This window comes from Pseudopodoces humilis, chromosome 19 (assembly GCF_049639895.1).
Source record: "Pseudopodoces humilis isolate 2021_Gansu_Grassland_sample_001 chromosome 19, ASM4963989v1, whole genome shotgun sequence".
Classification (NCBI taxonomy): domain Eukaryota; kingdom Metazoa; phylum Chordata; class Aves; order Passeriformes; family Paridae; genus Pseudopodoces; species Pseudopodoces humilis.
In genome coordinates this window covers 8634373-8705501 of record NC_142218.1, presented here as the reverse complement: position 1 = coordinate 8705501, position 71129 = coordinate 8634373, and the positions used below count along the sequence as shown (strand labels likewise).

General features: G+C 46.8%; 1 protein-coding gene and 1 long non-coding RNA gene across 3 annotated transcripts; both read right to left on the bottom strand.

The window, feature by feature from the left end:
* Positions 1 to 39880: 39880 nt before the first annotated feature.
* Positions 39881 to 44222, bottom strand: LOC148182817 (uncharacterized). Its single transcript, XM_088064586.1, has 6 exons — positions 43588 to 44222; positions 43429 to 43488; positions 42886 to 43236; positions 42087 to 42162; positions 41584 to 41670; positions 39881 to 40874 (listed from the first exon to the last, which is right to left on the bottom strand). Exons 1-6 carry the CDS (start codon positions 43760 to 43762, stop codon positions 40427 to 40429), a joined length of 1197 nt encoding a protein of 398 aa, XP_087920712.1. The 5' UTR covers positions 43763 to 44222; the 3' UTR covers positions 39881 to 40426.
* An 8-nt stretch (positions 44223 to 44230) lies between these two features.
* On the bottom strand, positions 44231 to 56608 carry LOC148182816 (uncharacterized). Of its 2 annotated transcripts, none has more exons than XR_015774152.1 (3): positions 56520 to 56608; positions 55106 to 55394; positions 44231 to 45640 (listed from the first exon to the last, which is right to left on the bottom strand). It is a non-coding gene; the product is annotated as an uncharacterized LOC148182816 (long non-coding RNA). The 2 variants fall into 2 exon arrangements; XR_015774153.1 differs by lacking the exon at positions 56520 to 56608 and adding an exon at positions 56356 to 56497.
* Between the last annotated feature and the right edge of the window lie 14521 nt (positions 56609 to 71129).

The window sequence follows — 71129 nt, the reverse complement described above, 5'->3', positions numbered from 1 at the left end:
CCATCTGTGGCCAGGGTGACCAACCTGTGTGCAAACCCCTCGTGCCTCTCTGGTGCATCTTCCACCCCAGTTGTCATTTACAGCTCAAACAGCCGGTGCCTCGGGGGATCTGTTTATTTTCTTCTTTCTGCTGGACGAGATTCTCTGGCTCAACACTTTATAAAAGCAGATTTTATTTTTCCCTTCATCCCATGCGACACAGATGCAAATGGGGAACAGTAGGATGCCAGCTTATCTTTTATTTGTGCTTTTAGGTTATAATTGCAGTCTGAATCACTGACTTTTAAGTTACGCTACATTTTGCCTCAGCAGAGAAAGGGAGAGGAGCGGAAACAGGGAATGATCCCTTGAAGTTCAGTAACGCCAAGCAGCTTCGCTTTCAGACAAAAAGGCGTTTGCAAGTGTTCCTCCCATTCGTTAAAGGCACAAACTATTGCCACGATGAAATAATAAAGAGCGTTAATTGAGATGGGGGGGTGGGATGGAACAAGAAAGGCTGCTTCGGTTCCTGTGTGACCATTGTGCTCACCACCATGGTATCCATTTTCTACCTCTGATTTGGGGGAGTTCAGAGTGTTTTACCTCACCCCAAAAACCAGCTTTTCGGTGGGCCAAAGCCGAGCTCTCCAGGCACATGAACCCCATCTCCTGGTGCAGAGCTGGTGAGGAAATGTCACTATTGCCTGTCTGCTGTCACCGCGCCCGTCCCGCTCCAGCCGTGCCCTGAGCTGCTTTAACTCTTCCCGCAGGAGCCGGGGCTGCAGACAGGGGAGGCAATAAAGCAATCCCAGCCCTGCCGCCTGCTCCGGCAGCGTGAGAGACACCTGGAGAGCCCGGCCATCCTCTCCCTCCTCCTCGGCCTCCGCAGGGATGGGGAGTGTGAGGTTATAAATCCCCGAGCAACACGGGCTTAGCCATAGGAAGGGTATTTGCACTCAATGCCGAGTCCTAATTTCCTTTTGAAGGCTCTACATGTTTGATTAGCCAACTTCAGCAGCCCCATAGCATCAGGTCAGGGTAATTAGAGACCTTGTGTTAATGAGTAAACAATGACACAAAAGCCTAATTGACACTTCCAAGCCCATGCACGTTGCTAATTGCCAGAGCCAGAGCCGCGGCCCCGGTGCTACCCCGTGTTAAACCCCCGTGTGAATCAGAGTTATCCCCTGCCCTGGCAGCGCCGGGGAATCGCCAGCAGCCGGACAGGGGAAGGAGCGGGATGGGCGCTGGGACATGGGAAGTGTTGGAACGGGTGCTCTGTGCCTTTCTCCCCGCCAAAGGTCCGTCCCGAGGCTCAGACAATGCCGCTGCTCGCCCCCGGCGCTGACCCCGCAGGACCACCCTCCTGGCAGGGGAAGGGCAGGCAGCCGCCCCGCTCCGGCAGCCCTTCAATCTTCCCCAGACAAAGGCTGTCCTGGGGAGGGGGCCGGGGCAGGGCTGTCTGGTGGGAAGTGTCAGCCCTGGGTCTCACGGCAGAGTCCTGGAGGAGCGGTGGGAGCGCAGGGGTGAAAGGGCAGCGCTCCCGTCCCACCAGCCGCCCTCCCCATCGCTCCTCCTGCCCTCTGCTCCTCTGTCCTGCTGCTGCCCCAGCCTGGCCTCGCAACGAGGGAAATCCCAGCACAATTGATGGAGGATTTCTCTACCAGATAATTTACTGACACAGCATCTGCTGGACATGGGGAGGACACTGGACTTAAACTCAGCTTTCACATCCCCTAGCCTTGTTCACAATAAATTTGGGTGTTATTCAGGGAGTTGGACTAGATGGTCATAGCAGGTCCATTTCAACTGAAATGTTCTATTCTATTCTATTCTATTCTATTCTATTCTATTCTATTCTATTCTATTCTATTCTATTCTATTCTATTCTATTCTATTCTATTCTATTCTATTCTACTCTACTCTACTCTACTCTATTCTACTCTATTCTATTCTATTCTCCTTTTTTTGCCTAAAAATAACCTCCAAAAGAAGTAGAAGTGCCCCTTTGTCTGATCCCAGTTGCAGATCTAGTGCAGTTCATCCAGGCAAACTGCACTGACAAACTCAGCCCAAGGATCACGCCTCATCCCATGGGAGCTCAGCCTCGGCTAGGGTGTGATGGAAACACCAAATCAACCTTCATTTTTTCCCTCTGCACACAGCAGGGGCTGAAACCTGTCTCATCAAGTAAAGCCTTCCTTAAATTAGGTTGATATTATGGACTTAAGAAGCTCTCGGTGACAGGATCGACACAGACAGGCTAAAACAAACACCTGAGCTGAAAGCAGAGGTGCAGGTGAAAGACAGCAAGCCATAAGAGCTTTGAAATGTCCCCCAGCTCACAGCTTGGATGTCCTGGTGAGAGACATCCCTGTGGCTCTGCCTTTGCACAAAGCAGAATCAGAGATGGGAAGTGGGAAATGGGTGTTTCCTTCATGTCAAAAAGAGACAAAACCCCCCTCACCAGAAACCACAACAAATTTGCCAGCCAAAATCTGCCCCACCCCAGCTGATTTCCCATCCACACGTCCCTCTTTAATCATGAAAATTAATGGTGAAAATTAATTTTGAGGCGTGCTGGTATTGCCATATCCTGGTGCCTGGGTGAGGGCAGCACCACTTTGGGCTGCACGCCCGGGTTGCAGCCCTTGTCCCTGCAAGCAGAGCTGTCCCCAGCCTCACTTGTGCCCATCCCAGGCTCCAGAGTCCCCAGGCAGTGTCCGGGTGTGAGGGAGCATCGGCACAGACCAGATGCATACTTCTATATGAGACTCACTAATGGCCTTTCAGGTACAACATTATTAATTTCCTCTAATGGCTGCTTTTCTTTTTCTTCCTGGCTGGCTCATAAAAGGCACATCATAACTACAGAGGGAGGGGGGGGAAAAAGGCGAAAGCTTTGCAAATTACAGCAATCAGAGAGCCTGGACCATTAGCAGCATCTGGGACTGCATTTTACATAACAGTGGACACTTTCTTTGAAACAATTACAGCTAATAATGAATTAGGATTGACTGGGCTGTAAACGTTTCAAATTGCAATTCAGAGACTGTCACTCCTCACCATCCCCTTCTCGCTGGAAAAAGCCCTCTTAATACTCCCTACTCTATGCGGATCTTGGGAGGAGATGAGGCTCTCCATGGCCACGAGTGAAAAGTCCTATGCTGTGGCCTCATCCTGAGCTCTGACGGATTTGGGATCTTGCCTCTAAATGCAGATGCTTCAGGGAAGAGTTTACAGTGTAAATTGATGTATCAGAGTGGATTGTCCTGGTCTTTTTTAACTAATCCCAATTTAAGGATGGATCAGCAGGCTGTCCTTTTCTGCGAAGGAGCAGCTTTCCAAAGGGATGAGGGGATGGCTCCTCCCTAGGCCACACCGAGGAGTTGCTGTGGCCTATGGGGTGTCCTGTTTACAGCTGTGCCAGCCCCCACGAGCCCAGTGCTTCCCTGACTCTGCAGCTCAGTCTATTCCCGTATTTCCGTCCCATACTGTGAGGTCTGCGGCTTCATCCTCACATGCACCACAGCTGAGACTGTACCCTGGAGATGGCTCAAAATCCTTCCCAGGCTGGGGCTTTTTCTGCCTCATCTGGGGCAATGAGACCCTCCAGTTGTTGGGAATTTAAAAAGTGTGTGAGTTTAATACAAACTAGATAAGTTATTTGAGAATTTGAGCTCTTCTCGCCTTGTTTCTGGGGGTTGCACTTGGGAACACACCATACCCACCAGGACAGGAGCCACTCCTGGGCCAAGAAGTCCCCATGTCCCCCATGTACCTCCAGACCCCCCAGACAGAGCAGGGACAGGGCTGGGGGGTCACTGGGGCTCAGTCCCCCACCATGGCCAGCACAAGCCCCTCCAGCTGGGCTGCGTGTCTGCATGCTCCACCTCTCGCTGCAGCTGCCTCAACAACACAGGTACCCCAAGAGAAAGTTAAGAAAAGGGCATCAATCCCTTCCCTTTTGCTGGAATAAAACCCTTCCTTTAAAGGGCAGCAAGCACAGAGGGGGAGATTGAGAGGAGGGAACACTCGGGGCCCTCTGTGGGAGCGCAGATGTGCTGTAAATGGGGTGCTCAAAGCCCCCTTCTCTCCCGAGCTGGCAGGTCCTAAAAGGCCACTTGTTCTGCAAGTTGGCTGCTGTGTCACCCATCGTGTCACCTCAGGTCTTGATCACTCACACAGGCTGATGCTCATCCCCGATCCCAGGAGAGTCACCAGTCACACACTGAAGCAGAGGGGACATGAAGAAACGATGAGGACCCCAAATCCTTCCCACCTCAGCCCTTCCCAGGGGAAAAGCAGCATATTCAAAGATGGAAGGAGGCAAAATCAACCTTCACAAAAGAACCCCCATGCTCCTGTGTCTGGTACACCCTGAGGAACAGTTTGGTGTCTATTCCTTGATGACATTTGAGTTTTGAAATGCTCAGCAAGATGCTCCAGTGCCAGCAAGACACAGACCGTGGCTGCCACCTCTTGCACCCCGGGCACACATCCCCTTCCACCTAAACCTGCCAGGTTTCATTAACAGCACCTCTTTCCCATCGTGGGGAAACCTGAGTCCTGGCACTAAGCATGCCTGCAAATGGCTGCCTATTTTACAGAGACGGCTCACACCAGCCTTAAAACTCTAATTATAGAAGAATAACAAGGCTCTAAAGCTCAGAAGCACTTAGATATTATTTCAAGCCAACCAACGAGGAAGTTACAGCTGCTGTAATTAAACGTGACACGGAGAAGTCAAGCATTAAACGCAGGTTCATTAAGAAAGCGTGGGGACTCGGTGATCCATAAAGGCAGGACCTTGTAGTTGTGGGCCAGCTGGGGAGAAATTCAGAGAGGGGAAGTCTCACCCATCCACCTCGAGAAGGCAGCAGCAAAGTTGCTAATTGTGTTTGCATGATGATAACGAGCCTCTGGCAGGACTTTCTGGAGAACAGCTCAGTTGTTGGCTGTGGTTGGGTTCCCAGGCCACCACTCTGTGCTGAGGCACCGGCCAGGCACTGTGTAGGGTCAGCCCCTGTCCCCACAGCACCCAGAGCTTCCCTTGCACCTCTGGGAATGAGCTCCTACACCCACCTGTGAAAAGAGAGTGGAGAAGGTGGGATCCTGCCTTCTCCTTCCTGGTTCCCTCCCAGCTTCCATCCCCTCAGGGTGCCACGCTCCAGGTGCCCAGCCCAGAGCCCTCAGTCTCTCTCAGGAGCCTGCAAACGAACATGCACTAATTAAGCAGCTCTCTGGGCTGGTTCCTCAAGTCCTGCAGAAACGGGAATGAAGCATCTCAGGCAGGGACCATCTTGGGGAACTTTAGGGGAGCAGAGATGGGAAATTCTGGGATTCCAACAGTGGGATGCCGCAGTTGGTAGTTTTCAATTTGCAGATCCAGCAGCCATCTGTGTTTATTACACAAAAAAAATCCTAAACCCAAGAAAATGCTCTTGTTCTTTAGGTGCTGCTCCACCTGCAGACACCCCGTGCTCCCCAAGCTGCTCTCGCTGGGTGCGGGGCAGGAGGGGGCTGAGCCAGGTGTCTGTAGGTGCTGGCATGGGGCAGGGCTGTTCACTCTAAATTTAACTAAGCCCAAGGCTCTTTCCACATGGGAATGGCAGTAGGGTAGGGAAGCAGCCAGGCACACCGGGACCCTACAGCTCCCCACACAGCATCCTGGGGACAGGAGCCACAACCCCAGAAACAGGACCACAACCTACCACCCCACAGGGGGTGAAAACCCTCTGGAGGGAGTGGAAACATGCCACAAAAAATAGACACTAATCCTCAACCACCCCCAGATCTGAAAAAAAATAAAAATAAATACATAAACCCCATCAAGATGCAGAAGAGGGGACGAAGAACAGAAGAAAGGAGGATGAACAGCACGACCCCCCCTGACCCGGAGCGTGCAGCCCCGGCTTTGTGCGAGCCCCTTCCCCCCTGCGCCTGCCCTACAATCAGGGCAGCTGCCTGGAACGGGGCCGGCTGCCGTGGAGGAGAGGGCAAGGGGGCAGAGAGTAATTTATTTACTCCTCACAATGTGCTGTTTGAACAGACTCCCAAAGAAAACGGAGGAGGAAGCAACACTCTGCCAGGCGGGAGGAGGAGGGGGATGCCGGGCTGGGGGAGATGGTCCTAAATGGATTAAAAATTTACCCTGCAACTGTGGGGCTTTAATTGATACAGGGGGAGGGGGGGAGCGGTAAAATTTCCCTCTAATTGTATTAAAGATACACTAATTAGGTTGATTAAAAACAGAGAGGCTGTTTCTTTCTTTCCCCAGAAGGCCTAAGGGATGGTGATGGGGAGGGGGGAGAAGTGCAAACAGATTGGAGTTTAAAAAAAAAAAAATACAAGAGAGAAAAAAGTGCTCAGCCCCTGTGAGAGGTGCAGACCCATCAGCTGCCCTGGGCACCATGAGGGCAGGAGTCTCCCAGGAATGTAGGACGGCCAAAGCTTCACCTTCTCCCCAGAAATGAGGTGCCAAGGTGGCAGAGTCTCTCTCAGCAGCTCCAGTACCCCAAAATCCAGGGCTCCAGCTGCAATGCCCTAAAATTGGGGTTTGTATTAATTTTGGCCCTGTTTTGTGGACTTTGGATCATCCTTATCTACATCCTTATGTACACAAATGCCTATAAATCCTGTGGGTAAATAGATGTGCACATATATAAACTTTAAAATACAAGCTGTACTTTTGCCCCAGAAAGAACAAACCTAACACAGTGGTTTAACTGCTTAGTCCCTACCCAGGTGATCCAAACCTGAATAAACACACTGAAAGGCAGAGGATGGGCAGGTTCATCCCCATCACTAAACCCTCCCATTTAAAGGGTTTTCCTCTGCTTTCCACTTTCTGACCTCATTTCTTGCTCACTGATGCCAACCCTCAGCCCAGAGCCCACTGAGTGGGGTGTGACAGCCCCTCTGAAACCTTCTGTGAACTTCTAACCTGAGAATTCCTGGTTTGAGAAGACACCTGGCCTTTCCTCCTGCTAAAGGACAGAATAATACTTTTCAGCCTGGGGAAAAGTTTCCCTGTGAAAGGTTTTATTGCTCGTGTATGAGGCACTTGCTAATTGATCTGTCAAATGGCCAAGCTGTAAAACGGGAATGGCAAATAAAGAGCTGTGACTTTAAGGGAGATAAACAATATTATGTTGGGCTTTTTTTTTTCCCCTTCCTTCCTCTTCCAAATGACCATTTTATCCTTAGTCTGAAACCACGGGATGAAGGGCAAACTCAAATTGAGGAAGGAAGCTTGATGATTTCTGATGCTTCCATTACTGCATAATCAAGGACTAAAACTGCAATCAACAGAACCGCCTTTGCAACCCAGCAGCTTTCAAAAAACTCAAGTGAAAGGGAGATAATTTTCTTTGTGGGACTTTATGTTCCTGAACCACCACCTCCCTTCCGCCTTATTTTCTTAATGTTTGTTTAGGAAAGAGAAGTGGAGGGCTCCAAGGAGACAGGCGGGCTTGGATGAGCACAGTAAAGTGTGGTTTAGTTTGGAAGGGACCTTTGAAGGTCATTTATGCAGAGGTCGGGTGCAGAGTGATACAGGACAAAGGCATTGCAGCCCTGAGAAGGCAACTAGTCACCAAAGAAATCCTGGAATGGTTTGGAAGGGAGATTAAAGATGACCTCGATCCAAGCCCCCACCGGGAGCAGGGACACTTTCCACTAGACCAGGTGCTTTGTGTTTGAGCAGCAAAAGTTCCATATTTCATCACCCCCACCTAGATCTTGCTGTGAGCCTCTCCTGTGGCAGGTGCTGGTGGTGGGACCCTGGTTTGGCTGCCAGCAGGTTCCTGCAGGTGCTGTGATGAGAGGATCAGGGGTGAACCGACCTGGTTTCCCCTCACCCAGCGACACCAGCCAAGCCAGCAGCGCTACCCTGAGCCTGTGCTGGCTGTGCCCATCAACTCCCCAGCTCCTGGAGCCAGGGGATTTGAAACCAAATATCAATCCTCCACATTTTCTTCCATTTTCCCCTTTAATTTAGGCAGTGTTGAGGCTCTGGCAGGGAAAGGGTGTGCAATTGCAACAAGCAATGCACAGAGCCTGCATCCTTTCATCTCCGAGTGACGGGCTGCACACGGAGCGCTCTCCTCTTGAAAGCATCTCTTGGCTTCAGAGGCTTCCCCAGCCCCTTTGACAAACACCTCAAGCCTTTGTAGGTGACTATCACACTCTGCCACAAGTGACACGTCCTGCCAGCTCTTCCCTCGCCTGCACAAAAAGCAGCACTTGAAAGGCAGCTTTTGATGGCGTTTGACTCGGCCCATTTTTGAACATCCTCAGAGCAGCAGCAGCAGTTGGCTCTGGCTGGAGGGGCCGCGTGCATGCCCAGGGTGTGCCAGGGGGTTGGGAGGGTGGTGGTGGCTGCTGTCAGGTGGGAAACACTCAGAAACAGCCCACCCTGCTGTATTGCAGGGCTGTCTGCCCCCCTCCACCTCCACACGCTCCCCTGGATGAAGCGCCAGGACAATTCCCTGGTGTTCCGAGGCAGCCACTGCTTGAACCAGGGGTGCCACGAGGGAGAAGGAGGAAGGGAAAGGGACATCAGCATCATCACCCAGCTCCCAGCCTGCCTCACTCCTCACCACCAAGTCTCCTTTTGAATGTCAGGTATTCCTACCACTCAGATTCACAAGGAATCCAAAGGGAATAAATCCCTCACTGCACAATTCCATGATTACACAATCCTTTTGCACACAGAAATCACAGCTGAGGTTGTAAGACAGTGGCAACCTCAGCTCAGCTGCCCAGGTTGCCCATTGCTCACAGCTTTCAGCACACACAAAGCTGTGATTTATTTTTTCGGTACTACTATGTTTGCTGGGAAATTAAGTTTTAGAAGGACTAAAAATATTAACAAATTTGGCTGAGAAAATGGGAGGAGGAGAGAGGATTTTAAAAATGTCAAAACACTCAGATGCAGCATTTTTAATGAAATGTTTCACTTCAGAAATGCCAAAACATTTTGTTTTGACATTTTCAAAGTGAAACTTAATGACTTTTTTTTCTTAGTAACATCATGGATTGCTTTGCAATAACCTGAGTTAAGGAAAAAGGAGCAAGGAGACAACTTTTCACCATCCTTCCAGCAATACATTGACAGAGAAAGAGCATTTTCTTCCCTCTTCCTGCCATTTTGCCAACAAATTTATGCACTTTCTGTTTCACTTCACATTGCACTAATGAATTCACTCCTTCTCTGCTCTGCAAACAGGCTCTCACCTTCTGGAGGATCTCCTGGCCACTGCTGCTCTCCTGGCCCAAAGAGGTTTCAACACAAGCAGCTTCCTTGGAAGATGAGCTTCCTCCTCTGCTGTTCAGGTGCTGAGCATCCTGCAGAATGAAACCTCTCTCTGTCCTATCACCCAAGCCAGAAATCACCTTTTTCCTTTGGCTCTGGCCACACTTTGGATCTTCCTGGATTCCAGGCTGGAGGAACTGGTGCATGATCCAAATGAGTCCATGACTTCACCTGGAGTGCTGTGTCCAGCTTGGGAACCCCCAGCATGTTGGAGCAAGTCCAAGGGAGGACATGAAGATGCTACAAGAGCTGGAGCTGCTCTGCTCTGGAGCCAGGCTGGGAGAGCTGGGGGTGTTCAGCCTGGAAAAGAGAAGAATCTGGGGAGACCCTAGAGCCCCTCCCAGTGCCTAAGTGGGCTCCAAAAGAGATCAAGAGGGGCTTTGGACAAGGGCCAGGACAAGGAGGAATGGCTTCATACTGACAGAGGGCAGGGTTAGATTGGATATTGGGAAGGAATTCTTCCCTGTGAGGGTGGTGAGGCTCTGGCACAGGCTGTCCAGTGGATGCCCCACCCCTGGAGGTGTCCAAGGCCAGGGTGGATGGGGCTTGGAACAACCTGGGATAGTGGAAGGTGTCCCTGCCCATGAGAGAGGGATGGAATGAGATGGTCTTTTAAGGTCGCTTCCAGCCCAAACCAGTCTGGGATTGATGATTTGGTATCCCACCCAAACCTGTTGCAGGACAGAGGGGAGAGGGCTGCTCCACATCCAGCAGCATCCTGAGCCCTCCTCCTCTGCATACACAGCGATAAAATGGACCATCAAAGTTTATCAGCCATGAACCAAATGACTGTTTACATGTGTTTATTATGCACTTATTTGTGGTCTGCAATCCTTCTCCCAGTGCCTTGCTCGTAACAATCACTGTCCTGTGCTGACAGGGGTCTAACACTGATCAGTGCAGGCCTGGGGATTGGGAAGGTGTTTCTGGAATCAGCCTGCATGGAAAGGACATAAAGAAGCAGCCGAGGAGCACCTGAGCCCATGGGACCATGAGATACCAGCCACTTGTTTTGAGGCATTGGGTGAGGACTCTTCAGCCTGGCAAGAGGAGCCCATCACATGGCATAAATCCAGGCCAAAGGGCCCCTCTGGATAAAAATAACCATTGCAAAGGGAGAAACACAAACAGAAGGAGTTGCAAGCTGTGAAAAGAGTAAATAGAATCTCAAATCCCCCAAATGAAGTGAATTGGGTACCTTTGCAACCCCATTGGGTAAGGGATGAGCAGCTGCAGCTGAGTTCCAGAGCTGGAGCAGTTTTGGCTCCCAGGAAAGGGGGATGGATGTTTTCTCCCCACAGGCAAAAAGAGCTGATTCCTTGAAGGGAATGGCTAGAGCTGATGCAGTTGTGGGCAAACATGTAAATCCAAAATATGTCAAAAAAGACTAAACCTGTATGAGGAAACAAATGCAGACTTTTGTCACTTCTTACTGGAAAACACACACCCAAAGAGGCAGTGAGGACAGCTGGTGGCATCACTCCATGGGAAGCCAAACCCAGAAAACCCTGGCAGATTTTGGGGGAAGGAGGTAGAGACCCAGATAGCCCTGGCCTGCCCCTGGCCTGTGCTGGGCCAGGCTGGAGCAGGCACAAAGCTCAGGAGAAAGTGACCCAAGTCCTGAGCAGCCTTTTCTCTTTCATGCTCAGACACAGGTTCCACTGTGGGACACTTCTGCTCAGTGCAGAAGAGATCAAAAATAATGAACTGCTTGCACATTCCCTGCATATGCAGGCCCATATTTACATATGGAAATTAAATCCTTGGGCAGGCAAAGCCAAGCACATCCAATGGATTTACATCAGGCTCCTCACCCAGGCTTGCTTGGAAGTGTCCCCACAGTGCCAAGGCTCATGGACTGAGTCACAGTGTGTCCCCAGGTGGCTGATGGCAGGGGGACAGGGACGTGTTTGAGGATGCTCTTGACCACAGTGGCACTGTGGTTATCCCTGCAGCAAGGCCAGCTCCGTGCTCCTCAGACTGGGGACTGGACCCAAGACCCCTCCATTTGCCAACGAGAGTTTTGCATCCTGTTTAAAGGACAGTGCTGCCTATTAAGCAATTTACTCATTTCTAATTAAGATTATTCAGTATAACAGGTTTTGCACTTGCAGCTGAGTGCCTGCAACTGGCCACGGGCTCAGCAGGAGGAAAAGAGCTTCAAACACCCATCCTCTACAAGGAGAGGCATTCTGTGGCAGAAAAAAAACTACAGGGAGAAAGCAACAGCCCCCAAAATGTGAACTGTCCCTTTAATTTCTGTCAAGGCTAAAGCCCACAGACTACAAAAACAACATTTTAATTTAAATTCCGATTCTACATTCATTCATGGGAGCTGGCTCTGAGCGGGGATTTCATTAAAGGCTTTAATAGATTTTATAGGACTTGTCAGATCCGGAAAGGTTATGGAGCAAATGCATTTTCTCTGCTTCCAGAATTTCAACAACGGCTCGGTAAACAAATTTACCATGAAAATGCAAAGAGTCCAACCTTGTACAGACAAGGAGAAATGAACTTCATCTGAGTGACTTAAAGGCATCAAGATTCACTCTCTGTCCCTTCCCAACTCTCTTCCCTCCACTCTTTTCCCTTGGCATGCTGTGCAGCTTAGAAAATGTTTCTTTTTTTTTTGGTGGAAAACCAGAAAAGGAGAAACATCTTTTTCCATGGATGGCACTTGGATTCAGAGCTATTAACAAATAATAGCAGTTTAACAGCAGTGCAGGGATGAGGGGCTTAGAGGGGCTGCTAAGAGAGCTCTTGTCCAAGATCAGCTCAGATCTTGAACAACTGATTGACTCAGGACAGGGGGTTATGCAATGAGATTTCTCTTTTTCCAGAAATCCCTGGGTGTTGAAAGACAGATGTGCTTCAGGAGGTGAAGCTGGTGTGGTTGGGAGCATGAGCAGACAGGAGATTTTACAACAGCCACACCTTTTCTCCTGACCCACCAAGGGTTCCACGAGCCCTGCCTCGGGCTCTCCCAGACCAGCCCACCCATTCAGCCAGAGGATGAAGCTGATCCTGCCTGACCACCCATAAATGCACAAGCTCTGAGAAAACATTTTTCCAGAGTTTTTTCCACCTGCATTTTAGCCCTTGACAAGTCAGGCTTGAAGGCAGGTCCCGATGCCAGGCCCAGGATGGAGCCCACCAAGGCTGGGTGGTGCAGGCAGATGTCCCACCTTGGGGACACGGTGCCATCGGCTGCAGGATCCGGGCTGGGGAGGCTCTCACCAGGCAGCAATCAGGAAGTGTCGGGCATCACTGGTGAGAGCCAAACTGCAGGAATCAAAGGCTGATGCCTTGGCAACCGAGTCGTAGCGATGCTGAATAAAGTGAAGAAAAGGCCTCTTGTTTTTGGATGAGCTCTGTAAACAGAGATGAATGTCAGAGGAGATTTTGCCCGAGCATCGTTTAGAGGCTGTATAGTGGCATCACAGAGAGAAATCAGCTTGGAGAAAATTATAGCTAATGCAAACCTCCAACCAAAACCTTTTTTCTGTTAGAGGGTAAGACAAGTTGATGACTTTATTATTATTATTATTACGATGATTATTTTCCCTCCTTATGACTTTGCAATTTGAGATTGACAGGTCCTAACACAGCTGCTCTGGATGCTTTCCCAGCTCCACAAAGAGAGAGGCAGAGTGAAAAGCAGCCGGGTGGTTCAAGAGCCGCTGGCGGGGCGGGAGTGGGACTCGGCAGCTCCACCACAGAGACCCCATAGATGTGGGACCCTGTGCCGAGAGGTGTCGAACATCTGGGAGTCCCTTTCACTGGGAACAGGCACTGCAGGTGGCTGGGATGTGGCTGCTAGCTATGCTGTAATTATAGGAAGCTGGGGAGAGAAGCAGATTTAAATCAAATGACTACTGAGTTAAAGCATGAGAATTCCTATGTAATTTATGGTGCATTAAGTATTCTCTCCTCACGAGTTACTCTAATAGCTAATAGCTCTCATTTCTAGGCAGCTTTTTCTGTGATTCACCTTAATCTAGATTTTTCTTCCTAGCTGAAAAGTACCACAGTAAAATTTCCTGCTTCAATGAGTGGTATTTTCTTCAAATGATCTAAGTTCTTTAGGACATCAGCTTGCTAAACTCCGGTTACATTGACCAAGAGTGAAACTTTAAACAAATTCACCAAAGAGAGTTTCAAAAGCACCTCGGGAAGGTTTATAGCTGTGCCTTGGAGACATGGATGGATGGATGGATGGATGGATGGATGGATGGATGGATGGATGGATGGATCCCAGCTCAAGTAGGAGTTTCAGGTGGTGCAATCACATACAAGGCAGCAAAAACCATGTTACCTTAGCCCCGCTGAGTGTGAGCACAGCAGAGCAGAAAGTCAGAGGAGATTGACAAGAAAACCTCTGGATATCCCTGATCCAGATTCTCCCTTCTGACCAGGGTTTGAAGTTCACTCAGAATGTTGGAGCCTTGCTCAGGCAGGCTTTGAAAACCTCCAAGGATGGAAATGACAAAATGTCTCTGCCTGCACAAGTCTTTCTTAAGCCCTGTCTCATTTATCAGGAACCACTTTACCCTCTTGGCTGTGAAGCACCAGTTTGTAGCACAACTTTTGGACTGCTGTGATGTGTGCTGCTGGGAGCATCCCCCCATGGACACTTGCAGGTGTTTCCCATGCAGATTGAGGGAAGCAGGAGCATGCACAGAAAATTCTCTCAACCCATCCATCTAAGCTTTCAAAGTGACCTAAGCCCAGCCAGGACTGACCCAAAACCCCAGAGCCAGCAGGCTCCGAGAGCCAGCAGCAGGAAAATACAAGAGCAGAAGTCACAAAGAAATAGGAAAATGTTTTTCCTGCTGCCATCTACAGTTTGTAGCGCGGCAGGAGGCTGGGCTGAGAGCCGGGGAAGGCAGGGAAGGGAAAGGCTGAACTCCAGTATCTACCACAGCTCTCCCAGCCAAGGTTCCTCCACCAGCTCCTGGGAAGCTGCTGCCATCTACTGATGTGAGGGCTGCCGGCACAGGGATCATCAGGCAGGATGGAAATAACTTCATGGCACCTGAGTGACACACAGCTCAGAGGCTGGAACGGGACACTGAGTCCCCACTCTAAAAATCTTCTCCCTCAGAAGAGGTCCAAAGCCAGCCTCAAGCTTGATGTGCTGTAGAGCGTGTCCTGCTCAGCAGTTTCTCCTGGGCTGAAGTGAGACACAGCGTCTGGAACATCCTCAGGCACCTCCTTGGGGCATCCTTGAGCTGGGTTTTCCAGCACTAATTTGTCATTGCAAAAAGTCCTTCCCTGCTGTGAGGAGCACCCTGAACTCCAGTGACCCTGGTGCCCATCACCACACTGCACAAATCTAATGTGATTTTTAGTGACCCCAGGGATTTTCTCCAAAGTCCTGGTGGAATAGAGCTCTGCCATGCCAAAACACTGGGAACAAGACATGCACAGCCAGGGCTGGGTGTCCAGGAGGATACCTGCCCTTCCCCTTTCCTCCCTAAAACTCACCCAGAGCTGGAAACTCTTACATGATGTTTTTGAAGCAGGTTGGTCTTCACCTCCTCTGCCCTGGTCTCCTGGTCAGATGTGATGGAATGAGAGAACAATGTCCTCTCAATTCTGAAAACTGCTCTGCAAAGTCCTGAGAGGATTTCAGTCCTGTTCCTCCTCCAGGAGCACTGACATTTTTAGTCTCCTGCATTTCTTCTTCCAGAAGCAGCTGATGGCAAGTGGAAGAATCCCTGCATCTGTGTCTCCCTGGGCACCATGCAGAGATTTTGCAGGAGGAAAGGCAAGAGGAGGAGAATGGCTGAGTAACTTCCTGGCTTAGAGTCAAAAAATCCTGTTCTGTATCATCTTTGGCTTCCTCTGCATGATCAAGTTTCACATTCATCCTCCCCAGGCAGCTTTTGGATCTGCTGTTCCTCCTTCCCTGTGCAGCTTGGGTGGTGGGTCGGATGGAGAGGGGAGAGAGGAGTTCAAACCACAGCAAAGGCCGGGGCAGAGCTGCTCCAGCCAAGCAGCAATGGCAAGGGACACACAGACCTCAGGTGACCAAGGATTTGCAGCAGGAGCCAGAGGTAGCAGTGGCTTCCCAAAGGAGCTGCCACCCAGGTGGGAGCTGTCATTAACCTGGCAACAGGGTTCTTGCTGGAGAGCTCCAAGGGATCCAATCCATGCAATGGGGGGGATTGTAAAGAACAGTAATAAATGACTCTGGAGTTAATTTTGAGGTGGTTTGGCTTGGGAATGCACAAGGAAAAAGAGCAGGACAGGCCCCATCCAGGAAAGATGTGTGGGGATCTTGTTCAGACAAACAGGGGAGTGACAGAGCTTTTGGATTAATAAAGCAGAGGGAATACACAGTGGTCTGTGCTCCAGGGGAAATGAGGTCAGGCTCTGTCAATGCATCCCTCAGCAAGTAAAGACAATTCCAAAGCGCCTCAGACTCACTCAGGAAGGTTTCCAAGGACTAAAAGGACCCTCTCAGTTCATCCCCCCTTCAATGCAGGCTTTGTAGTGCTCCCACTTCCAGGACAGGCAATATTCCTTCCTCCTCTGTCTTCCTCCAGCCTCAGGGCTGCAACAGAGCCAGGTTTGTTGGGTGGCACAAAGGGAGCACAGAGCATCTCCCCCAGATGCACAGCCAAGCACATCCCTCCTCCAGCTGCCCCTCCCACTGCCCTGTTCTGCCTCTCCGTGCTTCTGCCACCCTCAGCATAAAACAGCAATTTCACAGTCCCTGCCTAAATATCAGCTCAGTTTAGCCTGGCAGCCAGATCTGTGCTCTGCCCACACTCCTCTGGGCCCACCCTGGAGCATCCTCTGTGCTTCACAGGGACTCTGCCACCCCAATGTCACCCTGCTGCTCCCACCACGGGACAGGACAGGGAATGAGGGAGCAGAGAGCTGTGAACACTCATTTCCAGCAGTGCCAGAAGGATTTTGCAGAGTGAAATCACTTCCCTCCGTGAAACAGCTAAGAAGGCACCAGGACAGCATGGCTTTTCCAAGGAGTAAAAATTTAAAAAGCCATATTTTGAGAGGAAACTCCATGGTGCAGAGCCTCAGCAGGTTGCAAGGCTTTCCCAGCATCATCCCAGCAGCAAACTAAATTATCATGTCTGACATTTCCCCTGCCCCCCCAAAGGCCAAAATAATTCCTTTGCTCTGGATACAGATCAGTTGGCAAACAAGCTTTCAGACACAATTATTTTGCCCTGAGAGGATTCTGCAGCTGCTCCTCTTTTTCTTGAGATCAATACCTAAAGGATAATCCTGCAGATTATCCTACAGTTTGGCGCTGTTAGCTCAAGCTCCCTTGTTTGCTTTATTTCCTTTAAGAATTACAGCTCCTTCTGATTGGGGGGAGGGAAGTGTTTTTGTACTCTGTATTTCTACAAATGAGACCTGACATCATAAATTGTCTATAGTTGCTTGGAGAGGAATTTTGTTGACTTTTTACTTAAATTGAAACCTTTTCTGAGCACACACCGATTTCAGGTGGTGAGTCATTCCTTCCCAAAAGAGCAGCGCAAACAATAGCAACCATTTCAACAAAACCAGAACAGATTTACTTCCAAATCTAGCACCTATATTCTTTTAAATCAAATCTGTGGGAGTTTATTCTCATGCAAAGCCCCACAGGCCTAAGGCAGCAGAGATCAGAAATCTGTTTGGAGGGTTATTTTTATTTGTTTTGAACAGTTCTGAACATCTAGAATAGCAACTCTTGACTATTTGTGGCTTAAAAGTTTCCCAGGTGTAAACTTGAGGAGATGGAAGAATATCTCTGCTACTCTGGGACAGGATAAGATAGAATGCTCCTAAAATAAAGTTTTATCTCAGAACAACTGCTTTAGAATATTTGTTTTCTGTCCAATAGATCAAATTCATAAAGTTCCATAATATATCATCAAAAGCACCCTACCTGTGGGGTGAAGGAATCTTCAAAACCTGAGGGACTTCTGGAACTGTAGTGATGGGACAACGGGCAGTAGGGATCAAACTGGAAGAAAGTAGGTTTGAATTAGATATTAGGAAGGAATTCTCCCCTGTGAGGATGCTGAGGCCCTGACACAGGGTGCCCAGAGAAGCTGTGGCTGCCCCATCCCTGAAAGTGTCCAAGGCCAGGCTGGACAAGGCTTGGAGCAACCTGGGACAGTGGAAGGTGTCCCTGCCCATGGAACAAGATGAGTTTAATGTCCCCTCCAACCCAAACCATTCCATGATTTGAGGACTTCAAGAATCTCCCTGCACCTGACATGGACCCTGGGAGCTCCAGGACACTCTCCTGTTGAGGCTCCCGAGGCAGAGGAAGGTGACATTCTGCATGTGAGCTCCAGGTGAGCACACGTCCCCTCGGTGGCACAGCACCGCATCAGTGCGGGGTTCAGCTGGAGCTGAACCTCAAAATCTCCCCAAAACAGCAAACACCCCAAGGTACCTGCGGGTCTGACCTGCTGCCCTCCTCCTGCTCCTTTCACACCCATCCAGATCCTGCACAGGAGCGCTGGGAGCACCAAAAACCCTCAGGGAGGAGCGCTGGAGTCAAACCTCACCTTTCCTCAAGGTGATGCTCTGAAGCCTCAGCATCAGCTTCGACCTTTGAGACACCAAGGATTTCCAGCCGTGTTTTCCAGCTCCGCGCAAATTTGTGTTTGGAGCTCCCCGTGCAAAGCAAGAAAAGGGATCTTTGGGTGTGAAAGGGGCCCGGCAGATGAGGCGACACAACCCCACAAGGTGGCAGAGCTCCATCGCTCATGGCCCGAGCGCTGCGGGCTCGGGATGCTCCGCACCGGGGACACCCCTGCGGCACTGCTGATGGCACTGGGGTCCCCACCCGGCTGCCGAGCCTTCCCCAGCCCCCCTAAAGCGCCAATAATGGCGTTTAATAATGTAAATAATGATTTACAGGAGCAACAGCTCTCGGGGGTTTGGGCACAGGTGAACAGAACAGGAAAAACTCCAGTTTGTTGGGTTTTGTTTTGGTTTTTTTGGCTGCACTGGGGTTTCCAAGAGAGCTTTGCTGGGAGGTATTTGGAAGTTCCTAACCCACTCCAAGGAACTGTAAACTGGAAAAGAAAATGCAAACTCTCAAGCTGGGAAATGTTGCTTTTATAAATTATGACAGCAGTCCAGAAGTGAATGGGGGGAATAATTGGGATTTCAGGTTTTAAATTTTCTTTCTAAGCTGTTCAGAAATGGGAAATTTTTTCCTGTCTTCTCTGTACCTGCCCCACTCCAACTCAGTTAAACAACTGGCAATAAACTGGTCATAAATACATTTCAGCAGGAGACTAGGTTTCTAAGCTTCAGAACAATTATATTAAAAAAAAAAAGAAAAAAAATGAAAGGAGAAAGAGCAAGCAAGAAAAAAAAATAACCAGCATTATCTTGTCATAGTTCTTGATCAGTTGAGGAAGAACAAAAAAATAACTACAACTTCCAGCCCTGCTGTCACCCAGACTCGTGATTTTCCTCCCTGCAATCCATTTACTTGTAGGTGTTGAGTCTCCCTTAGCACAGCTCGGTTTGGAGCTGACTCTGGGTTTAAAGAACCAGCAGGACACGAACTTGGAGATTGGTCTGCAGAGGAGAGAAGTGAATCACAGCCAGTCCAGCAAATGGACAAATGGAAGGTTTCATGCTCTGAGTGGAAATCAGGGAGATGTGATTTTTAAAGAGAATGCTCTCTGAAGTGAGGGGAAGCTTCAGGAGGAATTTTTCACCAGAGGAAATCACTCTCAAAGAGAAGGGATAATTTGCTAAAGCAAAATGAAACCTTCTGTCACTCAAATACCCAAATCAGCAGCCTGACAAAAGAGTTACTGTAGCAACAGGTGGGAAAAAATGCCACAGAAAACTCAGATATTCCCCTACACCCCAATAAACCAAGGAATAACCAGTTCCTGAGTGAAAAACTGAGTGAAAAACCAGTGAGTGAGCATCACACAGATGTGCAGTGGCTCAGCCATTGTGGGTTTGTGCTGGGATGCTGCAGAGCCAGGGCAGAGCTCACAGTTTATTATTGCAAACTCTTCCTCTTCATCAGCCTGAGAAAAGCTGGAAAACCCTGACTGATTTGTGAAGAGTTTCTTTGCCTGCTTTCTAGGAGAAGGAGGAAGCCTTTGAGGAAGCTGCAGTGTGAGTTGTCCAGGAAAGGGAAAGAAAAAAGTTTCCAAAAAATCAAATTTATAATAGACAGATTTGGCCCATGAGGCCAAAGAAGTCCAAGTGCATTTGCTCCCAGCCCCAGTGCAGTGCATTCCCAAGGAGTTTTCCAAAAAATGATATTTCCAGCAGGACTGATCAGACTTTGAGCTGTGCAGTCAGGTGCAAAGCAGCCAAAATCAAATGTACTCCAAGAGCCGTGAACCTCAGCTTCCCTGGGCTGTCAGTGCCCAAGGGCTCCTCTCAGATCTGCACACTAGCTCCACTGTGAGAGAACAGACACAAAAATCCCGATTTTTACAGCCATGCCACACGGTGGCCCCTGCAATTCTGTTGGCTCCTGCCTTTCCTTTAATTACTTCTTCAGTTATTTGCAATAATTGTATTTCTGCTGGGGAAGAACCATCACTCTGGGGGTGTCTCGTGGCTGAGGAGGCTGATGCTGTCAGGACAAGCAGGAAGGGCTTTGCAGACCACAAACTCTGCAGGTGCCCCCAGCACCACAAGGACTTTGCTCCTGCACATCCTTCATCCTGAGCATCACCCCTCCCCCTGGAGCTCCAGATCCCAAAAGATGGGCTTCAATAAGGGCATGTTTGCTGCTGGTCAGTGAAAGTAAAACAGAACAACCTCTGCAAACATCACACCTCTCCTCAGAGACCCCAGACAAACCAAACAGAGCTCTGCCTTTTCATAAAAGGCCAGTCCAGGAGCTCATTACTGGCTCCACAGATGCCTCTGTCATCCCATTTGTGGGTATTTTTATCTTGCCAAGGAGCCAGAACTTTCCTGTGAGCCCCATTCTGTGCTGTCTGCTCTGAAGGGCTCATCCATCCCTCACTTGCCTTGTTTCATATATTGCTTTTATGCTTTTTCCTTAACAAAGCAGCTTTTAATTCTGATTCTGGTGCTTTCAGTTCTCAGAAACAGCACAAAAAGGACATTACAGTCCACTCAGGTTTATGTAAACACATCCTTTTTATTAACCTTCATCATGACTGTCTGAACTGAAATGCTAATATTTGGCAAAAAAAGCAGTGGAAATGGTTCAGGCAGCTCTTTTAGGTGGGTCAGTAGTAAAGTGCTTAATTAAGGGAAGAGTTGTTTCATGGCTGAAAATATTCTCTTTGGTGACTGGTTTTCTTCTTCCAGGTCTTTCTGCTTGCTCCAACAATCCCCCTATAATCCTATAGACTGGCAAAACCCCATCAGCACCCATTAAATAGTGTTTCACTTCTCCCCTTTCTCTGCATCACTTTATGGAGTTATAAAAAAAAATAAATCCCCTCCCTCCAAAAATTTTTTCTCTTTTTCCAAAACTATCACTTCCAGCCTGTGATTCTGGCTAATTTATAACACACCAGTGCAAAATAACATTGAATTATAGGGAAGCTTTGATACCATTAGTGTTTGGAGGAATTAATGGGAGTAGACTCTTAAATATGATTATTTTCCTCTGTCTTTCCTTAGGGTGCTGATCACTAGAGCACAAGTGCCACGTGCATTAATTAATTGAAACAACACATTTACATGATTAGGGATTAACTCCTGTGCTCCTCCATTGACTAATTAGTGTATCTATAGATCTATTTAGAAAGAAAATACCTTGGGGAAGGCAGGAGCCTTCAGAGTTTATTTCATATAAAGTGGCTGTCAAATTCATGGATTAGAAAAATGTTCGCTTCTCCCTTCCCTCCCCTGGCACCTCATATTTGCTTCTTTTATTTCTCTTAACTCCCATGTGGCATCTGCCACAAGTTTTACCAAGAAAACCCTGCTGAGGTTTTCTTCCCTCGTTTTGGTCCCAAGTTTCCTGTTGGTTGTCATCCTCGGGCTGCTCATGGGCTCCAACCATCAACACGCTCTGCTGGAAAAGGATATTTGACTCTGTGGATTTCAGCCTGATGGATTAATCAACTTTCCTTTCTCCTCCAGCTCTCTGTGCTCAGGAACTCTCACATTTCACCCCTAGGATGACCAGTCCCTGATTAATTTTCTTTTTCATGTTGTAGGACACAGGATCAGAAAAGAAGAGGAAAAGCTGCCCAGCTCAGGAAGCAACACAGGGCTCTGTGTCTGTAGCTACAGCCTCTAAAATGCTCCATCCCTGACAGAAAATTGCACACAATATTGACTTTTAACACCAACTAATCCTTTAAAATTTACCTGATTGCACAATAACTTCCCACCACTGCTCAGAGAAGAAGTTTTGCCCTCCCTGTTCTCCAGAGAGGCTTTTAGGGACCTTTCTGATGGCTTAAATGCAGCACTTCAAAGTACATGAAGCAGTAAAAAAAAAATAACACCCTTCTGTCCCTAGAGCCTCACTCGTGTTCATATAAAGGAATCTTGACCAAAATCTTGACAAAATAACCACTTTCACCATCACCTCAGGCCAGAAGCAGCTCTCCAGGGCTGGCTGGGTAGGAGGCTGAGGAGGGGCAGGGAGAGTGAATTCATTAATTACCTGTACCTAATCAGAGCTTTTTTCTTTCCCCAGCTCCAATAGCAGAGCTTCCTCTGCTCATGGCAGGCTGAGGAGGAGGCTGAGTCCCCTCCTCCTGCTGAGCTGTCCTGTGGCTGAACACAGAGAACTTTGGCAATAAATCTCCTCTCCTTTACCCCTTTATGGGGCTTTTGAAGTGGAGGGAAATCCTTGCTGGGGTTTTCTCTGCAGCATAAATATATAATATATTCATATTATCCCTTTAGATCTTCATTCTGCATATCCTCATTAACACACCCACATAAAGACCGCTACATCCACATACTTAATTTATGTTGTATCGCCACAAATCCTGTGTTTTAACATCTGGACATGTGCAGATGTTACGCCTCGGCTTCACAGATGCAGAAAGGACCAGGACTGGATTTCTGTATCTAATCCCAGGCGGTCTGGGGAGCAAAACCACCTCCCATTGCTGAAATGTGCCCTCAGTGGGAAATTTAAACAGAAAGAGAAACCCCAGCCCTGTCTTTGGTTTTGTTGGAAATCTTCTTGGAGGAGCTTCCATGGGAAACATCGTGCTGCTGCAGAGCTGACACTGCAGCCACTCTCACTGCAGCTCCCCCTCAGCATCAGGGAAATGACATTTCATGCACCAGCATCAACCAAGGTGTGACAGACCCCCCAAACCTGCTGGCTGTCCATGGGGTTTAAGATGCTCTCTCCCAGGACCTCATTCCAGCTCTCCAAGCAGCGAGGCAGAGCCTCGTTATCTCTCTGCTTGGCACCAGCCATGGTGGGGAATGTGTTTCTGGAATGTCTGTGCCCCTCTCAGCCTGGGAACGAGCTCTGCCACGGAGGCTCAGCAGCAAACATTATATTTTAGTGATTCACACGGTTTATTGAAGGCTCGCTTTGGAAACCCGGGAAAAGCACAGGGCTCACTGCTGTGAGAAATGCTTTATTCCAACCAAAAAGAAATTCGACAATTATAACGAAATTAAATCCCAGAGGAGCTTTTCCATTTGCTCCTGCTCGGTGACCCCTGCCTATCACCTTTAGATGTCTGAATGTACAGCAGGTACCGACAATAACAGGTTTACAACCTGGTAATGCACAGACCAAAGTTCCCACACTGCAAATTGCCTTCAGGAGAAGCAATATGTGCCCCCACAGCTCTAGAGAAGCTATAAAGCAAGATATTTCACTTTTTTTTTTTTTTTTTTGGTCATTTCTGTAATGTCTTGAGTTCCTTCAGTTTCTGAAATAAAGAATTCCTGAAAAAAATATACTGTGCCTACATAAGTACATGTTGGCTTTTAGGCTCAAATTCCAGTTTTCTGCTCTCCAGCACCACTCATACCCAAAACTATTTTTCTATTTTATTCACACTAACTCCCACAAAGACAACATGAATTAAAACAAGCCAAATGGTTCTTTATCTTTTCTTAAACTCATTTTGAATTTTAATCTCCACTAAATAAGCTTTGATGGATGAAATAATGTAAAACAATGCTTTGACTCAAAGAGACAAAGAAATCATGCAATTTAACATCAAATTTATAATTCCCTCCTCTTGATTTTGACAGGTTTTTGAGCGAGTACCACATTAGCTTACAATCAGGAGGTTCAAGAAGCTCACTGGAATTTTTTTCCCCTGTATACAGAAAGGAAAAGGAGGATAAATAAATCCACTTGGCACTCCATTAGCAGCTGGTTCTTCACTTCACTTTAATGAGAGGAGCTGTTGGTGAGGAACTCTGCTAAAAATCTGTCCCTGCAAGCCCAAAGCCACCGGTGTGTTTGCGGTGACACCACCAATGGAGCTGGTCTTTGGTGTGTGGAGAGGGCTCCCACATCACCTAACAGGCAATAAATATTTCCCTGTCAAAAAATGAGCACTGGGACTAAAATTAGTTGGCTGGAGGGCAGAGGCAGTTAAAGAAAACAGCGTTAACAGGTGCGATTCAGGGCACGAAACGCGGCCCTCGGGAGTTCTCCTGGTGAGGCTGGACACGGCTGGAAGGTGGGCAAGTCGCAGATGAAGTTGGAACTAAATTATCTTTGTGCCCCTTCCGACACAAACACTTCTAGCATTGTGTAAGGAAGGGGGAAATGCAGCAGCCAAGGAGGCCCAGGCCGCTCTCTCAGCTCCGTGTTGCTCCTGTGAGGCTGGGAAAACACTGAGCTGGAAAGATGAAGATGGATAAGCAAGAGAAGCAAAACAGGAGGTGATGGGAGGAGGAGCTGCGAGCAGGCTGTGGTTCCCCTGCAGCTGTCTCCTGATGCTGTTTCCTTCCCTGTGCCAGGAGTGCTGCAGGTTCCAAGCTGGGAACCCATCTGCCCATTTTTGTTAGCAAAAGGCTCGGTATAATTCACTAACTGCAGTCATTTGGGAGTTGTCTTCAAACTGAGCGTATGGAGAAACACTTTTGTCAGGTTCCTTTGAGGCTCTTTTTCTTTTTTTTGAAAACTAAAAGAAAAGTGCAGCCATTTAAAGATTGAAAGAGACTCCATAATCCACAGTAAACGCTGGAGAGTCTCACAAAATTAGCCCACACATTTCTTAACCTAATCTAAAAGCACAGCTCCCACTTGACAGACTTTGAAATCTTTCATAACATTTGCAATGTTCTCAGCTTCAGCTTTGAAGCTCTCCCCAAAGACTGGGTTTTCCCATCTCTGCATGGATTTATCATCACCTGCCAACATCTGTTCAGATCCTGAACTATTTGGGGAGTTTGGTGCTTTGAAGTGACAACGCATCAAAGCCACAACACAATCGACGCCGCCCCCACATCTCCCCCAGTCAAATATTGACGTGCCAGGAGGTCCCACTTCCAGCTTGCTCTAATAACACCTTCTTGCTGCACACAGAGGAAGTTTTGTCTGCTCCTATTCCTTCCTGGGATTTGGTGGGATTAAGAATACTGCAAGAGTTATAAATGCTTCTGAGTTATAAATGCTTCTGCCCTTCTTACTGGGTGTGACGCCTCCGTGAGTTCTCCTGCCTGAATCTGTCTGATACAGAAAATGTTCCCTCACATTAAACAAAGCTGGTGCTCTGGTAATTAAATTTCTTGAGCTAGGACAATGAGACTCCCCTGGGAATTGCCATCTTCCTCACCTGCTTCCAAGACACCAGCAGGTTTTCAGCACTGCCAGATATTGGAAGACAAAGCCTGAGCAGTGTTTTGCTCTCACCCTTCCTCCCATAGGGAAAGCCCAGCCTGGGCTTTGCTTGTTTTACCCCACCCAACCCAAGCTCTCACCTCAGGGAACACCTCACCCCACCCCACTGCACCCACAGGGACACTAAATCCCCCTTCCTCAACACAACTCTAAGATAAAACTTTTCCAGAACAGCCAAACTGCCAGGAGAGAGGGAGGGAACAACCCAAAGGGAAGCATTTTTGCAGGACAGGTTTCCCAGCTGTTTGCACCTGGATGCAGTCACACACACACAGCAGCTGCAGAAAAGCACATCACAGCCAGGCTGGCACATGGAAACAGCAAATTCCCCAAGTGGAGCAGCTCTGAGTAGCCAGCAAATAGCGAAGAGCAAAATTGGAGGCTGGAGCTAAATAGCCTGGGCTGTGCTAGTGGGAAGAGGAAGCAGGTGGCTCTCAGCAGTTGCAGGGCTGCAATTTAGGGGATTTCAAAACAAAGATTAAAGTGCTCCACTTCTTTGGTGAGTTCATGTTATCCTTGTGCTTTTCAGCAAGGACTTTGTGTCCATGGGGAGAGCATTGTATTTTATAGAAGCTTAGTTTGATTTACTGGGCACACAGGTGGAGCAGCATTTGCTTTTGCAGCTGTAATTTATGATGACTTACAAAGAAGAATAATGTTTCTGTACTTCATGATGAAGGGCTTAGTGTTGTTTTCACTCTTATTTGTACAAAATAGTTTAAAGTGGTGCTGGGTTTGAACAGTTGAACGTAGAAGCTGGTGTGAAGATCTAAGCACAGAGCCACACACTCCCCTTGGCTCTCCCTGGGCAGTGAAATGGGCTCATATTAATTCTCAAATAAAGCACCATTATTACATTTTTTCCTACCTAGCAAGTACCATTTTACAAATGTACACAACATTTCCTGCTGGATTTTTGTGTCCCAATCCCTGCATTAATTGAACTGTCAGGACCATCCTCCCCACTCAAATTTTAACCAGACTTTTGGGCTTCCCTTGTGAGACAAGATGAGTTGTGGAGAAGATGCCAAACACTTTCCAGCCCCAGCAGCTCAGCTGCAGAATAAATCTGGTAGAAGGGAAAGCTATCAGGATTCTGAGGTGTGTTTGGGGCCAGCTTGGGGTGAGCTGAGTCCACATGACAGCCTGAAATTGTCTGTTCCTCTTACACATCCATGGGATAATATCCTACAGCGTCTTGGCCTGGGAATGAGCTCAGGATGCATCACCCAGAAGCAAAGGTGAGGTGGTGATGTCCTGCTTCATCACCATGCCCCCTCCATGGCAGTCAGCTTTCAGGAGGGGAGATGTTCAGTAGAATCAATCCCTGTTCTCCCTGCTCTGATCCCAGTTATCACCATGCAAACCCAGGCAGCGTTAGCACGTCACCAGTGCCCCTTGCAGGGGATGTGTGCTAATTAGCAATGCAGGGCTGTGCCAGCATTTATCTCCTTGGAAAGCTTGGACAAGCAGAGCTCGGCCTCTCGGGAGCTCAGCAAAGGCAAAGCTCACCAGAGACCTTGAGAGCAGCAGCTGGAGAAGGGCAGGATGGGAGGAGGAAAAGGAGGATGAGCTGTGACAGCGATCCAGGGGGAACACAGCTCATCCTTCCAGCAGGAGTGATGGAGCATGGCAGGGTTCTCCAGGGCCACCAGGAGCTCTCCTGTGATGGACTCCTTAGATGGAAACCCCAGCCCTGAGCTCGAACACAAAGCCAGGGAAGTCACCTGCAATGGATGTTCCTAACTCACCCTCACCTCGAGAGTCTCCTCCTCTAACCAAAAATGTTTGAAATGAAATAATGATCATCCAGATGATGTTTTTGCCACTTCTTGCTGTAGCCTGACACTGGTGCAATGGCACTGCTGGTCTGCAGAGAGCTCCACGCTGGGCACAGCCCAAGAGCAGCTGTTTGCCCTGGCAGAGGAAAGGGAGAGAAAAAATTAATGAGCTTCTTTTTAATTCAAACAATTGCTCTGACCAATTTTTAAAAAGTATAGCTATAAATAACCAGTTCCCTCCCAAAAAGTCTGTTCAAAATGATATTTTGCTCCCTAATACCACAATTAGATGTGATAGTAGAGAAATCTTTTCTTCTTTACAAAAATAATTTTATTTGAGACAATCCTGCCTTGCAAAATAGTTGAATGGTGATAGAAAAGGCATTTTCATTAACAAGTTCAGCTGTTCCACCCCACTGCGCTGACGAGCTCTTATCAAATGGCATTCATGAGCATTCCCTGGTAGGAATTGTTTGTAGAATCCTCTCCCTGCATTTTCAAAGTCCTTGCAGCTGGATTTTTATCCTGGTTTCTAAAGGAGAAGAGGTTTCTGCAACTGTGCTGGTTGATCTGGGTGTTTCTCATGTTCAGTTCATTACCAGTGTTTAAAATCACTCAGCTTTGAGGGGAAGGGTGGGTGGGAGAAAGCCAGGAAGGGTCTGAAATTGAACTTTTGTGAAAAGTATGGCCTAAGTAAATGAAACAACCAAAAACTGCATTTTCTGGTGGCAATGTCCTGCTGGCCAGTCTGCTGCTGGTGGACCAGTCTGCATCCATGCAGCTGGAAAACATCCCTCCCTCTGCCCTGTCTTGTCTGGACAGGATGGCCAAGGGGCAGGATATGGGATCAGAATTACTGAAATCAAAGAGAACAGATGTGAGATAAAGGATACAAACCCATGGGACATAAAAACTCATTAGTCCTGCTGCTGTATGAGATGCTACAGAACAAACCCCCGGAAAGCAGAGCTGGGTAATGGGAGCAGGATGCTGTAAAACATGAATCACAGCCTCCAAATGAGAGAGGGGAAGGCAGGACCACACTCTTCTAATATTCTTTCCTGACAGCAGCAGGAATACTTCGGGGAAAGATTCAAGGAGCTCTTGTACTTGGAGCTCTGCAAAACACTACAGAGCTCTTCAGGGGCAATGTTAAACAAAATTGCTGTTGTAAAAAAACCCCAGAATATAAGTACAGGAGTTCTGATTGGAACCAGGTCTGATTGCAGAACACGTGAGTTTGGGAATGGGGAGGAGGGGACAGGGAGTCCAGAGGTGCATTTCCCAAGGGACCCTCCCCTGACCAGTCCTGAGCTCCTCCATGAGCAGCTCTGTTTAAACCATGCTGTGCCACAGCTGAAAACAGGCGGGTTTAAAAATTTCAGATTGATAGATTAAAAGCCATCATCTTGCCCAAAAGTGTGTCTTATAAAACAAAATGTTCCACTTGACCACTTCTTAAAAGACAGGCAACTGTACCCTGAACTCACCTCTGGAGCTTGCCTAACCCATGCCAGGTGGGTGTCAGGCATTGGGAAGGCTTCCCCAGGGATAAGGGCACTGGAGCCAGTTGTGTGGGGAAAAGTTGAGTCTCCAAGTTTATGAGATTTGTGTAAACAGGAATGGAAATGATAGATCAGCTAAAGATGGACAGAGGAACAGATTTCTGTGGCATCCTGATGCCCTCTCCCACCCCCATTTTCCACGACTGGAACTGTCTTAATATGTAAGAGCAATGGAGGGATTTCAGGATAAAATCCTGGCCCTGTTAAGTTCAGGGTGTTTTGTGATTAATCCAACTGGCTTCAGCTCAGTGACATTTTGCCAAGCTGTGCTTAGATTTGTCCAGTGGGGCTTCAATTTCAGGAGAACCCCTGATAGCCAACATCCCCAGGGAACACTGGGCTGTGTTAGGAAGCAAAGGGAAGCAGGCTCTGATCCCATAGATTGGTGTCTTCACCCAAGCAGTGCTCAGAGAGCCTGGAGTCTGGTTATTCTTTCTTTTGTTGCTTGCTTAGGTTTGCTCTTGCAGTCCTACAGAGTCCCTTTTGTCTCCAGTTCCCTGCACTGCAGGAAACAAAGGGAAGAGCTGCTGCTCTCACAGTTTGGAGTCTTTCCTCCACTGCAGCCTCAGTGTCAGGATCAGATAAAAGACAAAGGCAGAAGAATTTATGGGAGCATTATCAGCTACCTTTGAAAATAAATCAAAGGATGGGACTGTGGAAATGACGTTTGATGACATGGAATTTTGGGAAGGGAGTTTTTTCAAGCCCAGTTGTTTGAATCCTCCATGAAATTCCCTAATGCATTGTTGTGCCTCAGAAATTGGTGGTAATTTGATTCCACTTGCTCTTTTCCTCATCTCCTCAGATCCATTTCTTCCCTCTCAGTTCACTGCTCTGTTTCTAGGGCTCACTGGGATGTAACCAAGGCTCTAAGGCTGAACAAACAAAGCCTAAAATAGGACAGTGATTTTACAAAACCAAACACCCAAAGGCCATGTCAAGGCCCAGCTGGCTTCAACACACTGCAAACAGCTGGCTAATGACAGGAGCAGCACCCAGGAATCCACACTTGAAGTAGAAAGGCCCTGATTTCCTTAAGAACTTGCTCAGCTCTAGGTGTTGCTGGTGGCAGTAAGTTCTTCACATTGTTTGTGTCCAAGAACAGAATCCAGAGCTCCACCTTCAACCCCCTGTTCTTAGCAAAGACAAATGGGAGCCAGTGGGGCTCCAACAGAGAGTGAACAGCTCACGTTTGTGGATCAATTCACATGGGGAATCAGACAAGGATGAGCCATGGGCTCCCTTGACTGTTAAACAAAAGTCATTTACCCTGAGAGCTGCTATCTTCACCAGGCCAGCACCAGGGTCCTTTTAGGCTCACACTCAAGCAGCCCTACACTGACAGCCAGCCAGAGTCTGCCGGCTCTACGGGACATGAAATGTTCTCAGCTGGAGACATCAGCCTCTGGACCTGCCCCCCCAAATGCATCCCTGTTTCTTGGGGAGAGAAGCCATGCTAAACCTAAGCCATGCTGTGGGTTGTATTCTGGAAGGAATCTCTGCAGGAAGCTGGGAGGCCTGGCTGCCCATCAGCTGCACCTCAGCAGAGTTTGTTCAGGGGTATTTCCAGTGAGGATGCTCTGGAGGTTCTCCTCCAAGGAGCACAGCACCCTCTCCCCTCCCATAGCTGCCTCAGCAGGAATGCACAACAACAGCATTTACCCTTTGCTTGCTCCAGAGAAATTTCATTTACTGAATTCACCCTCCTTGTTTTGTTCATTAAATTGTCTTTTCTTATTTCCAGTGATGAGGCTGTTTGGATGGCACTCATGGATGTGTGCAGAGATTTGAAATGTACCCACTTCAAACCCTGCTCATGAGAAGAGTGGGTAGTTAGGCTCAGACACAGTATGAAAAATAATATGCCAGGCCCAAATGTCAAATATAATCATGGGTGATATTAACCTCCCCAGTGAAAGGAATACATCCCTTTATGAAATAACCTGGCTTTAATGTTCAAGATTGCTACAACAGATTAAAAGGCAGCCCCTGATAAGTTGCCTACACTAAAAGCATCATGGAAATTTTTACCTCACTTAAGTGATTCACACTATTAATACATAGAGTTTTCTAAGCTATAGTTTTATCAAAGTTGAGCAGTGTGAATAAGTGAGAGGTTTGTTCCATTTCTTTTCTGAATAAGAAAAGAAAACAGATGCATTTATGTCCAGTGAAGAAGTAAAATTGTTTCTGAGAAATAGAAGTTGACACTTGAGCAAAATTCATTCTGTGCTGGATAGAGGGAAAGGGAGAGAGAGCATGGCTGTTGTTCTGCCCTTTTTCTGAAGAAACCCCTAAACCTAGGTGACAGGATTTTAATATTCAGAAGCTGAACTGAAGCTGTGCTGGTGCTTACCCAGGCCAGGCTTCAAATCTGGTAGGTGATGGTGGTGGAGGAGGCACTTCAGAGCCCCACTTCTGCAAGTGTGGAATGTAAAATGTGGTCACCTGCAGGCTGTAAGAACTCCTTGCATGAGATAAGAACAAAACTGTCATCAAAACCCCAAACCAGACACACACTCATCCTTCTTCACACAGACAAAAGGGCAAAGGAAAGGAAAGCAGATGTAACAAATAATCAATAATCTTACTCTGGGTTTTGAAGCCAGCAAGTGCTAATTCCTAATGTAATGGTAACCAAGATGATGTGTGAATGCTTACAAGAGAGGTTAAGTGGTTCAGGGGGATGGAGATGCACCCACCCACACCTGCACACCATCACCCACAGCTTCCAAACCTTCTGAGATTTAGAAATATCAGACTTCCTTTCAATTACAGCCTCTCATAACCCATTTCAGCGGCAAGCCTGAGGCTGGCTCTAAGAGCTAAACCATCTTGTTTAATCTGCTTGTCAACCTTCCAGATTTAATGCTGCCAGAGCTGCACCTTCAGTCTACAAAAACATCAAGCAGCTGCTCCTGTTCCCTTAGAGGCTCTTTAATATCCAGGGCTGTTATCCCTTCAGAAGTGGTACAGTGTGAGCCCAGAAATCCCCTGCCAGTGCCTCTGCAATCTCAGAATGCAGCTGCCTCAAAGCACCTTTCCAAATGGACGTGGACAGTGAAGATATTACACCTCACCCACGGATTCGATGGCTCTTGTGAGGTGTTCACAGCGCTGTCAAGCCTGCATCCAGCCCCTCTCGGGAGAGGAGAGCCCAAAAGCACTTTCTCAGTGCCAAAATGAGAAGGAAAAGATGCAGCTCTCTGTGCCACTCTGTGTCAGGTTTCTCACTGCTTTGACAGGGCACCACTTGCCCAGATGGGTTTGAATCCGGCTGTGGAGCATCACTTTTGCAGCCACTCCTATTTCCAGTCCCCCATGGGACTTGAAAAACTGGGGACTCAAAGTGACAGAAGACAAAGTTTCTGGGAAAGAAATCCCAGTATCCATAGCTGTATATGCACAAGCAGGTGCTGCAGGTGCAGCCATGGAATGTTGGAAGGGACATTAAAGATCAATGAGGGGATGCATGGAGGGTTTGCTGGTTTTGTACTGAGAGGCAAAAGGGTTTCAGAAATTGTCTCCCTTCATCCCCCTGGCCAGGCTCCATCCAACAGCTCCCTGCCACATGTGATGGGGCTCATGCCACTGCTTGCAAGACTTCACTAGAGCTTTGGGGAGAGGGGCTGGCTCTGTCACAAACTCAGGAAAATATTTGTTACATCAGTGAGTCCCATTTCTCCTGACTGCATTAATGCCTCACCACTCCCAAAGAAATCTTTGTTACCCAAATCCCAGTGATCCCTCCCCTACTGAGAGCCCAACACACAGTGGCAGTGAGGAGGTTGCAGGGATAGAGCCACAGAGCTGCCCCAGCCTCTCTTCACAACTAATTCCACCCCAGGTAATGAGCTCTTCAGTCTTATATTCTATAGATTTAACCAGGAAAAGAAAAATCTTTGACCAGCTCCCAACAACTCCTCAGTCTGAATGAAAATTGTTGCCTTTTGGAAGTGTGAGTTATGGAGGAGAGGGACAAAGCAGTGCTGTGCATCCCCAACGTGCCTGGTGAGGGACCCACTCTTTAAAACTTGATTCTGAGACAAATAAAGGTCAAACCATTATGGGATTTGTAGCCACAACACTACATTTGTCTTTATTCCTCTGCTTTGCAGAAAGCTCTTGATATACCCAGAAAATAAGGGTCCCAGTGCACCAAAGTGATTTTGAGCAGTAATAGTCTGAAAAACCCTCATGAAACATTATCACTCATTAATATCACAGGACAGAAAAGGCTGGGCTGGGGGAAAGAGCTGGAACCTCTTTGGTTCTTCTTTCCCTGAACTGGATGAGTAAACCAGAAGCACTCAGGGTGAACCCACAGATGAGCAACAAAAAAAAAAATTCCTTTCTTTGTATTTAAGTGAAAAAACATAAAGGTCTGGCAGAGGCTGCTCCAAGCTGAAAAAGATTTACTCGTCTCCTCTCTCTGCCTGTAAATGCACCCAGCACTTTTCAAGCAGAATTTCACCATTTCAGTTTCTGCAGGAAAGGCCTTAAAGTGATCAAACAAACACGAGAGCTCTCAGCACCCTCTCTCCTTCTTGTCTGCAGCAAAAATCATATTTGCATTTTTTGTATAGACTGTTGTTGTTAAATTGAAATTCAGAGATGCAAAATTGGATCCTGCTGAGTTCTGATGACATTTTTTTTCTTGTATCTGAATTTTTGATGGTCAAAGGTATTGAGAAAGACTCACACTGACTTCAGCAATGAGAGCTGGACCCTGCATTGGCATGCTGGGAAAGGGGTGGGAAGAGCTGCCAGTTCAGCAGTTATCCCAGTTTTCAGCCTGGAAAATGAAAAAAAAACAATTTTCAGGTAAGTTTCTGCCTGTCATTTTGGGGTCCATCCCACTTTTTCATGCTTTTATTTTATAAAGACAGAACATGCTGAGGCTTAACATGTACTATATGGGAGCCACGTGTCAATACCATTAATAACCAGACATTACAAATTCAAAATGAGCCATATGGAGGCCTCCCCTTCTCTGTTTTTATTCTCTTTAAAAGTCCCTGGCATGTGTGCCCTGGGGACCACAAAACACAATAAAACATCTCCTGTAGCTAATTCATACTAACTGTCATCATTAGGCATTTAACAGGCAATGTCAAGACAATGTCTGTGCAGCTGGAAGTGTCTCCACTTGCTGTCTTTCTTAATCAAGAATTAACTCATCTTTCTTCTCACAAGAGAACATGAGCTTTCTCCTTTCCCTCTTTCCAGGCCATTTGTCATCAAGGATTAGTCCAGATTTATGGCACAGTTTTGCCAGGGCAGGCAGGGTTAGTGGGTTATTTTTCCTAAAGAACAGTGCTGGCAGGTCCCTACCCTCTCTCAGTTCTTTGGAAATGCTCACATTTCCCTGGTTTGTATTGGTGGAACTCGAGTGACCTGGTAAACGCAGCCCTCCAAGCTGTGCAAGCACAGAAAAGTGGGACAGAGTCTGCAGCAGTTATAGAAAAAATACAGGGATGACAGTTCCAACTTTCAAATTATTTACCAGAAAGTAGGTCTGCTCCTGGCTTTCTCAGGAATTATTTTCCCTCCCACAAACAAACATCCCTAGCCCACTCCTCAGAGCATTGATTAAACCAGCACTGGGTATTACATAAATAGGAATTATTGAATTAATGACAAGACTATAGTAAGGTGTAAAATTCCTCTACCAAGACAACCCATTAAAGAGAAGGATTCCATTTTTCATCCTAAAGATCTCATGGGAAGGGTCATGAATAGATTCATATTTGCTCCTTCCATTCTGAGCCAAGAAATACAGAAACACCTCCACATGGGAAGGCAGCACTTCTGCAGAAAGCAAACCAAACTTCTTCCTGGCTCAGCTCTAGAGAGCTGGGAAATACACTGATCAAACACCCAAAAGGCAGACAGCAGTTTGCACCTCCCTTTTGGTCTGTACAAAAGATAACAGATATTTTTTGTGGGTGGTTTGTATCTTTCACTTTTTAATTCTCAGGAGAGGAAGGAGTCCTCTTGCTCAGAGATAAAAAGGAATGTGCTGGAGTCATTTGGGAAGTGTGAAGAAGAGCAGGGTTCTCAGATCATGACAGTATTTTACTTTTGATCCAAAACATCTTAAGGAACAACATTAAACCCCTGTCTTGGGTCCATCCCTGCTATGGCTGGAGGGATCTTCCTATGGCTTTCCTTGACTTTTGGCAATTTATTCAAAAATAATTCAGAGTAAGTAAAACCTCAGGTAGCCTCAGGTTAGCACAGAGAAGAAATCCTAATGTAAGTGAAGGTGTGAACTCTGATGGTGTTTCCTGCTCCCCTCCTACCTCTGGGAAACTGAGGGCAAACCATCTCCTGACCTTAGGATGTCCAGGAGAGGGATTTGACCCTTCTCCAGCACCATCCCAGTGAGCTTGTAAAACACATAAAAGCAATGATGTTGATCCTCCAAAGTCAGTGATTTTATCAGTCCTCTCACTTAAGAAATGATCGATTTTCTCATATTACCAGGATAAAACCTAGCCTGTAATATGTAGGTCATGAACTCATCTTTCTCCACCTTCCTTGTCTCTGGGCACAGTACAACCAGAATTAATGGCAATAATAATAAACTCCTTTGGAGTTTAATGATTATTCATTAGCAGGAGTACATCAGTTCTGCAGTCTCCTCTCCCCTCGGATGCCTGACACTCTGGGATGCTCTGCTTACATTCGAGAGAAACAATCAATGAGCACCGTGCAGTCCTGGCTTTTGGGGCTGTTAGTGTCTCCATTACTGTTAGGCACAGTCCCCTTGGCTTCAGCTGAATCTGTGTGCCAAAAGAAAAGCCCACACAATCAAACAAATCCTTAAAGGTAAGGACATCACCAGACTGCATCTCCTGGAGCAGCGATGTCCTGGGACAGCAGAAATGCGCTGGTGACAAGAGGGGCATGTCCCTCACCACCTTCATCTTCCAGCACACACACGAAGCTGAGAAGCCATGTCCCTACCCTAAAACCTTCCCAGGACCCTGGGAGATCAGACTGGGGCAAGAACAGGGCTGAGAAGTCACCACACCACTGCAAGGTCCATCCTCCACCATCCAGCGACTTGGGCAAGGACCAGAGTGAGGGCTGAGACCTCAGGAGGTGGGGAGAAGAGCTCCAACAACTTCAGCAGGACTAATATTTCACTGGGAGGGACTTGAACAGCCTGTGGCCCTGTGACTCAAGTGTTTCATCAAGGCCTGAAGCTCATCCTCTGAGCAGAACATCTCACCTGATTCCAAAGCTTTCCTGGCATTTCCATTGGGCTGCACACCAAGGCAGGGAGAGCATCCTGCTGTTGGAGGGCTCCAAGCTCTCTCTCTTCTCTCTTTTTGGCCTCTGAACATAATTCATCCAAGCTTTTATGAGGCAATTCACATCCAGATTTTATTAGAAGTGGAAGGCCCTTTTATTTCCTCAGTGTATTCAGCACACAGAACTGGAGCTCTGGTTAATTTTATTTCTGTGCTTTCTCTGTTTTAATAATTATCTCCCCAGTTCCATTCAGCTCTGAAAAGGTGGGGGAGATGGAGAGATATGAGTTGGAATAATGTAATCATGAACTGCAGACAGAGAAATACTGGTTAAAGTGAAGTGTAATGAATATATGACTGAGGCAGAGGCATAAAAGACTGCTTAAAGAATAAAATCTGATGTATTTTCACACCTACCAGGCATTAGAATGCACTCTCAAAATAAAACCAACCAAACAAAAAAACAGATATAATTTCAGATTATTTGAAGAAGAAAATAGAATTATATAAAAACTTTTATTAAAAATAGTCCAGAAGTGCAGAAACAACACACACATATAGCTCTGGGACCACGCTCTATGTGAGTTGTTTTGTTTTTACTGGCTTTTTGAAACCAAACAAGACAAAGACTTACCAGAACAACAACAAAAATCATCCTGTGACACAGAGAATTTGTGTGTGGGTGACAGTAGGAAACGACACACAACTCCAAACTCATACAGGCCAAGGCTTGTCCTTCTGGTATTTCTTTCATCCCCCAGCTGAGATCTCCCTGTTCCTGCAGCTGCCTGGTGGGGGATATCAAACCAAAGACATTTCCATCACCCACTGCACCACTCCTCTGTGCAGAAGATTTTTCCAAGTGCATCCAACCAGACTGGAACACCAGGCAGACTCAGCAGTGGCTGTCTGGGGCTCATGTAAAGGCAGCCAGGCTTTGTAAGCCTCGATTAAAACCCAGGGAGAGATTCAGCTCCATTATAACATCATTCCTTTATCTGATACTCACAGTTTGTATGTCATTAAGTGAATGTGTTTTGGTTTCTGGGGGATGCACACGGTGCAGGCATTGAGAGACTCGGCACTGTTTCCTACAGATCATGTAATGGGAAAATTAAAATCTGCCTGTACTGAACATGGAATCCCCCTGGCAGAGTCAAGGAAATTAATTTTAAATAAATAGGGTTAAACACCAAAGAATCTCCATCTTGTTTGGGCTAGTTTTTTCCACAAGAAATCATGTTGCCAGCAGCATTTTTACAACTGGATTTATTTATTTTTTTTAAAAACACTGGCACAGGCTGTCCAGAGAAGCTGTTGTTACACCATGCCTGCAATCAATCACAGGCAGGTTGGATGGGGCTTAAACAACCTGATCTAGTTGATGATGTCCCTGTTCATTCCAGGGGGTTGAAATTGGAAGACCTTTAGTGGTCCCAGCTCAAACAATTCTATGATTTTTATGAAATTTCAGAAGCCTCATGTTGGCCCAGCTGACAATGTAAAGGTTGATACAGAGCAGAAAGGTTCCTGTCTTTCCCTGTGTATTGCTGCCAGTGAGTAACACACAGCTTGCAGCTGGTTCCTGAGGAAACAGCAGAGGTGCAGCCAGATACTGAGGGTGTGGCAGGGCCCCAGTGCAGTGTTTTGGGGTGCTGGGGCCCAAGGGCCCTTAGAGAGGCCCAGAGCCCTTTGAGGTCCTTGCTCCTCCTGGAGAGAGTCCTGGATGTTCCCTTCCTGTCCTGCATTTGCAAAGATTGACAAGCACCATTCCTCCTGCTTTTGAACCAAATGCAAAACCTCCTTGGAGACCTCCCCTGAGTTGTGACCCTCGTTTCCACTGTCCACACCCTCCTGCACCCACCTCACCCAGAAACTGAGCTGGAACATTTTTAACAAGATGCTGCAGATTCAGCACAGTAATTAATCTCAACAGCAAGTGCTGTCCACTTTTTCCTGGTAATTCATTTAAAGAGGGAAGTTAATTCTATTCAATGGAGCTGCCTTTCACCGCTTAGAGAGACATACAGGCTTTGAACATCCCCGAGTGAAGTGGTTCTGGCACAAACCTTCCTCCTCCTCCTCTATCTGCCCTGACCCCTACATCCCCTAGGGAATGCCACATGCCAGGGCTGTGTGATCCTCCCTCTCGAGGCTGATTAGCCAGAGCTGGAGAGTTCAGGGAGGTGAGAGCATCGGCATCCTCGCGCTGACGTTTGATCGCCAGCGGCTGCCAGTGCTCCCAATTAGCCCGCAAATGCTGCCAGCGGCTCACAAATACTTTAAAAAATGAAGTTTGACGAAAAGCCGCCTGCATTGCCTTTCTTCAACCCTCCCTGCCATATCAAAGCCTTTGAGAGTATCTGAGGACAACTTTTATAGCTGAGAAGGGCCCATTTGAGCGCCCTCTCATTAGTGCTGTGGCTGTGCTGCGCACTGAGCCACAGAGCATCCATCAGCCCACTCACCAGGAGCACTCCTGAACACCAGCAAGCGTGCTAGGCTGGGGAGTTACCTCTGAGGGAGCCACCAAAGGGCTTTTCAAGCAGAAAGGTCACCCAGCTCATTTGCTTCTAGGGGAGCTGATTAGAGCGGGAGCGTTTTGGGAGCCGCGGCACCCCGCAGCCAGTCCATTCCCTGGCTCTCTTTTCTCCCTCTGCTCACAGTAATGATCTGCAGCTCATCAGAGGGGGCTCAGCGGGGGAGGACAGCAGCAGCACTTATTTTAATAAATAAGATTGGTGAGCTGGCTTTGCAGGCTGCAGCTTGGTGATGGATGTGATGAATTTCGGAAGGGAAGATGGAGAGAGGCACAGGTTGCCCAGAGAAGCTGTGGCTGCCCCAGCCCTGGAAGTGTTCAAGGCCAGGCTGGACAGGGCTTGGAGCCACCTGGGATAGTGGAAGGTGCCCACAGCAGGGGGATGGCACTGGATGAGCTTTAAGGTTCTGCAGGGTAAGGCTGGCTGTGTCTCCTTGATCTTCTCCTTGATAAGTTAACATTAAAAACATCACTGGGGGCATTTCCCTGAGCAGTGATTCCAGCCTAAGGCCTGTGGTGGGAAGGCCCCATCTTTCTGGCAGGGCTGGTGTATTTCAGGGTGTGTTTCTGCACTGAGGAGGTTTTGGGGCAGTTCTGCTCAGTTTCAGTGTGTTTTTCAGGACTGGATGCACTCTTGGCTCTAAGTGACAGTAGCAGACCTGCTCCAGCTGCTGCTCAGGTCTAGGTCCCTACGAAGGAGAAATTATCAACAGTGTGTTTGCACATTAGTTAGGAAAAGCATTTGCATTGGGAAAAGAGAAGGAATGTCTTCAGTTGTTACTGCTGCAATTTGACAAGACTGTTAGAGACATCTGATGAAAATAGTGCCAGAAACATTGGCATGCCTATCTCCTTCCAAAACTAAAATGCATCACGGAATTAACCCTTCTTTAATGGAAAAGCTCAAAAAAGGCTGAAGGTGGAAGAAAATTCTGATAATAACTCATTTCTTTTTTTCTTTTTCCCTTTCAAAACAGCTCCTTGTTTCTCCAATACAATTATTTTGCATTATTATTTCTCATGTAACTATGAGGAAATTAAATATTTGAAAACACAACACAACATATAAATTAAACCAAATCTTTTGATTAATGCAAACCCAATGGTATTTCTTTTCCTCAATAATTTAAAAATGAAGTTGAGAAAACCAATTTCTTGTCTGAGAAGCCTCTGTAAAAGGGAATGTTTGGTATTTTGCAGCACTTCTGTTAAGTGCTGGACTGGTGTCAGCATCTCATTCTTTTAATGCTTAGAACAATTTTAACCCACCCACACTCCAGCTCTGAATTATTTAGGAGAAGATGTATCTTTCTAGACCTTCTCTATAGTCCCTCAGCAAAGTGTCTGGTTGTACTTGGCATTTCTTGTCTAGGACAATAATGCTGTATTTAAATAATGGTGATTGTGTCCAAAACATGTATGTCTTTGAAGCAAAGTTGGGCCATATTTTGTCCTCCATCCCTCACTCTTATGTCAAAAAAATGTAAGGGATTTCTCCTGTATGGAAATAATCTCAAAATGAAAATTAATGTAACTTCCGTGGGTGACCCCTTCTCTTCTTCAGCAGGCTTTTGTTAGGGAAGACAACTCTTCTATATGGCTACATTAAAATAGACAGGAAAAAATCAACTTATCTTTTTCTGAGTGTTTTAAGGTGTCATTTTAATGAGTCTGCCTTTCTGTTACTGCTGAAAATAAAACATTCAATGTGAGAAAAGAGTAAATATTGTCCCACAGGCAGAACGAGGCAACCAGAGGCAGAGAGAGAGAAGCCACATTGGGTGACAGACTGTGTGCAGCTGGATTCCCTATCCCAAAGCCAACATTTCTGCAGTGTGGAACAGGGCTACCTTCCTGACCCATTCTTGGACTCAAGTGGAGCCCTGAAGCCTTTGAGCACATCATCAGAGTCACGGAGGTGATTCCATGCACCCACAGTGAGGTTTGCACACAGACTGGATGTGAAGGAACTTATAGAGTGCAAAAACTGAGCCAAGTTATGCCAGATTCCTGCTCAGTTAATGCAGGCAGAGGTTTGGCAGTGTTTGAGCTGTGTCTAGCCCATGGTTCACTTGAGTAGGCTCCTTGGGGGAAATCTACTGAGCAGCAGCTGCTCAGCTCATCTTTCCTGGGAAGGCTGCTCAGGGACACACACAGGAATGGCAGGAGGAGACACCAAATCCCCCACACCTCAGAGACATTCTGTCTTAAACTTCTGCCTCAGGGCTTTCTGCACATTCTGAATCTTCTCTGTGATCACGGTGTCACTGAGGTGATCCCCAAACTTCTGCTTCAGCAGCACCCTGATGATTTTGATGCAGCGTTCGTCCATCATTGGCTTCGCCTCCCGGAAAGTGTTGCCCCTGCGCCCCGTGATGGAGTGGCTCTGGATGTAGTCAGAGGTGAAGAGTTTGTAGAGCAGAGTCTTGCAGGCTGTGCTGATTTTCTGGTCAAACCTGATGGTCTCTTTGAGCTGCTCCTTGGTGTAACCATTGAAGAGCTCCACCACCTCACACGGCTGTCGGTGGGGCTCCTCCTGGAAGGACAGGGATTCCAGCCTCTGCACCTTCTTCTTCAGAGAGAGGACATCCTGTTGGAGGTCCAACACCATCCTCTCCAGCTGCTCTATCTTCTCTGCCCTGAAAAATTAAATTTGCTTGTGTAAAAGCAAGAAGATACCATGTCCTCGCTATGGATGTTGCTCCTCCACCCAAGCAGTGATTAGACACCTTTTTCAAGCAGGGCAGGACAACTTCTCTGACAGAGTATCAGCCCTTCCAGCTATTCCTGGGTGAGGAATAAGGCAGAAGAGCACTTTTCAGTGCTCAGGAATGTTCAGTTTAACCCTCAACTCCCTCTTGACATGCATGCATGGAGACTTTGACACTCAATTTTCTTCTCAGTTGTAAGGAAAGACATAAAGCCTGTCTTGCAAGTCCCAGGACACACATATTTGTGGTATTAAACAACAGACTTGTGGGAAATGACAGTACAAGAACCATAACTTGAATTTTTTTGACACACATTTCTTTGGGAGAAAACAGTCCCTAGCATCACTTTATCACTGGATACTGGTCATCAAAGTAATGAACAATAAAACAAGGAACACACAACCATGTTTTGATTGTTATAGGCAAGAGCTTTGCAGTTTCTGCACTATTTTAAAACCTTCTTGCTTCTCTAAATCCGAGCCCTACCATCAGTAACACCTGGCTCGATTGTAAAGACACTCAGCAACTTTGGAGTTTAAAACTGCCCCACTTTGCCACCCATCTGTGATCTCACTGCTCAGTCTTGTAGTGAGGAGGAAAACACAGTTAGGAACAAGAGCCCTCTTCTGCTAATTACCTTTCCATCTCAACAGGACCAAAATTTCTGTGAACCCTCTCAAAGCCATCGGTCTCTTGCAAAGCATCAATCTTTCGCTCTTCACGGCTGGAAGAAACAAGCAAGTTAAACAGCACTGCCACAAACAGCTTTGTGCTAATGTTCATATTCATTCCTGAGGAGAATTATCTGGAATTATCAAAGCAAAGTCAATTCTGGTTTAATTTGCAACAAGAATAAAATAGATTAAGAGGGAAGATGAAGGGTTCTTCATGTGGACAAATTCCTGCTCATCTCCCTGGCACACAGATATGGGGGACCTCCCACTGACTCACCATGGAATCAGAACTTCAGAGCACAGGCTCATTTCTCTGCTGTATGTGTCCACACAAACTCATGTTATCTTCTGAGCTTTGGGTTTAATCTCTATGAGCATCTACTCAAAGCAAACACTGCCAGAGAATGGAGACAGAGTGGACAGAAATCGATATGTGTGGTGTCCTTGCTGTGCTTTCAGGTGTTACCTTTTCAGACAGATCTGCTGCTGGCATGGGGACAAGATGCCATCTGACTTCCTCTTCATTGGAAAGGCAACATAATCTGCAGCAGGGGAGAGAGACAAGCTGAAGAATCAGCTGTTGGAAAGGTCCTGAATCCCTCTGTCTCCAGAACAGATTATCTAAGCACCCCAGCTAGATTGCATGGCAACACATTATTTCATTTGCATAAACAGTGATCCAAGCAGGCTCTCCAGGACTGATCAATGGGGATTTGTTATCTGAAAAAGGTGGCATCTCAAGGGCTTATGTTCTCACTGCAAAAGATCTGGTGGGGGCAAGGCAAGCAGAGCCAATGTGTTTCTGGATGCTGCTGTTAGTCACCAGGTAAATAAGACACCAGCATATTTTCATAAGTACATTTAATGGGTGTAGTAGTGGGTGGAAAAATAGGGAAATAGGCAAATCTGAGATGGTTTGACTAATGGAGACACAGGGCTTTTGGGAATTTCAATTATTCAGGCAGGCATTCATTCATTCAGACTGTCTTTTGGCTTGGGGAAGGGAACTGCTAGCCCAGGAGACAGAGCTGGTGCCTGACAGAGCAGAGACCATATACTACATACAGGCATCACCCCTAAGACAGCCCTCCTGGAGGAGATCTCCTAGGTGGAAAGGACCAGAAAATGCCATCTCTAACCTCTGTAGCCCTGAGACAAAGCCCATACAGCCCCAGAGCAAAGCAGAGGTTTTTCTGGCTGCTCTGCAAGTCCCCATCCCACCCTGACACTCAGGACCAGGCAGCAGAGACAGAACCCGAGCTTACCTCTGGCACCCAGACCAGCCCTGTCCTCTTCAGTCTGGGAAGCTCCTTGCCCTGGCAGGGCCATGGTGATGAAGGTGGATGGAGGTGTGAAGGCACTGGCTGGCTGGGAGGGAGTTGCCAGCAAGCGAGGGCTTCCTGCCACACTTCCCAGGACACGTCTGTCCTTGAGGACGGAGGAGCTGCTGGCATCATGAGGCAGGCTGGCCTCAGCCACCCTCAGCAGTGGCTTTGCAGGATAAGTCTTGTCACTGGGGTATTTCCTGGATGCATTCCCTGGGGTCCATTTTGGAAAGGTTTTCCTGGATTTTTTTGGTGGGGATGGCATCATGTTGTGGACAGCTGGTTCCTCTTCTGAAACGAAGGGAGATACTCATGATGTGCAGTGGGGCAGCAAGGTTGTGTATCTTCCACTCCCACCCAATGCTTTATACACCAATTGCAGTGATGTGAAATTTATGATGGGACTACAACATGCTCAGCATCCTCCCACCCAAAAAGCCCCGTGGAGATAGAAAGTTGCAGTGCTCAAAAGCCCTTACTCACTTAACTTCTCCAGGAGCTGCCGATCTTCCAGCAGCTTCTTCTCCAAAATATCTTTATGCTCTGTGGGAAGAGAAGATCTTTCAGCACTAAACTCCTTCTTGGAAGGTTGCCCCTGAGCAGCCCCAAATTGCAAACCCAGGCCAGGGGTGTGTCACTTACCACTTATGCCTTCCACCACACCCCAGTACAGCCCACTGAAGCCGGGGCAGCGGGCCAGGACCTGCTCCCCCACCGTGTAGAGGTGGAAGGGCTTGCGGGGCTCCTTGATGTTCTCCATGTTGATGACCCGGCTGCCGTCGGGCCAGCTGATGAGCACGTAGAGCTTGGCTGACATCAGGGCTGCCCACCTGGAGCAGAGGGAACTGTATGGGAATGTCACCTCAGGGGTTTGGGCTCTCCAGTGGTTGGGAGTGTCCACAAGCGGTGCTTTACCTGGGGCAGCACAACCTGAAGATATAAAATACTTGGCCCTGCATTTCCTCTACCAGTTATTTCTCTGTTCCCATTCCCACCCTTCTGAGCTTGCCTCATCCTAAAGCCCTTCGCTAGGAGGCTGCCTTGGGTCTGACTGAGCACAGCCCCACATGCCTTCAGTGCATCCAAGCATCCTTGGCAGTGATGGCCATGCCAGGTCTCACCTGGGATCAGGTAGGGCCAGCCCTCACAGCAGACACTTTGAGCAGATGCTGAACAAGCCACTGAGCAGACACAGGCTGGTTCCTCTGCCCCTGTGAACCAGCACAGCTCAAATCACTTCAGTGGATCTACAGCAGCTTGCTCCAGCGCAGGGCTGTCTCTGTGATATCAAGGCAGTGCAGAGAAGAGACTCAAAAAGACCCAGAGGTATTCCAGGAAATGATCATTCCTTTGCCTGCACAATTATTTTCTCCAGTAAACATCAAAATGTTCTGATAAGGAGAACAGAAAATTGCCTTCATTTCCCATGGGGAAACTGAGGCACAGACCAGTGATAGGTATGTGTAAGGCAGTAAAGCAACAAAGCTGCAAGGAGCTGTATCCTAAGTCCTGACCCACTGCTTTGCCCACTGAGATGTCTTTCTGCTCCTGGAGCTGTGGACTTCAATCACTGGAGAAACTGGAGAGCCAGGCTGGTGGTGATTTCCAAAACCTCCTGTGCCAGAGGAGCAGCTGAGGAGCTGAGGGCTGCTGAGCTCAGGAGGGGTTTCTTTCCAGCTCCTAAGGGCCCTGGCAGAGCATCACCCCAGTCCTGCCTGCTCTGCTCAGCAGCAGGATTTGGCAGAAGGGTTCTGGGAACAGGGCTGAGCCCATGTGCTGGACACCAGGTGGAGAATGAAGTGAATGACACGGTGTCCAAAGAAGATGGGAGGGAGCTGGGGCAGGCAAAGGAGAGCTGGACCAGAGACAAGGTGACAGGAAAGGCAGCTAGGACCCGATTTATTTCAGTTTCTTGTTTTGTCTCCACACCCCCAATAAAGTCCTGCTTGGATTTGATTCCTCTCACTTGGAAGATTCAAGTTCACCCTGGAAAACCTTGTCCTTTCCCACCTCCACCACCATCAGCTGCAGCAAAGCTCCTTGCAGGAGCCGTAACTCTCCCCAAACCTGCTGCTCTGCCCTGCTGGCAGTCTCACACCTGGTTTTCTCCAACCCTTTTCTCCTCACTGATACACACCCTGGCATTGATTTTATCAGGAAGCACCACATACAAATTATCTGTGTGCTCCCCACATCCCCTTCCCTGCAGCAGGCAGCTGCCCCAGCCCTCTCAAAAACACAGGGAAGGCTACAGAGCACAAAATGGGATAAATGCATAGCTGAGCCCTCTCCCTCTCAGAAACAGAGCTCTGCATTCCAAACAGCAAACAACCCCAGCCCAAACAGCTCTCTGGAGGGGTTTTCCTTTAACATTTAAGGAAAACACACTGATCTTCCTTCCCCAAACCAGTTGTTCATTTACCCTTATGAACACAACAAAACTACATGAACACACAAACAGAGAGAGAGAAAAAAAGAGATCACAATCCTGATAGCAACAGAGCTGCTCCTTGCCTGGTTAGCACTGCTCCAGGTGTTGAGTCTTGCAAGATGTCTCCTGTCTCTCCAGGTCTCTGCTGCCTGTTCCAGGAGAGGAGGCAACCGGACACTTCCTTGCCTTGGGCTTGTCCCTTCACCACAGTTCCTTGTCAGGTCTCCTTTGTCTGGCTTGAAAAGCTCCCACCTGCTGTCCCCACTGCAAAGAAAAAAAAGAGCTTTTGCTTTCTTTTTTCCTGGTTGTTTTGTTTCAGCATTATTATTCCTGTTATTTTCCCATATACATATATTATTTTTTTCCTTAGCTTGTTTCAGGTCTGTTTCTTACAGGGAGAGAGAGCAGAAGAGAAGAGAAAAAGCCTTGGGTTTTTTGGAGCATGAATAAACCTTGCATTTCCATGAGTTATTCATGAATAATTCATGAAAATGCATGATTAATTCAGGTTCATGAATTATTCAGGAATAATTCTCGAACATTCCTGGTTAATTCATGCTCACACAGCGAGTGAGTCAGGCTCTAGGGCTTGGAGAATTCCTTTCTCCCTGAGACAGGAGAAGAGAGGCTTAGAGAAACTGCATTGTGCACTTGCTGTTTACTGCCTCTGTGAAGAGAACATATTTTGGGCCCTTTTTGAAAAAAGGACTTGAAGAAAATTGAAATGCCTGCAGCCTCCTGCCCACGGAGGAATAACACAGCACCAAAAGAAAGAGAAAAAAAAACCAAAACAGAGAGAAAGAAATTGGAATTGCTCACAGAGCAAAGCCTGGCAGCAAGTTTTATCCCCTTTCAAAGCATCTTTCTCCCCCCACCTCCAGATTTCTCCCTGGTTAAGATACATCTCACTGCTTCAATTTTTACCTGCTGTGCAAAAAAAAAAAAGAGGACCATCCACATGGGTTTCTCCTTGAGGAGTCAAAGGGAATTCCCATGTCACATGGCCCTCTGTCCCTCTGTGTATGTGTAGTCTTCTCCCAGGTAACAACCAACAGGAAAAGAGGAAACTGCCTCAATTTGTACCAGTGGAGGATTAGATGGGATTTTGGGAAAATTTCTTCACCAAAAGGGTTGTCCAGCACTGGCACAGGCTGTCCAGGGCACTGGAATTACCATCTCGGGAGGGATTTAAAAGAAGTGGGGATGTGGCAGCTGGAGACATGGTTTACTGGTGAGCTTGGCAGTGCTGGGGGAATGGTTAGACTCCATAAACCTAGAGAGCTTTTCCAAGCCAAAAGATTCTTGCAAAGGTCCTTGACTCAATGTCCCAGCCAGGGTGAGCACTGATCTTGGCACTGGGCTCAGCAGGTCAGGCCTGGTGCTCACACCAGTGCAGACATCAAGCTGGCCATGCACAGCTCTGTGTTTCTGCCAAAAATATCACTGCTGCAGCACCTGGGGTTCCCTAATGCTGGGCTTTTTATCCCTACTGCATGGAGGACCACATGGCATGGCAAAGGATGGATCCCCTGTGGCATTCAGCCTGCCATGAGCCAGGCAGGACACCAGCAGGGGAAGGTGCAGAGGGCTGTCTGCACAACCCAACCAGCCATCCTACCCCAGTCACTGGGTGAGATGGAAAAACAGATAGGGAGAAATTCCAAAACAGCACTGTCTGGTTTATCTTAGCCAAAAACAGCACTGGAGGTTGTTGGGAGAAAGGGAGAATTCAGATGTTCAGTGACACATTAGAAAAGGACCTTGATCAGATTCACAGAGTAAGAAAAATTCTGTATCCCTGATTTGCAATATTTATAGCTAAAAATGCACCTGTCATCCCAGGTAAAAGCAGATGTTGAATAGAGAGCTTGTTGGGATTAGGTAACAAGCAGATATGAATAGAAAAGCAGCAGTATGTGACTTCTGTGGAGTTCTGAATGATGTTGCTCAAGACTGAGAGCTGCATAGTAATAAGAAACGGAAAAGCAATGACAAGGAGAAAAATAATAGAGATACACAACAATGGAGATGAGATTGGATTCTAGTTAGGGGCAGGACTTGGCTCCAATAAAATCTGCCTGGGAAGACAGCTGTCTTAAACTAGCATTGTTTGCTTTCCATTGAAGAACAACAATATCCAAAACATAACAGATGAATATTCCTGGGGTAGAGGTTGGTAATTCAACTGAAAACTGCAGGAGAGGAAGAATTGCAGGAACCACAGGAGGAAGACAAATTGTAGTCTCATCAAACAACAGAAAAGTCAAGTGCCTGTGTATAAATTTACAGTGTTTGTGTTGAATTATTCCATGAAAATGCAAGTCTGAAGTGAACCTCAGGTGTTTGACTTCATGAAAATTAGCAAGCCCTGATTAGATTTCCCTCCCAGTTGGTAAATATGAAATCCCTGGGCAGATGGCTCAGTTCTGGGTGTAGGTAGAGTTACTGTATTCAGGAACCTGTCCTCTGCATCTCCCATTTTTTTGAACACAAGTCCCACACTGCGGCCCCCGGTGGCACCACGTCACCCTCTCTGAGATTTAGATTTCAGCCACAGCTGAAGAGAACAAAGGTTCTTTTGTGATCTTACCCAGAGACTCACCCGGGGAACAGATTCAGCAGCTGTTTGAGCACTGTCTGCGTCTTTATCCGAACAATCTTAATTATGTTTGAAGGGATTTAAAGTGCAAACACAGGTGGTTTTAATCCCCTTTTTCACTTAACCTTGGCAATGTAGCTCTTCTTTTGGCTTGGTCCAGCAGCCCAGTCATAGAATTCTAGAATGGTTTGGGCTAGAAAGGAACTCAATGACCATCTCATTCCAACCGCCCGCTTTCTATTATCCCAGGTTGCTCCAAGCCTGCCCAACTGGCCTGGAACACCTCCAGGGATGGAGTAGCCTTACAACCCTCACAAAGAATTTCTTCCCAATAGCCATCTAAACCTGCCCTCTTGCAGGCTGAACCCATTCCCCTTGTTCTGTCACTCCAGACCCTTGTCCAAAGCTCCTTTCCAGGTCTCCTTGAGCACCTTTAGGCATTGGAATGAGCTCAAACATCTCCCTGGAGCTTTCTCTTCTCCAAGCCAAACAGTCCCAGCTCTCTCTGCCTGCCTCCAGAGCAGAGCTGCTCCAGCCCCTTGAGCATCTTCATGGCCTCCTCTGGACTGCCTCCAGCAGCTCCACATCCTTCACCATTTCCAGAAAGCAGCCAGAATTCAATAACTGTGAAACAAGAGCTATATGGTTCATTAATTTTTACCAACATAATGAAATGACACAGGAACCCTCAATCCTTGTGCTTCCCTGAGACCAGCTCTGCATCCCTTCCATGCTGCTGGGAGAAGGAGAAGGCATCACCAGGAGGGATCAGCACTGCCAGGGCAAGTGATGGACAGAGAGCCTGTCCCTTGTAACCAGCCCTGTCTGGAGTGGCTGATGGAGTCATTAGGATGGATCTGGCGGACAGTTTCTCATTCCATGAGGACAAACTCTGGAGCATAAGGCACTGTCTGTACCCGAGAGCGTCCACCCGGTGGAATTCTGCATTTTTAATGAAACAAGTACAAGTCCCACCTCTGCCTGCATTCCAGGGAACAGTGAAATACGATCTGCACTAATGAGGTTAGAGTTAACTGCTTTTTAATTAATGTCTCTTTTCTAACAGGCCAGGAAGAAGCTCAGTTACACAGACATGGGGAGCAAAGCCACCATGAGGGGCAGCAAGTCCTACCTACCACACTTGTTAAATGCCTTCCTGGGTTTGAGCTCTTCCCTGTTATTCCTCATGTGACAGAAACAAGAAAAAAATGAGAAAATCAGAGCCTAAATGCACCGGGCACAGCTTTGCAATGGGCTCTGCAGAGAGTTTCCCATTTCCCTAATGCCAGTTCTTATTCCTCGTCTATAATTGCCCTGAATTAAGTAATACATTTTTTAGATACCAAGGTATTTTATTTCTCTTCAGAAAAAGAAGAATCCCCTTTGTAACCCCATCCCAAATCCCCTTTCTTTTCACCATAGCAGTTTCCAACCATTTTGCAAACCCTTTTATTTTCCAAGCTCTCTGTATTTATCAAACATTTGTGATTTACATCTGTTTCCCTATCTGCTTGGCTGGCTGATATATTGGGGTTCCTTTGTGAGCTTGGCAGTAAGACAGCAGCAGCACAGTGAGTGAAAAAAAAAAAAAGGGGGTGAAAAGATCAACCAAAAAAAGGGAAGGAATTTTAATTGAGGGAGGGCAGCAATACATTATGGCTTTTTAATATCCCAAATCCTTTTTCTGATTCTCTCAAGTATTTAGCATTAGCCTCTTTTTAGTATTCAAGGGGACGTGAAGGGGACTAGCAGGAATTAACCAAACTAAGGAGGTACCAGAAATCAAATAGATCATTCCCATGAGACAGAAAGGGAAGAAAGTATTTAACATTGTAATTACAGCTGAAGGTACCTGGGAAATATCAACCTGCTTAACTTTAGGTATCTGAGCAGCTCCTGAAAAAGTGGCAGGACTGACCACATTTTTTTCAATAAAGCACAAGCTTTAGTGTCACAAAATCACGGCCAAAAAGCAGAAAAAAACCATAATGTGTCACTTAGTAACAATCCCCGCTGCAAGGGATCCCAGCACATCGTCTCACAACAGGAGGAAATAACCCAGCACAAAAGGGCTGATGTGGAAAATTCATCTCATCACATCACCAGGGGCTTGCCACCCTTTTCCACACCATTCCTGGATGGAAAAGTGCTGCAGGGACGTGAGGTCCGTGCTTGGGGGCAGCAAATCTGAGTGTTGAGCTGGCAGGGTGCCTCCAGCTGCTCCTGCTTCTCCTCTGAGACAGCCACGAGTACCTGAGAGCAGCCCCAGCACCGAGAGAACGTCTTGTTTCCTGTTACTCGAGCAGCACAGCTCTGATTCCAGATTCTCCCCCGCTGCTAATTAATGAAATAAAATCAGGAGCACGTTAGCAGTTGCAGAAGGGACTCTCTGGTTGGCACACGCTGCTGCCAGCCCCTGCCATGGCATCCCTGCACAACAGAGCTCTTCTTCCTCAGCATTTCAGGGCTGGTGTTCCCCCTCACAATTTTTTCTCTTTCTGGAAGAAGGCATCAAAAGGAAGTTATTTGCATTAGGAGGGAATGTGTTTTGGGCTGATTTTGGACAAGAAGCCTGGTGGGACCTCACCTCTCTCCCTGATGCCTTGGGCTGCCACACTCTAAATGAGAGTTTCTGCAGCAGAGCCTGATCCTCTGCCAAAAGCATGAAACCCTCTGATTCCACCTCATGTGGCCACTGCACTAATTATTTCTCACAGGGCCTTTGATGCTGCTGAATAGCTCATTAATTTCCCTCTAAGCTGTCAGAGCTTTGGCTGAGGGCACAGAGGCCTTGCAGGCCCGGGTGTCTCCTGCAAGGCCACCTCGGTGCCACCACACAGGCAGCACGTGGCAGGATGGTCTCATCCAGGACAGGGATGCAAAGAGAATGGAAAGCTCTGTCAAGCATGCTGTAAAATCAGGCAGAGAAATTGTCCTTGACCAGCTGTCTCTCTCCAGGCCCTGCTTCCAGGGCTGGCACAGGCAAATGGGCTCTTTTGTGAATAGATTTGTCAAAACCCACGGGAGCAATTCCCATCCCAGCCCTGCCTACTCAAAGTGGCATCATTTTGGTACCTGACTACTTCAAAGGTGAAAGCAAATTCTCTCTAATTTGCTAAACTGACAAATTTACTCCTCTCAGAAGACAATCTCATTTCCATCTTCTACCTCTTTAGCTTTGTACACTCAGTCCATAAAAAGATTTTTCATTAATTTCTTCTCCAGGAAAGAAGAAATTGATCTTTTAATTGTGGCACTTTAAATTGGCGTGTTGACTACAAAAATCCACTGCTCATCACATTGAAGGCTAATCCAATCATGCCAATTACTCCAGTAATGGAGATCTTTACAAGATGGGTGGAAGGGCAGGATCAAAATTGGGAAGACAGCATGGCTTTAAATTAAGATATCTGCTGTGCATGGTGAGATAAAACATGACCCATTCAGCATCCTGTTGTTTTGACTTTCCACTCTTATCTCCTGCCAGCTTTTACCTGCCCAGAGCCAATTGTTTTGCTGACAGTCACCAAGCCCATGTGCCATTTGCTGAGCATCACCTGCATGAGGCCTCAGGTGCTCGCTAAGGAAAACTCACTTCTTCATATTCTTTGCAGAAGCAGGGAAGATCTTGCTTGCTCAGTTGGGCAGTGGAAGAGTTTTCTATTCAAACTTCTCTGTGTGGCATAATGGATGCATTTTTGACTCAGACAAATCTGTTTATTTTCTGCTCTTAAATAAAGACATGAGCAACACCACAGCAGAGGAAACACAAACAGGCTGTTACTCAAACACCATCTCTGAAGGGATTGTACTCTGCTTTTCAGACAAGATTAAGAGCTCAATTACAGTAGAGAAAGAGCCTTTCATTAAATCACACATAGAACATAATAAGGACAAATTACAAAGCTCTTCAGAAGGAAATCTGTGTCAGATTGCTGGGTAAGGAGGCCCTTTAGGGGGAGCCTTCGGTGGTTTCTCCTGAACTTCTGAAGAAATGAGTCCTACACACCTCATCTCACCAGGTTTTTGAGGAAAGCTCACAACCAGAATCTTATGGGGCACCCAATTCTTTGAATGCCTCTCTTCCAGCGACAGAGATGAGCAGTATAAGCAACCATCCCCTCATGTTTGTAATGAGTGGGGTGAAGCCTTGGGTTAACACTGATGTGCACAGTTTAGAAGTGTAATGGTTTATTCTGCTAACACAGGAAAAGCCCAGAAGTTCAGAGTTGTCTCAGTCCCATATTGGTAACAGGAGATAACCTGTGGAGCTTAAAGAATTTGAAGGCCCAGCAGCTAAGGGATGAATCAACTACCTAAAGCCAGACCCTGTTTCCTTCCAGCATTCCTGCCATACTCTCCTGTTTACAAAAGCCTCCACCAAGAAACCTGCAGATAAGGAGGTGAGAAAAGAACAGATTTAAGTCCCTCAAGTGGAGGAGACAGCCCAGAGACGCTCAAGCCAGAGAGTCAGGCAGAAATACCCACTGGCCTTTTGATTTGCAGGTGACTGTACAAGTCTGAACCTGGAGCTGAGGCACTGGATGCTTTTCCTTCCCCAGAAATCCAAGGTGCTGCATGGCAGAGCTCAAAGTGGACAGGAAAGGGTTACAGGGCTGCCCAAAATCCTGCACCTGGGAAAGGGGAAGTCCAGGTTCAGTCACAGAGATGTCACCACTTGATTTTGTTCCGTTGTTATTCTGCTCTCTTGGAATATATTATGGTTAATTAAAGGCAGATAGCTAATTGGATTATAAGCAGGTGCTGGTGAAAAAAAAGCAAACCGCTGTTCCCCTCTGAAATGCCAGACAGGAGTTTCATTAAAATTCCCTTTGAAAAGACATCCCAAAACCTCGTAATCTGTTGATGAATACACTCAAGGAAAAGTCAAGGAAAAAAGAACAAACAATGTTTTTCAGGAGGCTTCACAACTCAGGCAACTGCAACCCCCATCAAGCATTAGGATTGAGGATTGTCATTCCCACACCAGGAAACCTTTCAAATACTCAAAAACTTTCATTGAACAGCAGTGCCAGAATGCACAAAGTTGAACAACGATCCATGAAGGCCTAATATTTCTATCAAGGCTGGAATAAGATGAGTAGGAGAGGATGACTGGGGCTCTTCAAAAGCCAGACCACAGAGCTGAGGCAGGATTTAATCCTGATATCTCTCTAGTTACCCAGAAAAGGATCAAGACACATAAGGGAGCTCAGAAAGCCAAAGTGCTCAAAACAGCAGCATGTTGTTTTCACAGAGGGAAGAAGAGGAAATACAGCTGGATACTTCCTAATGGTCTTCTTTGGACTGACCTGATGTCTGGTGCAGTGAGTCACAGAAAACTTGGTCAAAACATGGGTGGCAGAACTGAAAATGTTCACTTATAAGTAATAGAAAAAATTAAGAACATATAGGAGTGAGCAGAGTCACAAGGACCTGGAGGAGAAAGAACCCCAAAAGGCCAGACATGATGTAATATCGTGGATAATGAGGGTAAAATACATGTTGCTATTCATCATGTATCTAAAGAATTATAGAATAGTTTGGGCTGGAAGGGACCTTTAAAGGTCACCTGAAATGACAGACTACTGAAAGAAACAGAAAAACAGTATCTTAACTGCCGGGGAAAACTGTATTGCAAGCAACCAAGATTAGAGGTAAAGCAGCAACATTTTATCTTTGAACCAAAGGTTTGTCAATAACTAACGCTGTCTGCCACTGAGGAACACACTAAAGCAGAATCTCTCAATTCCAGTTTTCCCATGCTGTGCTATCAAACCTCTCCATGCTCCCCAGCTCCTGCAGAAACTGGACTTTGTGATGTGACCCCAGCCCACGTGAAGCACCGCCTCAGAGAAATGCATCACCACTTTTACAAAACACAGCAGTTTTAACCTGAACATCAAGCAACACCAAACTTCTCTGGGAAGCACTGGGTGCAGGATGATCAGGGACAGAAAAGGGATGTGTCTGTGGAGCAGAGGGCTAGTTTAAACTCTCATTACCTTGCTAACAGCTGGCTTCATTAGTCTGCCTGCAGACAATCATAATTACTGGCTACTTCAGGGTGAAAAGCCATTTAATTTTATTAATGTTCTCAGAGCTGCAGACCTGTGAAATTATTTTTAAAGTGGCTTGTAAAGTTTGTCTTTTCTCATAGAATGTGTCAGACTGATAGACTGGGGTGTGAAATTTACTCCCCAGTAAAAGGGAGTTTGAATGCAGTTTAATAGCATTTGAAATGTTCTGCTCTGAGAAACTGTCCCCAAAGTCCAGGTGAACCTTTCTCCATTGGAACTCTTAGAAATTTGTGGAAGCTATAACTTTGGCATTAATTTTACAGGAGAATTTATTGCCCAAGGGTCAAGACCAAAGCCATAAAATGCTGCTCAACCTCTGAGTTTTCTCAAACCAGAGGTAAACTTGTATCTAAATGTCTGTTTGGAACACAGGACTACTAAATTTGCTCTAGTAGAATTCTGTTATAAAGCTTAGCCTGCAATGAAGGTAGACTTTTAGCTTAGCTTAGTTAAGTATTCCCCCTAAACCAGCATAAATTATAATTTCCCCACTATAATTCATAGTTTGTCTACTCCTAATTACTCTTTCTTCTTGCCCTAAGCACCACCCTTACTCATACAACAGGTTGATGGTTCCCATTAAATTTATTATTCTACAGATATATGTTGGATTAAAGTTTACCTGAATGAGAGTTTTATCCAGCTCCTGCCAGAGCTAATGGAGAAGATATTTCAGTTTATTCGAAGCAGCTGTCATCTCAGGAAGAGGCTCATGCTTAAATTAGAATAAAAGTTCTGCCAGAATCAGTATTCCTTTGTTTCCCCCAACCATTCACTAAAAGTCCTCAGTCACTTAAGGGCTTTTTAAGCCATTTCTAGTATTCACTACATGGCCAATTATTAAGAGAGCCCTGAACCTGCAGTGCACTTAATGACCATCTCTGACATATTTCTTACATGTATTTTCTTTCCACATTTTCTTCAACAATAGCTAACCAGGTGCCTTCCCCTTTTCATCTCCTGTTTAATCCATTTACTCTCATCCTCCATGGCACAGCACTCAATGTTTCCATAAAACCAGCCTGCACCAACCACTATTTCACAACTCACCCATAAAATCCCAATCTTTTACACTTCCACCTCTTCATCCACGGAGGGGAGTCAAGGTCAGCCAGATGCAAATGAGGTGTTTGAAGCAGAGGGGTGATGAGCGGTGATTGCTTGATGAGCACAGGAGGAGGAAAGGTCTTGGCTGTGCCTTGGTTTTTAAATCATCCTCAGTTGTGCTGGAAAATTGAGGACAGAGCAGTGATGCTCCTCTGACCAGCTTCCCCATGGCATCGTTCCTGTCACAAAGTCAAAGACAGGCAGGTCGCACATATTCTCTTATTCTTGACTCCTGCTGGGATGACAGCATCGAAAAATAGAAAAAAAAAAACAAAACCAAAACAAATTTACCAGGGATTTCCATCTTGTGAGCTCAGAATTCCCCACACTCTTGCACAGGGAAAATGTTCATCAGGCAAAGGATATGAGAAGGAGTCTCAAATTGTCCAAAATCCCAGTAAAAATATTTTTTCCTATGGAAACCTTCACCAAAGCTGGTCACACTTCAGGCCCTTTGTACACCCATTTCCTGATGTGCATCTCACAGTGAGGTGTTCCCAGTTCCCCAGGGACCCAACACAAACCCTACAGCCCCACAAAAACACAGCCCTGGGAGCTGCACCCTTCCCTCCAAACCTGGGTACCTGCAACAGTCACCTCTGTGCTGATCCGAGCCTGTTTCTCCCCTAAACAAGGTGATCAATTTATCCTTGAAAAGAGTGATGACAGCATTCTTGTCCTCTCCAAAAGAGCCATCATTCCACAACTGTGATCTCTGCACCGAGACTTTATTCCCTTAAAGTACCCAAGTGCACAGGCAGCATCAAGGAAGGCACTGAAGTGAGTCAAGTTTAACCCAAAAGAGCTCTCAGCTCCCTGTGAAAGCTCAGACGAGCAGTAGAGAAAGAAAAAATGCTCCCACAACTGTGGCATCTAAGCCACAGGGCAAGTGAAAAGTTGGTTTTACAGAATGAAGGAAATATAGAAAAAACACTAATAAACCACTAATAAAAGGTGAGAAAAATCCATCACTCCAAAAGGTAAATGAAGGTAAAGCACTTGAAGAAACAGAGGTAGATGGAGGGAAAAAAACCCCACAGTTAATAGTGCCCATGACACCCAGAGCCTAAACAAGCCCAGGGGATCAGGAAGGAGGTAAGCACGTGCTCCAAACAACAGTAGAAATGACGTGAAACCTCTGAAGGGAACAAAAGAAAGAGGCAGCCTAAAGAAAGCAAAAAATGCCTCCCCACCTTTCATTCCCTGCCCACGAGCTGTTTTGGTTTTTTTAATCAAGAGTTTCTTGTATCATGTGTCAGAAATCCAGAAAAATAAATGTCAGGAGTAGCGTGGTCTATTGCTTCCTGAACAGCAGCCAAGATATATCCTTGTGCAAATTATTCCATGCAGCACTCACATCTTTAATTGTCTCTTTTCCTCTTCCTGGGGAAGCAGAGTTAGTTTATCTACTGCAAGCAATATTTCTCTCCCTCCTCCCTGGCAAAGAACGAGCTTTTGGCAAGTGCTCACTGGTTTACTTAATGCTCATCACACCCATGCAAAGGAAAGTGGAACAGGTTAATTTATCACTTATTACAATGATTAACTTGCCCAGCTGCTGGGTTCAAGAACCCCAGAGTGCCTCAGGTTATACGGAAGGAAAAGTTCCACTGAATTAAGCTGCTGCCACACTGGCCCTCTTTGCCTGTCAAACACATTCAGCTGCTCTTGCACTGCCCTGTGAAAATCCCCCATAAAACAGGAGTGAAAATCCCTCCTCACCTATGAGGAAGCACAGCTGGGTTCTGCTCAGGGCCTTTCAAACTACCTGGGGTATTTGTGACTTCCCCTTGCAAAGGCAGCATCTCAGGAAAACTAGAAGCTTCTCTTCATGGACTCACAGGATGTGTTGGCTTGGAAGGGACCTTAAAGCTCCTCTTGTTCCAGCTCTCAGCACACTTAGCACACCTTCCCCTAGACCAGCTTGCTCCAAGCCCCATCCAACCTGGCCTTGAACCCTTCCAAGGGTGAGACAATCACAGCTTCTCTGGAACCTGTTCTATTCCTCCCAGATCTAAAATCATACTAAATTTAGCAGCCTCAGAGATAGATTTCTATTAAATGTCTACATTTTTCTAGGAAAGAAATATGGCAAAACTTGTTTGCATCTGACTTTGCAAAATCAACACAACCTCTTCAGAAAGGGCTGCCGCCCATTTTTCTTATTTTTCCCCATTTGGTGGAACATTTTCATCCTGTTGTTGTTTGGAGCAGTATTTTAATGTATCTGGCTGAGGCTGCTTAAAATAGTACAGCGAGATACCAGGCTGTGAGGGGTGGAAAACTGAGCTCTTACACATCCAGTACTTCTGTTGTTGGAAGTCTTAAATCCCACCTCTCTGGTGGGATGAAATAGGTGCTACTAATCCAATTTCTAAAGTATCATGCATCAAGCTGACACTGTTTTAAGACTTAAAAATAAAAAAGCCAATTTAAACAAACCTCTGCTCCTTTCCATGTTCTCTGTTCCACAGTTTATGACAGAAGACAGGAGAGAAAGATTGTTTTGGGAACAATGTTTTCAGGACTCTAAAAAGAATATAAAAACCACTGCCACACTCTCAGCTGTTGCAGCCCCAAAAAGCACTGGCTGTCTTTGCTCACAGGATCAGGATCACCAGGAGATATTTGCAGGTTTTGCTCTGCATCATCAGCTTGCCCAGACTTTGCTCAGTGTTTCACCAATGGAGAAGACAATGGATATTTTGCCAAACCTCCTTTCAAACAAAACTTGGGGCAGCACGACAGAAAAGAAGAAAAGAAAATATTCCCCAGTTAGAAAAGAGCCAGAGTCCCACCATTTTCCCCTCCACTTTTATTTATTTTCTACATTTAGAGGCAAACCTTCCGTCTCCAAAAGCTTCCATCTCTCACTTCCTGATGCTATTTGCTACCCTTTAGCCTTGACCCCCACGGATCTGAGTGCTGTCCATGTGGGGCTGGGGATGCTCAGCCTGGAAAGAGAAGGTGCTGGAGAGGTCTCCCTGCAGCTCTAGGAAAGATGGGCACAGAGAGGAGAAGCCTTTCAACTGCAGGATTGAAGTTGGATGTAATGAAGCTGCTCTTTCACACTCAGGGTGCTGGGGCACTGACCCAGGCTGTGCACAGAGGTTGGGGATGCTCCATCCTTGGCAACATCCAAGGCCAGCTGGGAGCAGGGCTCTGAGCAACATATTCTGGGGGAAGATTGCTCAGCTTGGAACAAGATGGTCTTTAGGGTCCCTTCCAAGCCCAGCCACCCAGGGATTTCATCATTCTAGGATCTCCCTTGTCCACTTCAGCCTGGGCCTGGACTCCTGGCAGTGATGTCACAGTGCACGCTCCAGCTAGAACTTCCAGCATCCAGCAACGGCCACAACACAACCTTTGGCTCGTTGTGTCAGGACGCTCTTCACAGTGCTCCAAGCCTACCCCTTGTTATCTCCTGCTCCCTGATTCCCCCAGCAGTCCCTAAATCTCCCCATTGTGTGCATTTTGCTCTCCATCCCTGCACCATGTCTGCATTTGCTCCAAAGAAGGTATGGTATGATTCCACGGAGGTGGACACCCCGCAGCTGCCTGGCTGGGCTGGAGCTCTGTGGGATAGTGTGGGAAAGGGACCCCACTCGGAGATTTTGCTACCTCTGCAGGCTGGCACAGACACAGAGGAGGAGATGGAGGTTGATACACCAATTAATAGTGAAGAGAGAATGGAGGTGGATGGAGAAAACACTGGAGATGAAGAGATGGAGGTAGATGTGGATGAGACGGAAGAAGAAATGGAGGTGGAAATGCAAGACGATATTGAGGAGATGGAAATTGATACGGAAGATGAGGAGGAGGACATGGTGTTGGGATGAAGACTGATGCCAGCAGCAGAACAGGCAGGTGCTCCCCACAGGCAGAGTGGGTCCCCTGCTGCCAGGCTGGGGCTGGGCTGGGCACTCCCTGCTCAGGGACGCACTACCCCATGCACTGGATTCTGGTGGCCATCCCTGGCCCTGCCTGGGCTTGCTTTGGGCCACACAAGCCCTGTTCCCGTGCCTGGGCCACAGCCCCCAGCCCCAGCCAGGCTCACTTCTGGCAGCAGAGTCCCACTGTGCCAGTGTCCCAGCCTGGCAGCACATGGAACACCCCTCCATGCCTGACTGCACTGACCGTGCTACTTGTTTTTCTTCCAGGACTGAGGCACATCCCAGGCGGAGATGCACCCATCTGTATATATGTTCTACAGTTGTTGTGTTCAGATTGACGTTTTAGAGTTTGCTTAAGTCTTCTGTAAATATGTTCCATATAGTTTAGTTAGATATGTTCTTAGGTAGATAGGTTCTATAGTTTGTTGTTGTTGTTGTTACAAATATTCTTACAATGTAAATATGTTGTGTAGTTCATTCTTGTTCCTTTTCTTCTACAAATAAACATTCTTTATTTTTCACACCCCAGTTCTCTTTGCATTTTCTTCGGGCACATTTGCAAAGTTGTGCTTTCCACTTGCTCCAGGTTCCCAGGGCTGGATGTCCCGGAGGGAGCTGGCAGAGCCACCCCAGGAGTGGGCTCCCTGTGCACAGGGGGTCCCACTGACAGAGCTCACCCTCTCCTTGCAGTTTCTCTGGACACACTTGGTAGCTGGAGAGGCAAATCCCAGTGGGCCCTGTCCCATGGCATCCCACATGGGAGCAGGGCTCAGCCTCATCCACGGCTCTTCCCTGGCTAGCCCCAGGGCTAAGGAGGCTGCACTGGGCTGCGGGCAGCCGGCTTCCTGGGCACCCTGAGGGGCTGGAGCCAGCCTGGAGGGAGCCTCAGCACAGGGGCCTCTGGCCTACATGCACCAAGATTTCCTTTGGAAACCCCCTCTGTCACCAGACTCTGCTACAAGCACAACACCAATTGTTCCTCCTAGTTCAAGGTGAGACATTAATTGGCACAAATTTGTCCCTTGGACTTTCTAGCACAGCAAATGTCAGCGCTTGTAATCCCTGTTCTGCACTCCCTGCTCGGGCACCAAAACATTGGAACCTGCCAGAACATCTTTAATTAGCACCGACCTGCAGAGAGCTACAGGGGGAGAACCTACCCCCAACCACACAGGGACATTGATGGGCTGGGGCAGAGCTGAAACTAAAGTATTTTAATGCCAAGAGACAGGATTTTTTATTGCTGAATTCATTCTACCAGGGCAATAATGAAAGCTTTGTCTCCTCACCTGCCACAGATGTCTATTGCCAAGGTTTGCTTCTGGGTTACGACTGATTTTTATTAATCTCTTCAGAACTCTGATACTCTTCCTGGCTAAGGTGCAGAGATGATATTTCAGAGCCAGATGAGCTCAGCACAGCTTGTGCAACACGCAGAATTTCCAGACCCACAGATTCAGGCCATGCAAACTGATACTTTTTCGTCTCTGTGCAAAGATCACTATAAGGATGTCAGTGATGTAGCACACACTTCTCAGAGCTGTCCCTTCTATCCAGCTCTCCCCAGTCACTTCACAGATTTCACTCCAAGCAGTTTCTGATAGAGTTCAGTAGCACATGGGATTTGATCCTGGTTTTTCTTCATTTTCTCCTGAGCTGTCTCCAGACATGGTGTGTGGGCACTGCAGCAGCATTAACGTGGCACCTCCCTGACACTGAGATTCATGTCACAACTTTTCATCAAAAGCAGCAAAGAAATAATTCCCACTGGGTCCCACACAGCTCCCTGGGAACTTTGTGCCGCTGCACTCCAGCACCAGCCCTGGTGCACAGGAATTTCAGGAGGAGACACACAGAAGGAATCAGCCATTCACAGAGAATAAACATCTATTTGCATGGCCCAAATCCCCACAACACTGTAGACTGTGGTGACCCAGACACTGCATTTCCACTTCAGCCTCTGTGCCTCACTTTTCCTCTCACTAAAGTCCCCCCAGTTTCCCTCATGCTTGGATTCCCAAGAGAATTCAAAGCAGCATTAGGAGCAGGGATAGATGATGGGAACTGTCCCAAGGCTCGACAAAATTTCTCAGGCCTGACAATTCTAGCCAAGGACAGAGGAAAAAACCTGCATGAAAGAGGTGTGAAATCAAAGCAGCAATCAAATTTAGGTATAATGAGAGAAGCTGAAGAGGTTTTCAAGGTTTGGAACAAGATTAGCAGCTCCAGGCACAGGAGGGATGCAACATTTTCCCCACTGTAACAACTCTGTGATGCAAATTGCAGCTCAAATCCTTCTCCCCAGGTCTGGGACTTGTTCAGCCACCAACATGGTGCTGAATTTTTAAAGCAAAGTGGAAGCTGGTCAGAGAGGTGGTTTGCAAATCAAAATCACAGAGGACAGCTTGGAAGCACCAGGCAGAGCAAAGAGAGGCAGAGCCTGGCCCTGGGGTGCAGCACAGCCACACAACACATGCCTGAAACTCTAAGAAATGAAAGAATTTTCCACAGGAGATACAGAAGGTACTTTATGGAATCCCTGCCTCCTTCATGATGCATCAGCATGCAGGAGAACACAAGGATGAAGATTACAGCACCTTCTGTTGCTGCTTCCATCTCCTGAGTCAAATCTCACCAAAATCTCTCACTATTGGGCATTCCCAAAGCCTCAGATTCCCTCAGCCCTTGCAGGATTTCAGTGTTGAGGAGCATGAAGGGAGATAAAGGCATTTGCAGAGACCAGAGATGCATTTTCTGCCTGAGGTGCATTTCACTGCCCAGCTTAGTTCCTCTAAAACCATTCAAATCAGCCCCTTGGACAGCACCAGTGCCTGAAAATGGTCGGAAATGCCATTCTTTGATATTTCTCTCCAGCTCTCCCATTTCATGGTGCCATTGCAGGGGTTTATCCCGTCACTCAGCACTTGCAGCAAGTCTTGGCAACCAGCTTCAAATGGATTTTTAGTGCTGAGTAAATAAGAGGCAATTTTACTTTGTCTCCAGTGAATGAAATTTCACCTAAATCAGATGAACTCTGTGTTCTGTGATTGGCCAGGCACTAACTACTGCCAGGTCCCCAAGCCTGGATGTCAAACTGCCCTAATATTGGAAAGTAAAATTTATTTGGTTTTATGTGCGAGATTATTCTGTCTCAAAATAATTTGGATCCATATAATTGCATTTCCAAGCACTAAACTCAGACCAGCCACAAAGAACACAAGAGGCAGGAAAAGAAATAAAAATAGAGATTTCTAAGGAGATGGAAATTGAATGCTGAGTTTTTCCCATTATAGGAAGTTTCATAAATTATCACCTGCCAGCTCCTTGCCTTCACTTGTGTGGCCACCACTGAATACACTCCCATATAAGAAAATGTTTGTCCTACTGAAAACTGGGGCTAGAAGTAGAAAAAGGCTCAGATATCTGAATTAAAAGACAACATAATGAAAAGAGCTGCCTTATAATAGCAAGATATGATGGGCAGCAGGAATGGCTGAAGCCAGCAGAGATAAGTCCATGAACTATTGGTGCTACAAAGATTTCTGACAAAACCCTCAATAAGCCAAAAACAACGTTTTGTCTGGCACAGCTGATAGGAGCCCTGTGCATTTAATTCAGTCATTGGCAGCACATGGAGATTGGCTTTAAGCTCCTTTGGTCCACTACTACTTTTTTTTATTTTATTTTATTTTTTCCACTCAGAAAATGTAATTGCTTCTACTCTTTGGGAAGAAATTACTGCTTTGAATGGTTCAAGGCAAAGAATTTCTTCCCATACCCACTTGCAATCAGTTACCAAGAGAGATATGTTCTCAAAAGATCTTTTAAAAATTTTGGAGTTACTTTCAACAGAAATAACTTGGTTATTTTGTTCAAAATGATAAGGGTATTGAATTTGGCTCCCTCAGTTTAAAAAGAAGTGTTTCTTCCCAGTTCTTCACAAAGAGCAACAAAACACTTTGTTGCAGCAAACTGAAGGGAGGAAGAAGTTTCTTTCCCCCTGAGCTGCACAACAAGAGACAATTTTGTTGCCAAGAGGTGACAAAACCCAGCCAATTTCCAGTTCTTTTAGTTGAAGGGAAAAGCTCCAAGGATCATAGCTGTGGGAGACACAGAGTGGGAGGAGCAGGGGATCTGCTGGGGGGTTTTGGGCTGGGGGATAGATTAAAGAAATGTTCAAGTGAAACCTGTGAGAGCTCAAGACTTCATCCCACAGAGGAGAAACTCGATTTGACCCAAATCCAAAAAACATTGAGGCATTTCCCCAAGCTCTGCTGAACCATCAGGTACAACCCAAAGCACCCTGTGGGACCAGAGCAGCAGCTCCCTGGCATGGGGACAGGGATGCTCCCTTGGCAAGCCGCCTGCATCACCCATGGGATTCGCAAGACCTGTTTCTAAAGACCCCAACATCCAAAAAACTCCACATTAAAAGCCTTTAATTTGGGGTTTCACTTCTCCATCTGTCTGTTGTCACTAGACAGCTGCTCCACTTCAACACCCTGCTGGATGGGTACAAATTTTCTCCTAATTTCCAGCCTAAACAGGAAGTTACTTCCATTCATTCTTGTGCAAGTACTGGGAGCTTGTACCTGCTCTGCTCTTCCTCTCCTGCTGTGCATTTGTGCACATAAAGTGCCAAGAGCATTTCCTTGTTTAAATTATGTCACTTTTCCCTTATTATTTCCTTTCCATATAGTTGCACAGATTTGGTGATGGCTCAACACTCACAGCATTGACAGCACAAAGTCTAGTTTTCACACCAACTTCTCCAACCTTGGGACAAAGCCTGCAAAGATGGAAATACAGCAAAGAAATTTGAAACAGAGGCCCTAATAAAGGTAATAAAATGCCACATGCCTGTGTTTGCTGCAGGGAAGAATAGTCCTGCTTATTAAATCATTACAAACAATTAAAGCAGCAGAGGGGAGGAAGACAGCGCTATCGTTTCCAGCTCCCCAGTCCTCCTCTGCCCGCGGCATGAATTTCATAAAGCACAAATCTCCCAGCAGAAATCCCTCAGCAATTGATTTCCTACTCATGGAATACAGCAGGCAGACACCCTGGCTTTCCTGGCCAGAAAAGGAGAATTTGCCTCGATGTTTTTCCCAGCCATGCAGCTGTGATGTCAAATCCCCTCGCTGCCCTGCCAGGAGATTCCTGAAGGGACACGTTCCTGTGGGGTGACAACCCTCTGGAGAGGCACAGAGAGCTTTGTGTCAGTGTAAGGGACCCCCACAAGAGCAGATCCCTAATTCAGGCTCCATCTTTGCTCTCAAGCAGTTTCTAGAAGAAAATTCCCTGTGATTGCACTTCCCCAGAACAGGTAATTTCAAGCACGTTTTTCTCTTGAGCTGTTGTGCCTTCCACAAAAGCAGCGTGCCCGGGATCACTTTGGAGACGAGCAAATAGCTCCATGGCAAACAGGAGCACCAGGAAACATAGCAACACCTAACAACCAAGACCATCCAAACCCACTTACCAGCCCACCCCCACATCTCCTGGACTCACTTGAATGCTCAGGAGAGTCTGAAAAGCCAACTGTTTTCTAAGAAACGGCTGTGCAATCGAAAGGGAAATGACAGGGACAATCAGCCCCACAAAAGTGCCTCTGGCAGGGGAAGGAGCAGGAGGATCCAGCCCTTACTGACAGCGGTGCAGCTCAAGTGATGCTTGTTCACTATTTGGGTTGCTTTTGTTGCTTTTACATTAACAACACCACAATTTTCTCCCTCCCTGCAGCCACATGAAAAAAAAATTCACTGGTCTCTCACCTCTTTCTTGCCTCTCTCTGCCTGAAATTATTTTTCCCTTATACAACAGGCAAAACAGGGTTTGTTTTCATGCTTTTTGACCGATTTCAATATGGAAAACATCAAACCAACCATTACACAGCTGCCCCAGGGCAGCAAGGAAGGGAAATCTGACAACAGAAGTGGGAACACCAGCCAGGGGTAACAGCATCATATTCTGCCTCTCTCATGGATGCTTTTTCTTCCCAGTCCAGAAAATTCCCTGCCCTTTTTAGGGTTGTAGAAGGATGCTGTCTGCCCCACGAAATGAGGAGCAAACCAAGCAGGAATGCTGCAGAACACCTCTGTTCCTATGATATTATTCTGCTAAACCCATAAACCCACAGAAGAATGGGCACTGTCAACTCCTGATTGCAGAGAAGGGACTTCATCACATCCTCCCTGTAAATTAGGATTTATCAGAGATGGAGAATTGATTGCCAAGTAACCTGCAGAGACACAAAACTACTCTGCAGTTTTCTAGGACTCACTGAGGAGTACAAAAAGGTTATTGATGCAGTTAGGGAGTGTTTCTGTACAGGATGTGCTCCTGCATCTCCTGACATCCCAGGCAGGGAAAAAATGTACTTAACATTTGCAAGAAGAAAGGAATTCTTCTTTAAAAAAAAAGAAAAAAAAATAGAAATCAACTTGCAGAAGTTGGTCAAAATAGGTAATTTACAAGGAAATAATCTTCCTCTGCATTCACATGGAGTTGTAAAGCCAGTGGAGATGGAGATGTCCCAGAGCCTGAGTGTGCTCCTTACAGATAAAATGACATTGATATTACCAAGTATTAGAAGTGAAAAGCTTCAGCGATAACTCTGCCCTGAAACACAAAACACCTTCTCCCACACAGTCAGCACTTGTCTGAAATCATTCCCCTTGGCAGGAGGCCCTGCATGGCCTGGTGAGTTCTGCACTTCAGAAATTATTCCCTGTGAAAAACACAGAGGTGTGTCTTTATTTCTTTGCTTTTTCTGCTTCTCCTCCACAAGCATCCAAAACTTCTTTTTGGTGTGGTTCTCTATAATTTTCATCAATATGATTTCTGACTTTTATTTACCAGCATGCTGTGGAAAGCCCAGTCAAAGACCTTACAGCTTCAACCCCAGGGAATTAAATTCAGAGGCTTTGCTTTGGGGCTCAAATTAGATTTTAAAGAGAGAAGAGCCAGGTGTTCCTGGCTGTCACTGCTCTTTTGGCTGTTTCTGGGGCCCACACTGAATCCAGTCCCTCCCTCAATTGCTCAAACATCCCCACTATGGCCATGACCATGGGGTGCAGATGAGCAGAGACCACCAGCCATACATAAACCTCATCTTGCAGTAATCCTTTCCCTTTTATCTTGTGCATTTTAAATTATTTTTATGAGTTTTATAACATGCCATTTCCTACTCAATTCACCTGAGTTATCCAACTTACATTTTTCTCCATCACACTGACATAACCAACAAGGCTCCTGCTCTTAGAACTGAATTTTCATGAGCACATACAAGGCCACAAGAATTACAATGCCCTATTTAAGTAGTTCAGGCTGGTATTAATTGTAAAACAGAGCCATAATAAATTATTACAGTCCAAAGCCAGAATAAAGTTTCACCAAGGTCAAACCAGACCTTCTGCTTTTCCCTTTTTTCCTTACAATAATTGATGGTATTGTAAACCTTGTACTCCACAATGTTTGTTGGCCAAAAGAGTGTGGAGAAAGTTGCTGGCTCTGTAAAACTACACTGGAAAACGTTGTGCCAGAGGACAGATTTCATCTGTTTTGTCGGTTTGGGGTTTTTTACAATGTACAAAATATTAGACCATTTCTCTAAAACATGATATTAAGTTGAAGATGAATCATTTCACTGTCATAACACAAGAGGGAGGGGAAAGCAGAGTGAACAAAGCAGCAAATTCATTCAGCAGCAATTTGCACTCCATAACCCTCTGCTGATGAGGCTTTTAGGCCAGAGGAGCTCTGCTACTTAAGCAGAGAAGGCAACACATTAAGCTGTTGCTTAGAGATATTGGAATATATTGCACAGAGCCTGCTCCCTGCAGAGCATCCCTGAAGGGCTCCCGGCTGTTTTTCCAAGAATGCATTATAGCCCATGGCAGAGCTGCTGCTTGTAAAGACTCAAAGCTTTTCCAAGCAGGTCAAGCAATGACAGAAAGGGTGACTTTTCACAAGTGACAGTTCAGATGGAAATAAAAAAGTCAAAGTGACAACTTGTCCCACTTGGACGTGGCAGATACCAAGGGCTCTTAGCAGCTGTGTTACAACCAGCTTAATAGGAACTAAATAATGCACATTCCTACCAGGAATGCTGATGGATCACAGCACTGCAGGACACCCTCATCTGCCAGCAGCACAGGAAGGACAGGGATCCAGGGAAGAGCTGATTCCTACCTGCTGGCTCACTCTAACTTTGGGCAAAAATCATCCTTTTAATTTAGTTTTGCTCTCATCCTTTCAAACTAGGATTCCTCCTTATGTCTTAATCTTCAGCTGTGCTGAAGAACCTCCTTGCACACACTCTGTGCACATCTGATAGAGGCAACCAGCAGGAAACAGAACCCTGTTAACATCTCCGTGGTCAGGAGAACTCCAGAAGGAAGCAAATAGGTGTACCCTGGAGTACTGCAGAGCAGGTCCCATCACATCCAGCACTTTTTCCTCACAGGTCCCACAGGCAAATTACACAAAAGCTGTCACTCACGTGGGCTGATGGAAGAACTCTGAGATAGGGAAGCACAAAAGCTCCAAAGTCCAGAGGACTAATCGATCCATAGATTGATGCAGCAGATTTAGCTTCTCTTGCTTCCAGACTTAAGGAGGATGAAGCAGCAGCATCCCTGGCACAGTCTCAGAGCCATGGGACAATGTTTGCCCACTCCTGGTGGCAGCACCAGCACAAAGAAAGCTGTAGGCCACTGCCTTGAGCCCCTCACACCCCACAAAAATGATGAGCAGCACTGAAAAAGCAGACAGTCCACTTCCAGAAACCTCCCTCTTCCAAAGGGGTCTGCTTTCAACAGACTGAGCTGGCTCAGGTCAGCAAACCAGCCAAAACACACACTCACTTCCAACCCTGGAGAAAAGCAGGAAAAAATGCTGGAGAATAAAAGCATCCTGGAATGGAAGCAGACTTTAATTTCTCTCTGGAATAAGGCTGCTTGAAGCCAGACCAGCAGGGAGTGGGAGAGGAAATGAGGGTGTTTAAAGCAGCGTTCTGTCTGACTCTAAATTCTCACAGATCTGTATTAATTGCAGCAAGACTGGCACCGTGTCCTTGCTCCCACTGTCATGAGTACTCTACCAGAGCTCTCTTAATTAACTCATCTGACAGCACAGCTCCTGCTGGGAGCCAGGCAGCCTCTTGCAATGCCAGCCACCCTCCATGGCTGCTGGCACCTCTGGGAGGCCCCAGCCAGCACCACGGGGCTGGGGAAGGTGTGGAAGAAGAGCCAGTGTCTCCAAGAAGCACTGGGAATGAGGGCTGACCCACTGCAGGAGCCTCCCAACCTCCTTCTTGGCTTTCAGGGACCAAACAGCTTCAGTCAGCCACCCACCAGCTCCTGGCTCTACAGCTTTTATTCCCCATCACAGCTGCTCTGAGGAAATTGCTACCAGGGTGTTTGTGTCAATGGCTGCCCTGCAGAGGCAGACTGGACAGTTACTGATATGTACTTTCCTTGACAAAACCAGGCCGTTTATAGACGCATTACTCCCATTTTCCTTAAATCGCTTCCTGTACCCCTTTGTCTTCACTGCAGCCTTCAGGTGGGCAGGATGTGTGGCCAGCCCCCAGATCCATGACAATTATCACCACTCAAAAGCATTTTCTTTGCCCACAATTCAGCAGTTTACCGATGGAGACATTTGCCCTGCATTCTCCCCTCAGAAAAAATCATCACCTGCAGCTCTTGCCTGGCTCCCTGAGGTGTCCCACATGGTGAGCACCATCATCTGTCTAAGCCAGCCTGGCTCAGTAAGGCTGGGAAGGTTTTGGGGGGAAGCAGGAGAATGTCCCAGCTTGTGGGTGAATGTTATCCTGCAAGTAGCCTGAGCAGGCACACTTACCTTGCCAGGAGCAATTACAGCCCATTTGACATCATCAGTTCTGGATCTTTCTCAGGACAGCAGGTCCTGTTGTGATAGGACAAGTAGGAATGGTTTTAAACAGAAGGAGGGTGGATTTAAATTAGATATAAAAAAGAAGGTTTGTTTTTTTTAACAATGAGGATGGTGAGGTACTACCACAGGTTACCCAGAGGTGTTAGATGCCCCATCCCTGGGAGCACTCGAGGTCGGGTTGGATGGTTCAGTTCTGAGCAATCTGATCTGGTTGACGATGTCCCTGCTCATTGCAGCGGGGCTGGACTAGATGACCTTTAAAGGTCCCTTCCCACCCAAACTACTCCTTGATTCTATTATTAACCTGCAATGCTTTTGAAAGCCTGAACACATCATACAGATAAATCACCTTAATAACCAGTGACTGCAAGACAGCCAGCCAAGAACATTTTGTTTTGGTAAACAGGTTATTGATTGTATATCTGTGTCCTTGAGATGAACTTGACTCCTTGACTGCAGCAGGAGCCCAACAAAACAGGTTCTCCATAACCCCAAAATGGTGGATGGCCTTTGTCTGGAGCCAGCAGCACATCAGCTTTATGAAGGCGATAAAGAACCCCCCATTTAGCATTGCCAGGGGTTTCACCTCCCTAAAACACTGCCTTTTCTTTGTTTGCACAGCTGACCCAGGCTGCACAGTGTGAGCATGGGCTTCAAGAGGCAAAGTCCATCTCCATGGCACGGATTTGCCAGGAATAAAACCTTTGTTCCTGTTGCACTGTGCTGATGATGGAGCTGTTGGCACAAAAGTAGGTCCAAGCAGCTCTGAGGGAAAAGACAACTCATGTCCTTTGTAGCAGCATCTTCAAACCAGTGCTTGATTTTCAGGGCTTTATGTCACTGTAACATTTATAAGCAAGGGATGCCCAGCCAGAGAAGACAAGAAGAATAAAGCATTCTCTCAGCCTTCTCTCCAAGAACTCCCCATCACACCAATATACACGGATCTGTTTCCTCTGTGCACAGCCTCTGGCCCTGGATGGGCCCAGAGACACACAGAAAAAATATTTACTCTGTTGGAAGAACAGTTCCTACTGCAAAGCAATTTCCTACATGAATTTAGATCTGTTGGCAATTGTTCTCCCCAAAGCAAACAGGTTTTATTGGAGAACCATGGAAGGAGTTCTGAAAGCAGGTGCCAGCAATTTGGGGTATCTAAGCAAAAGCCCCTCTACCCACACCAGGCAATGAGATTTAATTAGTCTCCATCTCATCTCTGACAGTTATTTTAATCAAGCACATCCTAACCAAGGCACGGAGAGCATGTTCACTACAGATAATGAGGAGTAAGGCAGAGGGTAAAGCACAAGGGAGCATCATCAGTACCTCAGCCCCTTCAGCTCCCAGCCCCTCACCACAGCCCCTAAAACACACAGCACCCATCACACAACCCCTGGCCATGGCAGCATGATGCTAATTCCAAGATAATATAGTCTGGGAAGAGGAAGAACAGCTTTTAAGCTATCCCAGAGATATACTTTGTGCTGAAAAACAGAAAGCCTCAAAGGACTGTGGATGAAAAATGCTTTCAAACCCTTTTGTCCCAGGGAATAATTACAGATCAGCAAATGTAACATCACATTCTCCTGAATTTTTCTGCCTTCCTGTATGTTCTTCTCTGAAAAAGACAACAGCAATTCCTGGAAACTGCCTTCCCCCTGCAGACCTACAAATGCCTTGCTTCATTTACAACTCCTTATAAACCACACCAGCTTTCCCAAAACAGGCAAGAGGAAAGCTCTGGAGGTGTTTAATCTGTAGAAGTATCATTCATATAATTCCTATGCAATATAATTGGACAGTATAATTCCTGTTTAATTTTCCTTAAGCCCAATGTCTGGTTAGATTTTGGTCAAGATACAGAAAATATCTTGAAGAGTTATACATTGGGCTTAAAAAAAATCCCATCTGCTGAAAAGTCAGTTATAGCCGTGGCCTTCAGAAGTGCAGTGAAATGTTTTACTCCCACCCAGCTACTGGTGCACAATAATCTTGCCAGAAGAATATAAAAACACCCAAAGAAGAGGAGTAAAGTCAAACACAGCTCTTGGCTACATGGCTCAGATCTATGAGCTGGCCCTCCTGGTTTAATGCACACAGCCAGGCACGGCAGTGATGGATGCCTGTGTTTTCCCTTGCCTTGTTTTGAAACA

What these genes read in the sequence shown, in the direction of transcription:
- LOC148182817 (XM_088064586.1), bottom strand. Translation starts at nt 43,762, where the DNA reads ATGTCAGCCAAGCTCTACGTGCTCATCAGCTGGCCCGACGGCAGCCGG. An exon ending in GGCTGGTCTGGGTGCCAGAG is followed by an intron (nt 42,163 to 42,885) that starts GTAAGCTCGGGT and finishes CCCCTGCTGCAG; the next exon opens with ATTATGTTGCCTTTCCAATG. An exon ending in GGTCCTGTTGAGATGGAAAG is followed by an intron (nt 40,875 to 41,583) that starts GTAATTAGCAGA and finishes TTAATTTTTCAG; the next exon opens with GGCAGAGAAGATAGAGCAGC.